This window comes from Scardinius erythrophthalmus, assembly GCF_964197995.2.
Source record: "Scardinius erythrophthalmus genome assembly, chromosome: 11".
NCBI classification, from domain to species: domain Eukaryota; kingdom Metazoa; phylum Chordata; class Actinopteri; order Cypriniformes; family Leuciscidae; genus Scardinius; species Scardinius erythrophthalmus.
The window spans coordinates 44,437,593-44,509,681 of NC_138231.1; the positions used below are offsets into that span (position 1 = coordinate 44,437,593).

General features: G+C 43.2%; 5 protein-coding genes across 6 annotated transcripts in view; 4 read left to right on the plus strand and 1 right to left on the minus strand.

Annotated features, from left to right (window-relative positions):
- Positions 1 to 13,161: 13,161 nt before the first annotated feature.
- Positions 13,162 to 14,274, plus strand: htr1e (5-hydroxytryptamine receptor 1E; the record flags this gene model as incomplete). Its single annotated transcript, XM_081378275.1, has 1 exon — positions 13,162 to 14,274. One exon carries the CDS (start codon positions 13,162 to 13,164, stop codon positions 14,272 to 14,274), a length of 1,113 nt encoding a protein of 370 aa, XP_081234401.1.
- Positions 14,275 to 19,736: 5,462 nt separating this feature from the next.
- Positions 19,737 to 37,461, plus strand: znf292b (zinc finger protein 292b). Of its 2 annotated transcripts, none has more exons than XM_081379275.1 (8): positions 19,737 to 19,917; positions 26,726 to 26,880; positions 26,962 to 27,040; positions 27,810 to 27,945; positions 28,054 to 28,256; positions 29,402 to 29,542; positions 29,706 to 29,843; positions 29,935 to 37,461. In XM_081379275.1, exons 1-8 carry the CDS (start codon positions 19,756 to 19,758, stop codon positions 36,880 to 36,882), a joined length of 7,962 nt encoding a protein of 2,653 aa, XP_081235401.1. In that variant the 5' UTR covers positions 19,737 to 19,755; the 3' UTR covers positions 36,883 to 37,461. The 2 variants fall into 2 exon arrangements, with proteins under 2 accessions (XP_081235401.1, XP_081235402.1); XM_081379276.1 differs by having other exon boundaries at positions 29,402 to 29,538; positions 29,702 to 29,843.
- A 2,037-nt stretch (positions 37,462 to 39,498) lies between these two features.
- On the minus strand, positions 39,499 to 40,413 carry gjb7 (gap junction protein beta 7; the record flags this gene model as incomplete). Its single annotated transcript, XM_081378204.1, has 1 exon — positions 39,499 to 40,413. The coding sequence occupies one exon, from the start codon at positions 40,411 to 40,413 to the stop codon at positions 39,640 to 39,642; it is 774 nt and encodes a 257-aa protein (XP_081234330.1). The 3' UTR covers positions 39,499 to 39,639.
- A 4,814-nt stretch (positions 40,414 to 45,227) lies between these two features.
- On the plus strand, positions 45,228 to 55,642 carry smim8 (small integral membrane protein 8). The gene is made up of 2 exons (XM_081377875.1): positions 45,228 to 45,496; positions 54,713 to 55,642. The coding sequence occupies exons 1-2, from the start codon at positions 45,350 to 45,352 to the stop codon at positions 54,869 to 54,871; spliced, it is 306 nt and encodes a 101-aa protein (XP_081234001.1). The 5' UTR covers positions 45,228 to 45,349; the 3' UTR covers positions 54,872 to 55,642.
- A 2,001-nt stretch (positions 55,643 to 57,643) lies between these two features.
- LOC308698736 (uncharacterized protein) overlaps positions 57,644 to 72,089 on the plus strand; it is a gene marked incomplete at its 3' end in the record, with an annotated part of 27,479 nt that continues 13,033 nt past the window's right edge. The window contains exons 1-7 of the mRNA XM_081378995.1: positions 57,644 to 57,813; positions 58,369 to 58,440; positions 58,509 to 58,629; positions 61,196 to 61,295; positions 67,068 to 67,190; positions 67,663 to 67,779; positions 70,558 to 70,718. Coding sequence (XP_081235121.1) covers positions 57,765 to 57,813; positions 58,369 to 58,440; positions 58,509 to 58,629; positions 61,196 to 61,295; positions 67,068 to 67,190; positions 67,663 to 67,779; positions 70,558 to 70,718 — 743 coding nt within the window. The 5' untranslated portion in view covers positions 57,644 to 57,764. The remainder of the gene's footprint in view (positions 57,814 to 58,368; positions 58,441 to 58,508; positions 58,630 to 61,195; positions 61,296 to 67,067; positions 67,191 to 67,662; positions 67,780 to 70,557; positions 70,719 to 72,089) is intronic.

Below are 72,089 nucleotides of genomic sequence, written 5' to 3' on the forward strand. Positions count from 1 at the left end.
TTTTAAATCTGTTAAAAATTACATCTTTGTTTCACTCTATCTCCTCTAAAATAACATTATTTCATCTCTTTGAAAGGTATCTTTTCATGTTTTTTTATTTTTATTTTTATTTTTTAGACATTTTGTCAGTGCCTCCGCCTGTAGGTGCTTTATAGACTTGTCTTGATTGTTAATCCACAACAGATGACAATTATTAGGTTAAACGTTCAGAATACGATTCCATATAAGGTTATGCTTCAGCACTTCACGAATAGACAGCGACTCTTAAGTAGCACGTAGGAAGCGCTCTTAAGAGCTAAGATACATCGTTATCGGGAAACCCGGCCCTGGAGGAGGACGTTGCTCTCGAACCGTGCTGGTTTTCTTTTTAAGGTGGTACGAAGAAAAAAAAAATCAATGCATAGAGTAAATATTTGTTGTTAATAGGTATATTTTAAAATGTTTTACATTTTTATTTTAAATGTTTGAATGGGAAGTTACAGTGTTAAGAACATTCTAGTGATGATCTCTGATTTTATTTATTTAAGTAGAAATGTTGCCATTTAAAAAAATGAATGAAGTAAAATTGTGGGAAATGTTTTGAATCTTGTCTCAAGAATCAATGCATCTTATTTTTGTCATCTTTAAACAGTGAACTCTTTTCTATTTTGAGTACTGAACAGCTCTCCATCTTTCACGTTCTTCTGATTTAATGCTTTCATGACGGACATGTGTGATGCTTTCACTTGAATCAGGTTGTGATTTCTCACACCGTTAATGCAGTGGACTATGATGTAAAGTGGTCAGTGAAGAAACTTTATGACACTGGGTTTTTCTGAAGGGTTTTTCTAGCTCTCTCGGACCCTTGGGATTCTCATGGAGAGTCCTTCACATCAATCTGAACACTTCCACATGAACCGGCCCTCCAAGACACTAAATCCATCAAGCCGAGTTCCTCTGTGACAGGAGAAGATTTAGTGTGTGCCGTCCGTGAAGATGACCGGGGTTTGCCGAGGAGCTTGGCATTATAAAGTGCTGCGGCCAGCATATTGTCTGCCATGTGTAATCTAATATAGCCATTGCTGAATAATTCATGTGTCTCCAGAGCTCTGAGCACCTGGCCTAATTCATCATCTACTGTCCGTGTGCTGATCATACGCAACACTTTGATCAGTGACTAATGTAATCTTCCCTTAAATAGAGCATTGAATAATCAATGTGCCCACAGCAGATGGTGTCAATCGCAGGCTAGTTCAGCTGTGTGTGTGCTGTGTACGAGTCTCTGAAGGAGACATGTATCTGTGCTGATGTCCATCATTAGTGCTCGGCTGCTGTCCAGAACACACACATCATCACAGAACCAGCGAGCTTATGAGATCTCCCTCACACCCGAGACTGCGTCTGAAAGCTGAGGCAGCGGACCGCCTCCTGAGTGATCATATGAATATCGTACATTACAGACGGGGTTTGAGATTAACTTTCACTCACCTACTTATTCTTTGGTTACCAGCCATTCAGAATTTCTTCTAACCAAACAACTGGTCAAAACAACCCCAGAAATAAAACAGATTATCACAATCACTTCTTAAATTTAATTTCATACTGCCGAAATACCGTAATAATGAGCTTTTTTTAAATGTAAATCAAGCACTCAAGTGCACACATAAAGTTTTGCTGCACCACACCGGCAAATGTATTGATTATGAATGTGTCAGAAGAAATAACAGAAATGAGACCTGAACATTTTAATAATTCATTAAAGCTGCTCTAAGCGATGTTGGGTGACGTCACTTCTTGTCAACGTTCAAAGTATTGTCAAGCAAAATGGAGGCTAGCTCGACCCTCCCTCCTCCAGTCCCGTCCCCTCCTGATTTGTTCATCGGAACGTCGTCTCTTTGGTCGTGTGTCGGTCATATCAAAATTCTCAAGAATATACAATTTTAAAGTTAGTCGTTGTCTAGGACATCTCTCCTCTAGCTAACTTCCCTCTCCATGCTTCTCTCTCCTCCACCCCCCACCCTCCCCTCTCTGACTTCTTGTAGTGGAGAAAGAGCCGAAGCTCAACAAAAACAGTGTTCTTCTGCATAATGCATACAGTTTTGTTTTTCAACCACTAAAGGGCCAAAAGTTAATAAACTCGTGTTTTCTGAGTGTCGGCTGCAAAGATGAAGTTGACGACGCTGACTCTCATCTCGTGGATAAGCCGTGAATAGAGAAATGTTGGACTGTTGAGTTAGGACTTGTGTGTGTTTAGTATGCTTGGTGACTTCATTCGGGGTCAGGATAGGGGGCGTAATAGCAGATGTTCTTTCTTTTACTCTGTCGATTCTCTGCTACTTATGCCTCATTTTTCAAAAAAGTTATTTCATTTTAAGTCGTCTTTCCCTGTTTAATTCTTATAAATCTTATGGCTGGTGCCCTTAAACTCATCACATGGAATGTCCAAGGGGAATAATAAAAAAATAATAAATGTTAACCCATTTGAAAAAAACAAAATCCGACATAGCACTGCTTCAGGAAACAAAACTATCTGACACTGAACATTCGGAGCGACAGACTGGATATAGGTCACGTTTACTCTTCCTCCTACTCTCAGAATAAAAGAGGTGTTGCCATTCTTATAAATGAACATCTGCCTTTTATTCTGGAACATGAAGAATCAGATCCCGAAGGGAGATTTATTTTGAGGACAGGCTCAATTTTCAAACATTATATAACTATTTTCAATGTTTTTGCACTAAAACTGTGATTCACCCAATTTTATATGGGTGATTTTATTGTTTAATTATCATCGTAAAGGCTTGGGTTTTCTGGCTGGTGACTTTAATTGCATAATGAAAGCTTCTCTAGACAAATCTTCCTCTACAAATGTACCAAACCCCAGATCATCTAAGGTTCTCAATAATTTAAGCAGGGATACATGTTTTATAGAGAAATGGTTGCAGTTGAATCCTAAAGTGAGAGACTACACGTTTTACTCACACCCGCTTAATTGTGCACATTTTACCTTTTCTTTTATTCCTAAACAATTTGTGCATGCAGTTCAGTCTCGCCAAATTGAATCTACCGTTTTATCAGAGCATGCACCAGTGATTGTACTTTCAGCATTCCTAGAACTCCAAATTTAAAAGGTTTGATATGTCTCTTCTAAATAATTATCCTTTTTGCTCTTTCGTCATGGACATTTTATCACAATTTTGGCTGGATAAGAGACTCCAGTGTCTTCAGCTGTGATGTGGGATGCAGCTAAAGCCACGTTACGTGGTCATCTTATTTCTTAAACTTCCCACCTCAGGAGAGCTCGAGATAGCAATAGGAAACATCTTGAAAAACAAGTTATTAGGCTAGAGCAAATACACAAGCAATTCCCTATAGTTTCAAATCTCAAAACATGGGTGAATGCAAGGTCCAAATTGAATATGGATCACACTCCCCATATTCAAAAGATATTGCTTTTCACCAAACAAAAATATTACGAACTTGGTAGTTAACTCCAGTCGTTTGCTTGCTCACAATCACAATAATGATCGTTAAATGAATACGATACGGAATGACATCTCAGGCGATCCCTTGATTATAAATAGTTTTTTCAGAGATTTTTTTATAAATCTCTTTATAGTCAGAAGCGATGAATTTGATTATTGCTGCCTATCTAAATTATATTTCACTACCTTTTAAAACAGAGGAGTATTGTTCTTGCTTAAATGCAGAATTTACAATGGTTTGGACGGCCATTCACACCCAAGCCGAACGGGAAGTGTCCAGGTTTTCCATTGTAATTTTGATAAAAGATTCTGGCCGAAAATCCATCCAATTCTTATGCCTGTTATTAATAACATTTGGAAAGGCAACATCCATCCTTACTGGAGACACGCTTCTACTAGTTTGCTTTAAAAAAAAAAACTGAAAAAAACTGTTGGTCTTATAGACCCATTAGCTTTCAATGTGGACTGTAAGATAGTCACAAAAGTCCAGTCCCGCAGACTTGAAACGGTCTGTCACGGATCTCTGAAGGAGGACTCAAATGCAGAATGAGTGTTCAGTGGTTTATTGACAAAACAGCAGACAGGATAATGAGGAAGGGGAGGTGATAACAGTCCAAACAGTGGGCCGGGAACGGGCATGACGACAGACAAGCAGAAGAGCAACCGCTGTAACTAGATCTCGGTAGGCAGAACGAGACCAGAGGACGCCAGCGATGGCCAGGGGAACGCCAGTACAGCGGCCAACGCACTCCGGTCTCTCAGGCTCTACACCCGGCTTGCTGAGAGCCAAGGAGAGGCCAGGGAAGCTCTAGAGACACAGGGAAAGAAAAGATAGAAACCATGGCAGGACGAATGCACAGCAAACTAAGTAATTGGTACAAATACGTCATGCTTGCGTCGGGGGCTGGGGGCGGGGTTACTGTCGAACTTCTTCTCGAACGTAACCTCTGTCTATAGTAATCCGGACGAGCAGCACAGATGTGTTCTAAACGTCTTCTTCTGGTCCCAATATAGGATCGCAAAGCCAGGAGAAACATTTGCAGAAAGACGATGTAGTCCAACATTGTTATGCTTGAAGTTGGGAAAGCTAAGACGTATGGCAACGTACACAGTGACGTAACGACGTCGTTCGCTGGGCTCTCTAGTCAGTGGAAAAACAAACAGGTTCTAGAAGGCTCGCAAGTTGAACCAACTTTGAACCAGCACCAGTTCCCAACCAGTTCTTTTTTGGTGGAAAAGGGGTAACTGATGTCATAAACCGATCGGTCTGTGCCGGTTCAAGTCGAACAAGCCTAATGACTAACAAGAGGCTGTGGCAATTGGAAACAAGGAGGCATGAACAGAAGAGCAGATGGCCAACACAAACACAGAGCCATGTGTTCAAGCACAGCACAAACATAGACACATTAAACAAAGACAAGAGGAGAACCCTGACACGCCCTTCCCAAAGTCATCAGTTCTGATCCGGCAGGTTTCGTGAAATCCAGGTGTGGTACGGATAATGTACGTCGTACTCTCAATGCCATTCACTACTTTAATATAAAAATAAAAAAAGCAATGATTTTAATCTTTAAATACATTTATTCAAAACACATTCAAATGCCATTCATTCAGACAATGACTTGAATACAGTCATGATATGTTTTCAGTTTTGATGCTTGAAGCCAAAATATCTAAAGAATGTTTGAATCATGAAGCACTTTTTTTAAAATAATGACTGAAATCAAGATCAAGGGAATCCAGCATGAACACAGAGTTCATCTCTGAGACCTCGGCCTCTGCTCTCGAGATCTCAGACGCGCTATTCCTCGTCTCCAACATCTGCATTGTCCTGGCCTCGTCTATCAGACTCGCTGTGTGTGTTGTGTCTGGCTCACAGTGCAGCGATGACAGTGGGAATGAGCTTTGGAAACTCAGTGACGCGCTGGGGTCGCGACCTCGTGACATCATCACAATGCTTTCACATCTCTCAGAGTGTCTCCGAACGTTTTACTTCTTCCCCTTCACTTTATCTGTCGAACCATACTCCTAAAGACCTTTTTGACTCAGATGCCAAGTCTTTATTTATACAGTCCTTTTATTTCTGGCTAAAATGTATTCTGCTGAGGTGGTCCAGCTTCCATCGGTTTCCTCGTGGACATCTCAGGGATCAGCCTTTTTCCCTTCGGAGAAACTGACCTGATCTTTATCACAGGTTTGGAGAAAGTTAGGAGACTATAGAAACCTGTGGATTCTCTTCTACAGGAACTCTGGCCTGTTTCAAGAGGACTATGGGTTTTATTTCTTTATCTTCTGTCATGTTTCTGAATCATTTATGCAGGAAGAAATGTACACTTTTTTATATGTAATTGTTTTATCTCAACGCTTTGGGTTTGTTCGTCTGTCTGTTCTTTGATATTATTGTAAAAATCAATAAAAATAAATAAACCTGATGAACACAGTTAAGTTAATCAGAGCTAATACAATATGACTGATTTATAAACCCACTAAACTGAACAGAATCTGATATCAGTCACTTTTCCACTTTTACTCCAAGTTACGCTGTAAAATGTGTCAACCTGCAATTATTACTTGAAAGAGTTTTTACTTGATTTAATTGAGTTATTTGGTTTGTATAAATGAATGTATATCGGTTGATTTATCAATATTGAATAATATTTTTGACTGAATACAGCCAGTTAATTTTAATGTTATAATGTTTAGGTTATTCTTTTCTCAGTAGTTTCCTGATGATTCTCAGTGTTATAATGACGGTCTAAAACCCCTGTCTTTCAGTGAGTCTGCCAGTAAAACCTCACTCGTGTGTGTTCAAAGCTTTCCCAAATCATTTAGGATTTACAAATGGGGTAAGCTTCACAAAACCTGTCAAAAACCTTGTCATATTTTACCCCAAAATGAAAAGAAATATGAGAAATTAAAATTTGCCTATAGAAAATGAATCATTGTGATTTGTTGAACTGAATTTGATAAAGAAATGTTCAAATAATTTAAATAAAAGAAAATGATCAGTAACATGACATTCAGTATAGCCTACTGTATTAAATAGTAATGCCAATTAAATGAGTAGCCTATGATTAATTTTCTATTTTGAGGTGAGATAAGTCAGAATATAAGTCATCACAGCCTTTTCTTCATTTGCAGTGTGCATGAAATGAGTGTTGCTCATGAGTGTGTGGACATGATCGTGTTTCTGTCTCTGTCCCCACCAAGTGGATGAAAGAAGAACCTCCAGAACCTTCTTCATCTTTCCAGAGACACTCTGAGAGTGTGAAAGCATTGTGATGATGTCACGAGGTCGCGACCCCAGCGCGTCACTGAGTTTCCAAAGCTCATTCCCACTGTCATCGCTGCACTGTGAGCCAGACACAACACACACAGCGAGTCTGATAGACGAGGCCAGGACAATGAAGATGAACTCTGTGATTCTTTTATTTTGAGTGTTTTTTAACAAAAAAGTTGATTCAGTCAAGTGGTGTGTTTCAAACAAGTAAAAAGTAATAAAATATTTTCCCTTGATCTTGATCTCAGTCATTATTTCAAAAAAAGTTTATTTTTAAAAATAAATGTCATGATTCAAACATTCTTTAGACGTTCTGGCTTCTGTCACATGCCTGTCCTGTCTTGTGCTGCACATGGGTGTTTTGTTATTTTGGGCCATGTGCTCATGTCATTGTCTGATCCCTCCCACTTGTTATCTGATTATTGTTTGAGTTTTTCCACCTGTTCCCTCTTGATTAGTTCCCTTTATAAGTCCCCTCTTGTTTGCAGTCTGTGTCGGTTCATTGTCTAATGTTTCCTATTCCCTGTGATTCCCCAGTAAGTTCTTGGTCTGTTTTTGGTTTTGTATTTACTAGTTATGTTTTCCCCCTCGTGGGTTTTGTTTTGTGTTTAGCTTTTCTTTTATTAATAAATATTTCTTCTCTGCACTTGAGTCCTTGCACCTTTTTGTATTTACCCATTCCGTGACAGAATGAACCGACCAATGAGGACTCAGCGGAGAAAGAGGGCGCAACCAGTCTCCTGTCCGCACTGGGAGCGGATTCTCCGATTTCAGGAACTAATCTCCCTTCGTCAGCAGGGGACGGGGGTGAGAGAATTCAGTCACGTGTTTTGTAGCGCAGCTGAGGGGCTGAATCTTGACGTGGAGGCTCGTAAAGACTTATTTAATCATGCGCTCGACGAACCGATGGACTGGCTGATCCGATCGGCGTTTGATGGGGTCAGTTTTGAGGCGATGGTGGAGGGTCTTATTCGCCATCAGGAGAGAATGGCCAGGAAGGTGGTCCCAGTTCTGGTGATCCCGAGTCCAGTGGTCCCAGTTCCGGTGGTCCCGAAACGAAGGAGAAGGAAGACTCCCTCCGTCCCAGTCCCGGTGGTCCCGAGTCCAGTGGTCCCAGTTCCGGTGGTCCCAGTTCCGGTGATCCCGAGTCCGGTTCACGTCACGCCTGCCGAGCCTGTGTCTTCGGACAAGATGGCCGCCGCCGAGCCTTTTCACGTCACGCCTGCCGAGCCTGTGTCTTCGGACAAGATGGCCGCCACCGAGCCTGTTCACGTCACGCCTGCCGAGCCTGTGTCTTCGGACAAGATGGCCGCCGCCGAGCCTGTTCACGTCACGCCTGCCGAGCCTGTGTCTTTGGACAAGATGGCCGCCGCCGAGCCTGTTCACGTCACGCCTGCCGAGCCTGTGTCTTCGGACAAGATGGCCGCCGCCAAGCCTGTTCACGTCACGCCTGCCGAGCCTGTGTCTTCGGACAAGATGGCCGCCGCCGAGCCTGTTCACGTCACGCCTGCCGAGCCTGTGTCTTTGGACAAGATAGACGCCGCCGAGCCTGTTCACATCACGCCTGCCGAGCCTGTGTCCCCTGACAAGATGGCCGCCGTCGAGCCGGTGTCTGTTCCTGAGCCTGAGCCGGTGGTGCCAGTTCCAGGGCCTGAGCCGGTGGTTCCAGTGCCTGAGCCGGTGGTGCCAGTTCCAGTGCCTGAGCCGGTGGTGCCAGTTCCGGTGGTACCAGTTCCAGTGCCTGAGCTGGTGGTGCCAGTTCCAGTGGTGCCAGTTCCAGTGCCTGAGCCGGTGGTGCCAGTTCCAGTGCCTGAGCCGGTGGTGCCAGTTCCAGTTCCTGAGCCGGTGTCTGTCCCAGTTCCTGAGCCGGTGGTGTCTGTTCCTGAGCCGGTGGTGTCTGTTCCTGAGCCGGTGGTGTCTGTTCCTGAGCCGGTGGTGTCTGTACCTGAGCCGGTGGTGTCTGTTCCTGAGCCGGTGGTGTCTGTTCCTGAGCCGGTGGTGTCTGTTCCTGAGCCGGTGGTGTCTGTTCCTGAGCCGGTGGTGTCTGTTCCTGAGCCGGTGGTGTCTGTTCCTGAGCCGGTGGTGTCTGTTCCTGAGCCGGTGGTGTCTGTTCCTGAGCCGGTGGTGTCTGTTCCTGAGCCGGTGGTGTCTGTTCCTGAGCCAGTGGTGTCTGTTCTAGTTCCTGAGCCAGTGGTTCCAGTTCCTGAGCCGGTGTCTGTTCCAGTTCCTGAGCCGGTGGTGTCTGTTCCTGAGCCGGTGGTGTCTGTTCCAGTTCCTGAGCCAGTGGTTCCAGTTCCTGAGCCGGTGGTGTCTGTTCCAGTTCCTGAGCCGGTGGTGTCTGTTCCTGTTCCTGAGCCGGTGGTGTCTGTTCCTGTTCCTGAGCCGGTGGTGTCGTCTCCGCCCTGGCCGCCCGAGGGGTCGTCTCCGCCCTGGCCGCCCGAGGGGTCGTCTCCGCCCTGGCCGCCCGAGGGGTCGTCTCCGCCCTGGCCGCCCGAGGGGTCGTCTCCGCCCTGGCCGCCCGAGGGGTCGTCTCCGCCCTGGCCGCCCGAGGGGTCGTCTCCGCCCTGGCCGCCCGAGGGGTCGTCTCCGCCCTGGCCGCCCGAGGGGTCGTCTCCGCCCTGGCCGCCCTGGCCGCCCGAGGGGTCGTCTCCGCCCTGGCCGCCCGATGGACTGTCTGCTCCGCCCTGGCCGCCCGATGGACTGTCTGCTCCGCCCTGGCCGCCCGATGGACTGTCTGCTCCGCCCTGGCCGCCCGATGGACTGTCTGCTCCGCCCTGGCCGCCCGATGGACAGTCTGCTCCGCCCTGGCCGCCCGATGGACAGTCTGCTCCGCCCTGGCCGCCCGATGGACAGTCTGCTCCGCCCTGGCCGCCCGAAGGAGAGTCTCCACCCTGGTCTGTTCCTCCCGTCCCGCCCTGGTCTGTTCCTCCCGTCCCGCCCTGGTCTGTTCCTCCCGTCCCGCCCTGGTCTGTTCCTCCCGTCCCGCCCTGGTCTGTTCCTCCCGTCCCGCCCTGGTCTGTTCCTCCCGTCCCGCCCTGGTCTGTTCCTCCCGCCCAGCCCTGGTCTGATGGAGCGTCTGGTAGTCGCTCCGTAGGGAGGGGGTAATGTCACATGCCTGTCCTGTCTTGTGCTGCACATGGGTGTTTTGTTATTTTGGGCCATGTGCTCATGTCATTGTCTGATCCCTCCCACTTGTTATCTGATTATTGTTTGAGTTTTTCCACCTGTTCCCTCTTGATTAGTTCCCTTTATAAGTCCCCTCTTGTTTGCAGTCTGTGTCGGTTCATTGTCTAATGTTTCCTATTCCCTGTGATTCCCCAGTAAGTTCTTGGTCTGTTTTTGGTTTTGTATTTACTAGTTATGTTTTCCCCCTCGTGGGTTTTGTTTTGTGTTTAGCTTTTCTTTTATTAATAAATATTTCTTCTCTGCACTTGAGTCCTTGCACCTTTTTGTATTTACCCATTCCGTGACAGCTTCAAGCCCCACATCAACTGAAACATACAGTATCACGACTGTACTCAAGTCATTGTCTGTATGAATAGCATTTTAATATGTTTTGAATAAATGTATTTAGATTACTAATACACTTAAAGGCACAATATGTATTTTCCGCCGCTAGGGGTCGCTATAGCCTCTTACAGTAACACCGGCGTATGTTGATGACGCAGTGAATAAGCGGAATATGGAGCTTGTCGTCATGCGAAGGATCTAATAATGTTTATGGATGAGTGAATACACTGATGTGTTTAGCATGACTGTGGTGTGACGCGCGAGTCGCGCAAGTGCTAATGAGAGACAGATCTCAGCGCCACACGCGAGTCCTGCGGATATAAAGAGATGAGGACATTTCATTCTACCGAACTAACGTACCCGCTAGTGCTGAATAATACTCACTCAGGGCAGTTTATTAGATGAAGGGAATGTGTGCGGGAACGCTATCACACTAAACGGCATTTGAGTGTGTTAAAGTTATAATGTTATTCTGTGTGTTAGTTTGGCTGTATGAGACTAGCAGTGAGCGAGATCAACATTAGCATAACACACTGATCATATTCTAACATCTCATCATGTTGAGCTATATCACATTGATTAGTTTTATGTACATTTGTTCACCCGTCTAATAAAGTACATGGAGGAGCGGCGTCTCTGTCGAGTCGGAGTTAGTCGCGGACGCTAGCTCTCGGCATCTCGAAAACGCCACGCCGATATTGATCCTCGTTTTAGTTCTCCTTTCGTCCCAAAGTCTGCTTACCATGATCCATAATGTTTGAGCGAAACATCAACAGCGTGAGCGAGCGCTGCTAGACGTAACGCAGTCGTCCACAAGTTACAAGGTTGCACTATTTAAAATTGTAAATTTCTCTGAATTTACTAATTCTTGGAAACATTTAGGATAATGTAAGAACACAATTGAATGAAATATATAACACTGTGCAAGTGGTTTTTGGATATTTTAATACAAAACATTTACATAATGTGCCTTTAAATGAATCTAGACCAAATGCCAGTCATGCCATGCAGTTTCTGCGCTGTAAAGATGATTTTAGTAAAGCACAATCCAATCCAAATTTTGGGAAATTAATGGAAAATGGGAAAAGATGGAAAATGGGGGATAAGCAATTTAATTTGAATAAAACTCCCAGTCTTAAGGATTTGTGTGTCTGGGTCTGAATCAGGGTTATTATAGTGTAGTTAAATGAAATTCGTAACTTGAAAAGAAATAAACGTTAACTGAAATAAAATATTAAAAACTTTTGGTATCACATACACTATATAATTTTAATTTCAGTTTTAGTTATTTTAGTACATCCAGTTAAACAGTTAAAGTCCAGACAGTTGGACTTTGACATCTATCTTAAGTAAAAAAAATTCAAGCATTTAAAATGTTTTTTTATGGTTTAGTTTTAGTTAACTAACCCCGAATTGTAATCCATTACATATCAAATACTTGTCTTTATTTTTTCATGAGTGGAATCGAGTAAAAGCCTGTGCACATTTAAACCAGGAGTCCTGTCCTGAAGTCTCCTGGGATCTGCTCTGTCTCTGCTTGTTCTCCGCTCGTGAGTTTCAGCGACGGGCTTCACTTTCTAGACGTGTGTGTGTGTGTGTGTGTGTGTGGACAGATGTGCGCGCCGGCCTGTGTGTGACGACAGCCGCTTTAGAAAGATCCCACAACTGCAGTAATGAGTCGGCCTGCGCAAACACGGCTGGCACGGAGGGCTGGATGAGATGAGCGCTGCTCGTGAAGAGCTCGAGGTGATTGAGTGATTGTGAGGCTTCAGCCTGACCTCTGACCTCTAGCGACCGGCCGACCTGTCAATCAAACCTGTGAAATCACAGGCAACTGTTGTGTGATTGCTCATTCATGCGCTATCATTACTGTGATTGCACTGGACCTGAAGGAGACACCTAAAGCAGTTTTGTGTTTGTGTGTGAGAGTGAACATGGACAGAAATACACAGTCTCGGGGGAGAGGAAGGACTGGGTGAGTTTATCAACACTCTCTTAGTTATTAATTCTTTAATGCTGCTGGTTTTATGAATGCTAGTTCGCGAACTACATGTGATCCCTCACATAATGCGGTGCTGGCCTTTACATGCTCATCATGCTGTGATGTAGTGGCCAACACTGTTGTTTGCCATTGACTTGATGGACACTGGGATGTTTTTTTTTGTGTGTGTGTGTGTGTGTGTGTGTGTGTGTGTGTGTGTGTGTGTGTGTGTGTGTGTGTGTGTGTGTGTGTGTGTGTGTGTGGTTACAATCAGTCAACAGTAGTTTCACTCATATCGGCGGAGCACGACTAGTCATGTTCTGTGATCGTGTGTGTGTTGGACAGATGATTTACTGAAGAGATTCAGTGACAGGATCAGCTCTTGGTCCGGTGTTGGCAGCGATGGCCAGTGCTTCAGATACAGTACATGTATTTAAAATATGTATTTGAAATGTAAAATACTACTTTGTATTTTAAAGCCTTTCATGGGCAGGAGTTATTGACCCATTAGAGCGATAAAGAAACATGGACGGTTGAGTAATAAAGAGTGGATATGCTTGATGTTAAAAAGAGTTGTTAAAGGTGCAATGTGTCATTGTGTGTCTGGAGCAACCAATAAACACGGGTTCGAGACCGACTCGGGGCTGTTAGGATTGAAGGCTGAGTGTCGGAGGTGAGCTCTGACGAGAGGGGTGTGTTTGTTTGGGTCGATTTCAAATATCAACAATGTCCAACAGCGTTTCTGAAGAATAGCGCACCTTTAAGATCAAATGGTGGATGGGATGGTTAGAGTGGACAGAGGAAGAATCACTGATATATAAGACACTTGTTAACTCCTCTTCTGTCTGTGTGTTTGACAGGCCGTCGCTGATCCAGCGCAGGAGTCTTCGGGGCTTTAGTCCTGGAGCGGAGCCAGTGGGATTCGGATGGAGATGGAGCGATACCTGGGAGAAAGCGCCGGTGCTCCGGCCAACAGCACCAACAGCACGGCCGCGCCAGGAGCGGCGTTCCCGGCGGAGGGGCTCTCGCAGCGGTTAGCCGTGGTGGCTCTGCTCGCGCTGCTGACGCTGCTGACGGCCCTGGTGAACGCCGCGGTCATCGCTGCCATCTGCACCACCAAGAAGCTCCACCTCCCCGCCAACTACCTGATCTGCTCGCTGGCCGTCACGGACCTGCTGGTGGCCGTGCTGGTGATGCCCGTCAGCATCTTGTACATCACGGTGGAGGTGTGGCTGCTGGGGCCGTTCGTGTGCGAGGCCTGGCTGAGCGTGGACATGACCTGCTGCACCTGCTCCATCCTGCACCTGTGCGTGATCGCGCTGGACCGCTACTGGGCCATCACTAAGGCCATCGAGTACGCCCGCAAGAGGACGGCCCGGCGCGCCGCCGCCATGGTGGCCACCGTCTGGCTGATCTCCGTCTTCATCTCCATCCCGCCGCTGTTCTGGAGGCAGCGCGGCGCCGGCTCGCAGCAGTGCATCATCGAGCACGACCACGTGGGCTACACCATTTACTCCACCTTCGGCGCGTTCTACATCCCCATGACTCTGATCCTCATCCTGTACTCGCGCATCTACAGCGCCGCCAAGACGCTGTACCAGAAGCGCGGCTCCTCGCGGCACCTCAGCAGCCGCAGCACCGACAGCCAGATCTCGGTGAACCACTGCCGGGTCACGCACGCCTTCTGCGTCTCGGACGTGTCCAGCTCCGACCCCGCCGCCGAGAACACCGCCCGAGCGCAGTCCTTCGACACGGAGGCGGAGCTGGACGAGAGGAACCAGATCTGCACGTCTCGGGAGAGGAAGGCGGCGCGGATCCTGGGCCTGATCCTGGGAGCCTTCATCCTGTGCTGGCTGCCGTTCTTCCTGAAGGAGCTGCTGGTGGGGCTGATGCTGCTGAAGCCCTCGCCGCAGGTGTCCGACGCCCTCACCTGGCTGGGCTACGTCAACTCGCTCATCAACCCGCTGCTCTACACCAGCTTCAACGAGGACTTCAAGCAGGCCTTCAAGAGGCTGGTCCGGCGCAAGGAGCACACATAGACCTAACTGCGATCAGAGCGCTCCGGAAGCTGGATTCATATATCTAAACGTTGCGACAGCACACATGATGCAGTGTCCTTGGGAAGAGTGGATTACAGTTTTTTTATAAAATCCAATAAAAAACCACTGTCTGCTTTTCTAGCACATCATCTTTTGATTCCTGAGCGACGGCGTGAACGGCACAGTGGTATTTCTGGAAGTTGGATTCGTACGTCAAAACCATAGATTGTAAAAACATATGGGCGTAGTGTGCGTGACATCACCCGTAGTGTTTCTGAAGAGCGTTTTTGAAGCCCAAAGTGGGCGGAGCCGGCCGTCGCCATCTTGGCAGCGTCACTCCCGGATAAACGGAAATGTGCAGCGAGGCGGATTAGCTGAGGTGACGCTAACACTAACAGACAAACGGCTAGTAGTGACATCAGCGGCAATCCACCTGTCACTCAAGTGGCCACGCCCTTAATTATGCAGAACTTTATGGTTCATGGTAACGGATGAGTTATTAAAACATTCACCCCCTCACAGTCGTCATGAAGGGCAACATTAGCTATATAGACCAAAACCACTTTTTGCACCAGACTGTAAACATGTGTTTCTGCTGTAAAGTTGGGCATTTTAACATGGAGGTCTATGGGATTGACTCTCTCCTGCAGCCGGCCTCTAGTGGCCAGTGGATGAACTGCAGTTTAATCACTTCAGTGTTGGATTCAAGAGAGAGACCGGAAGGTTGGCGCTTGGTCTAAACGTCCAGCAGGAGTAAGGAAAGCACATATGATGCAGTGTCCTTGGGAAGAGCTGATTACGTTTTTTAAATAAAATCCAATGAAAAACCACTGTCTGCTTTTCTAGCACATCTTCATGTGATTCCTGAGCCACGGCGTGAACGGCACAGTGGTATTTCCCTACAGCGTACTTCCTCCTGGAACTGGAGTGTGGACGGGACACATCCAAAGGGCTCGTTCTGTGTTTTTGTATGTAACTAATAACTCATTATTTCATTCTCATTCTTGGCTGAAGCATTTGATTGGTCAAATCTGTGTAGTGCAACATGAGTCATCGACATTATAAACTGTTTTCCAGGAGGAGAAAGACGAATAAAAATACTTGTAATACTAGTTTACTTTTTTTTTTTTAAGTTGATGAACTTTAAGTTTAACATTTGGATTGCATGCAGAGTTTTCAGGTCTGTGTATCAAATCTAGCCCAAATATAAAATCCCAACATCTGCCACTCCTGTACCTGAAACACACGAATTACAGCCACAGGCGTGTGTTATACACTATATAAACTTGAAAATCACTGTATAGTAGTAAACATAAAATATAATTTATGCAATACTTCAAACATTTAACTCGCAGGAAAACAATCAACCCAAATTTAAACTGTTACCTCAAACACTACAACATTATTGCACTCAAAATCATGCATCTCGAAACACACTGGATCATCCCTAACTCCGGCAGCCTGGGTGTGGGGTTCAGTTCCCATCATGCACCGCGGCTGAAATAATAATGATTGATTTTATTGTTTATGAACTTTATTGTTTGTGTTATTGCAATGCTGTTGTTCATTTTGGCTCAGCGACTTCATGACGGTTTATGATGTGCATCAAGAGGTTTATTTGGAAAATGTGTTTCCATCATAGTTTATGCGCATGTCGTCTTATTGGATAAAAAACTATCCAACTCAATTTAGTGCATACATTTATATGCACATTTTTGGAATTCATTTATTTATTTTATTTATTTATTTTGATGCCATATTCCAAAATTCGCATAAGAATAGGTGGGTGGAAGCTTAGCTAGAGTCATTAGCCGCGTTTCCATTACAGATTTGCACAAAACGTTTGCGATATTTTCTAAATGTCGATAAAAACCAACTGCGAAATCACGGCGTTTCCATTAACCGATGAAATGCGACTAAAATGTAATTTTTCCTCTTGCGATAATCATTCCACAAATCATGCCACCGGATGTTAGTAGGGTTACGTATATCCCAGCCACCGCTGGAAGGAGATGTGTGTGTGTTATCCAGCATAAATGTCAAGGAAAGACCCTTACACTGTGAGCGGCTCATATGAGGAGTTTCTGCGTGTTTCTCCCTCAGATCTGCTTCAAGCTCTCCATAAATTGTGGCATTTCTTTGTTGTTTAGAATCCAGTATTCCTGTGATTCTTTTGTCTTTTATGAGTTTATTAAAGAACTCTGTCTCGTCTTCTGTCCAAACACACCGTGTCATCTTTAAATAATGATCGGCTGTAACATACGCCAGGTGTAAATGCACACAAATTGAAGTTTCAATTGCAGTTTTGTGAAATATTCCTTTTTCGAATTGCCTGAAAAACCACTTCATGTAAGAGTAACAACTTTTTTACAAAATATGGGAGTTTTTGTGAAATTGACGTGTTTCATATAGGCGTATTTTGAATTCGCAATTTCAATTTGCACAGTTTGAAGGGTAATGGAAACATGGCTACTGTGGTTTGAGTTTTGGAGGTCAAGAACGCTTCAGGAAAGATCTCTCTTTGGCATGTGTTGGAGGGAGGACACACTCACACCTGCACACCTGTACCTGTCTATGATGGGTTTGATCCACTCATAGATCAGCTCATCGTGTCAGAACAGTGGGCAACAGGATTGTGTTCTTGACCTCCAACACTCAAACTACAGTGATGCCGTGGTGCATGATGGGAAGACGCATCTCGCTTGTGTGGTACGACATCTGAAGTGCTAAACTCGAGTGTGTTCAGTAAAGAGCTGTTTCCCAGAAGGCCCTCCAGACGCCCTGCTCCCCTCGGCCAGACACGAGGACGAGACGCTCTTCACATCTCCCGTGCCGTACACCGCTGGTCCTGGTCATGTGATCATCATCGCACAGGAAGCTGGCACAACTTAAGTTCATGGAAATTTAAAGAGACATGTTCATAAAACTCAAAAGCATTAGAAATATCCAAATGCTCATGAATATTAATTGATTTCAACTCATTTGTATAGTTTACCCGAGGGTTTACAGTATAGAGAGCGAGCAGTTGCTCCCACAGTACAGAGGCCTTGTCCAGACACACACACCTGCGGTCTTGGCCACTTGAGAGTGTGTGTGCGACAGGAAGAAAGTGCTCAAGACTGTCCCATGTCTTAACAGTGCTCTTAATGCACACTAAACACACACTATCTCCGACACCGCTCCGGAGCGTTATTCCAGGCTAAGCGTATCCCATCATGCATTATGTTCGGGAACTCGTGTGCCACATTCCACTGTAAATTAAATTAATTAGATACATATGATTTGATAGTAAAAACATAAAGTGTTGAGTATGGTGTGTGGAGGCCTGTTTTGTACAACATTTAATTTACTTAATTAGAAGCACCACAGTTTTAAATAGTCTTCTGTGAGTTACACAGCGACGACTGAACAGACATGTACAGGTTTATTTTAAAATGCAAAGTGTTGAAAATATAATAAATAAAAGCTCTGTAAACACTTGCAATTTTTGCAAGACTATAAGTGTGTCCCATCAAGTAATCAGAAGATCTACACACACTTGCAGTCTTTACGCCTAGTTGAACACTTTGGCCGAATAGAGGAAATACATCATGTAAGTAAAAGAGCACAAGTGTGTGTGTGTGTGTGTGTGTGTGTGTGAGAGTGTGTGAGAGTGTGTGTTCGGACCAGGCAGTGGGAAACGATCCGTGAGGTCCTGCTCATGAGGCCCAGCGCAGACACACACACACACACACACACACACACACACACACACACACACACACACACACACACACACACACACACACACACACACACACACACACACACACACACACACACACACACACACACACACACACACACCACCCCTCCAGTGACTGGGGGGGGATTTCTACAATCTTAGACACTGAAGACTGGAGTAATGATGCTGAGAGTCCAGCTCTGATCACAGGAATAACTTACTCTTTACTGTATATTCACACAGAGAACAGCTGATCTACACTGGAGTAATATTACACTGGTTTACTGTATTTCTGGTCTTGGTGAGCAGAAGAGACTCTTTTAGAAACATTAAAAGAATCGACCTATAGACATGTTCACAGCTAACACACAGACAACGCCACAACACTATCCTTTAGGTGTTTATGACTCTTTAAAGATCTCACTGCATATCTAAACACTCAATGCATTATTTTGTCATTTCAATGCAACTCAAGTATATTTCAAAGGCAAAAGTTATGGCTTATCAATCTGAATATGTCCATATGTGTCCTAATATACTGAATAAAACAAAGATAGAAATCACATTAGATAGTTGTCTTTCACCAGAAGTGGACAGTGAGGTGCATCTGAAATCATTTCTCTACACATTCATCTCTACATTAAACTAATAATGTATGCAAAATTATTCTTTATTCAGAAATATTCAGGCGTTTTTTATTTCTCTTAAATAAAACATGTTGGGAATATTGTGTTCATTGATAATCCAGTTAGTCTTCCAGGACGTCACATCATATCTCACACACACAGACATCGGTGTGTATTCTCGTGTGTTTTATGAATTTTGTGTTTCGTGGTTTGAGTCAAATGCTTTATCTTATTTGATTTTAAAAATCTAATCAGTTTGATCATATAAAATGCCATAATCGGGCGATACTGATAAAGATACTGGAAAGTGTTTTCTGTGGTAAATGAGTGATAAATACAATCAAAGGTCAAATGATGTGGTTGAAATGGAAAAAAGAGACACTTTTACCAGAAATAAAGGCAGTTTTACTCCTTTCTATAAGCACACTCTATGATGAACTGCTTTCTTCCTACACATAATGATCTTATTCATGTGTGTCAACAACACACACACTTGATGACCATGCTTTAACAGAGACGTGTCATTAATGTGCACACTGAAAGCAGACAGTCAGCAGATTTAATTAACAGTCTCTGAGATCAGATCAGTTTAGTTTAGATGAGCGGCTGTGAGCTTCTCTAGTTACTCGCTGTCTTTTAATGTTGTAGGAAACAGTTTATCTGAAGAAAAGAGCTACACTTTAAAGGGTTCGATAGTGTGAAAGATAGGCTATACTGTAGGCTACTTCATGCTGGACACTGACTGGCTTATACATTTGCAAAAATAAGTAAATGAAAATAAATAAAATAAAATTATAAACTCCTGTCACAGTCCATAAGACTTCTAGAACGAAAACAAATCTAGAACGAATTTGAATGTTTCAGGTATTTTCTCCAAGCTAGTGGTTACACCAATTATCTCAAATTTTACATATAATTATTACCTAGTATTAACATTATTTTCAAATAATACATGACGAGCTATAGTTTGATATTCTACATACTTAACATGAACAATAATAATTGGAAGCGATAAATGTTTGCCCCGAGCGAGCGAGCGCAGGGTCACGTGACACGGCCAGTACGTCAGCACGCACAGTGATTTGGCGTCACGTGACGCGCTGTGCGTACGCGGCGGAATTGGAAGTGAAGATGGCGGACGAGGAGGCCGAGCAGGACCGCGGCGAGCGGAGCGACGCTTCCAGCGCTCTGAACGCGCTCGCAACGCGCCTGGAGGACGCCGCAGCGGCCCTGAGGAGCAGCCAGGAGTCTCCCGGCGAGCGCGCGTCGCAGTACTGCTATGAGTTCTGTCAGGTGAGCGCGCATTCACAGCAGCGTCCAGCTCAGTCGTAAACACGGGTCCCGCGGAGGAGAAGTGCCGCCTCGGTGTGTGTTCGACGAGCTCACACACTGCTCTGCGGTCCCAACGCGTTTATAGAGGGTCGCTGTGCTATTCCGCGTCGTTGTTGCGTCTGAATCAGTGAGTGTGTGTGTGTCGGACGCAGGACTGTAAACAAGCACGCAGCGCGCGCGCGCACAACTGCAGAACCACCACCACCATCATCATCATCATCATCTTCATCAATAACAGCATCATAACCCATCACACACTGCACAACACTCTCATAATCCCACACTAGTCCTGCACAACATCATACGTCACACCCAGGACAGCATCATATTGCTAACCTCAGTCTCTCAATGCTAATCATTAGCAGACCCTTATACACATCATCATCATCATCATCATCATCATCAGGGTCTGTGATGATGTGCAGATTATAGCAGCAACAGTGTAGTCTGACTGCACATCACTATCATAATCTGTCAGTCTGTGATGATATGCGGTGAGTGGCAGATTATGCTGTGCAGAACATCATAAAGTGAGCAACATAATTAATTAATTACCAGCTGCCCATCTTCTTCATCATCATCATCTAGCTTGTCATCATAACTTAAGAAAAGACACTCAGTTTGCCTGTGTGTGTGTGTGTGTGTGCGTGAAGGTCCACAGTTTCCATTGTGTGTGTGTGTGTGTGTGTGTGTGTGTGTGTCGTGCGTGCGTGTGTGTGTGAAGGTCCACAGTTTCCCTGTGATGTGTGTGTGTGTGTGTGTGTGTGTGAAGGTCCACAGTTTCCATGTGGTGTGTGTGTGTGTGTGTGTGTGTGTGTGTGTGTGTGTGTGTGTGTGCGTGCGTGCGTGTGTGAAGGTCCACAGTTTCCCTGTGATGTGTGTGTGTGTGTGTGTGTGAAGGTCCACAGTTTCCCTGTGATGTGTGTGTGTGTGTGTGTGTGAAGGTCCACAGTTTCCCTGTGATGTGTGTGTGTGTGTGTGTGTGAAGGTCCACAGTTTCCCTGTGGTGTGTGTGTGTGTGTGTGTGTGTGTGTGTGTGTGTGTGTGTGTGTGTGTGTGTGTGTGTGTGTGAAGGTCCACAGTTTCCCTGTGATGTGTGTGTGTGTGTGTGTGAAGGTCCACAGTTTCCCTGTGATGTGTGTGTGTGTGTGTGTGTGTGTGTGTGTGTGTGTGTGTGTAAGGTCCACAGTTTCCCTGTGATGTGTGTGTGTGTGTGTGTGTGTGTGTGTGTGTGTGTAAGGTCCACAGTTTCCCTGTGATGTGTGTGTGTGTGTGTGTGTGTGTGTGTGTGTGTGTGTGTGTGTGTGTGTGTGTGTGTGAAGGTCCACAGTTTCCCTGTGATGTGTGTGTGTGTGTGTGTGAAGGTCCACATGTCAGTGTGTTGCTCGTGTTGTCTTCGCTCAGGGGAAGTGTGTGTGTGTGTGTGAAGGTCCACAGTTTCCCTGTGATGTGTGTGTGTGTGTGTGTGTGTGTGTGTGTGTGTGTGTGTGTGTGTGTGAAGGTCCACATGTCAGTGTGTTGCTCGTGTTGTCTTCGCTCAGGGGAAGTGTGTGTGTGTGTGTGTGTGTGAAGGTCCACAGTTTCCCTGTGATGTGTGTGTGTGTGTGTGTGTGTGTGTGTGTGTGTGTGTGTGTGTGAAGGTCCACATGTCAGTGTGTTGCTCGTGTTGTCTTCGCTCAGGGGAAGTGTGTGTAGTGTCCGTCATCTAGATCAGTGTGTGACGTCTTTATCTGATGAGCTCAACACTGTCACTTCTGCATTATACATCACATATATATATTATTATTATACGTGAGGTCGTCACAGTGGGCTCGTTCTGGTGAGTTATGTGATGAGCCGTACAGTGATGGTGATTGATGGCGTGACAGTCTTCATTGTTCAGTTCTCCCCTCACCAGCTCGAGCCGCATCACTGGTGATCGCGATGGACTGGGTGATGATGTCCTGTGAGTCTCTGAGAATATTAATATTCAAACACTTAAAATTAAAAAAAAGGTATAAGTAGTTATTGGCTTTCTCTGCAGTGTGTGTGTAACTCCAGTCTCGGTCAGTGAGCGTCTGCTGCTGTTCCAGGGTCAGTGCTTTAAACACAATAGGGTTTAAGTTATTACCATATTCCCTGATGATTGATTACAGTAAGAGTTGTGTACACGATGCGCGATATAATTAAATATGCACTTCATCTGAACATCACATACAGTCGGGTTTAATATTATTGGTGCCGTATTAGAATCACATGTTTTTCCAGAGAGGATTAGAGTTTCTCTTTATCTCTCAATAAGTCAGAAAATACTGTCAACAGACAGAAGAATAATAAAGTTTTCCCAGTTCTCCATGTTTCCCAGTTCTCCAGTTCTCCAGTTCTCCATGTTTCTCCATGTTTCTCCATGTTTCAGGAATAAGTTGCAAACGGATAAAAGCCGTTCCGAGAAACACTTCAGTGTATTGTGGATGTTTCAGTCCCACTAGAGTCTGAAACCACACACTATGATCAGCCGAAAAGAGTTTTAATGCAGTGTTTTGCCTGTAATGTAGTGTCTACACACACACACACACACACACGGAGACAGTACTGGTGTGTGATTGTGCTTCAGAAATACATGAGTGTGTGCTTGTCTATCTGAGGTCTCCATCCCCCGATGATGACCTCTGACCTTTAGAGTCTGGTCACATGCCTGTGTGTGTGTGTGTGTGTGGAGAAGACTCCGGTGTTTAGGCGTGTTCATTAAATGAAAGTGTAGCAGCAGTGGTTTTATATATGTTTATCAGTGTTATTCAGACGGCAGACCCACAGCAGCACGTGTGTGTGCGTGTGCGTGTGTGTGCACGTGTGTGTGTGTGTGCATGTGCATGGAGTCAGCGGTTCAGGAGTGTGTAGCTCAGAGGCGCTGGTGTCTCCTCTCAGGTTAGAGAAGGCTGACATTAAAGGAAAGGGTTTTCCCACCGTCCCAGTTTCCTGTCCTCGGCCTCAGTAGCGTCCTCCTGCGAGTCATGTGACCTCTGATTCTGAGGCTGGTGTGTGTGTGTGTGTGTGTGTGTGTGTGTGTGTGTGTGGTCATAGACTGTGCCAGTGTCTGGTCCTCTTCATCTCCTCCTCCTCTTCGGCTCTGAGGCGGACAGGTTTGAGTTAGTCTGTCCTGGTGTTGTCAAAAGTACAGAGTTCGTAAAGGCCTCTGATTGGCCGTTGTGTTCACGCGCTCATCGGATGTGTCTGTGATTGGCTACGATGATCAGCGCACGGGAGCGTCTGAAAGCAGGACCGGTCCGCTGATAGACTCCTGCTTTCAAACGCTTGTGTGTGTACTGTGTGTACTGTGTGTGTGTGTGTGTGTGTGTGTGTGTACTCGCTGAAGAGCCTCAGTGATGTACATTTACATGTTTTTGAAGCGCTGATCACTGTACCCAATCACAGACTGATATCTGATGAGCGCGTGAACACAGCGGCCAATCAGAGGCGTTTATGATTCCACTTATGATTACGAACTCGGTACTTCTGACAACACTAGTCTGTCCAGATTCAGCATCTCAGCCTCAGTCTGACTGATGACCAGCCGATGGACAGCGCTGTGCTGAAGTGTTATACAATTCACACTGCAATTATTTTTAAATTAAATTCAAACCAATTAAAATACATAGGCAAGTAAATAAGTGTACAACATAAAACTACTATTACACTTACACTGCTGTTCAAATGTTAGGGATCGGTGAGATTTTTAATGTTTTTAAAAGAAGTCTCTTCTGCTCACCGAGGCTGCGTTGATTTGATAAAAAAAATACATAATATAATATTGTGAAATATTATTACAATTTGTGAATATACAGTAAAGTGTACTTTATTCCTGTGATCTTCAGCATCATTACTCCAGTCTTCAGTGTCACATGATCCTTCAGAGACCACTGATGATTTGATGCTCCCGAAACAAATTTTTTTTTTTTTTTTTTGATGAATATAAAGTTCAAAAGAACAGCATTTATCTGAAATATAAAGCTTTGGTAACATTATACACTACCCTTCAAAAGATTGGGGTCAGAAACAATAGAAATCAACACTTTTATTCAGCAATTTAGATCGTTTAAGATTTTTTGTTTTTAAAAGAAGTCTCTTCTGCTCACCAAGGCTGCATTTATTTGATAAAAAAAACTGTAATATTGTGAAATATTATGACTATATTAAAATAGAAAACAGTCATTTTAAATTTAGTAAAATGTAATTTATTCCTGTGATCAAAGCTGAATGTTCAGCATCATTACTCCAGTCTTCAGTGTCACATGATCCTTCAGAAATCACTCTAATATGATGATCTGATGCTCAAAAAAAACATTATTATTATCAGTGTTGGAAACAGTTGTGGACAATATTTTAACTTTGATGAATAGAAATTTCCCACTTATTTTTAACAGAATCTTTTGTGATATTATAAATGTCTTTACCGTCACTTTATCAATTTAATGCGTCCTTGCTGAATAAAAGTGTTGATTTCTATTGTTTCTGACCCCAATCTTTTGAAGGGTAGTGTATAATGTTACCAAAGCTTTATATTTCAGATAAATGCTGTTCTTTTGAACTTTATATTCATAAAAAAATAAAAAAGTTTTCAACACTGATAATTTTTAGTTTCGGGAGCATCAAATCATCAGTGGTTTCTGAAGGATCATGTGACACTGAAGACTGGAGTAATGATGCTGAAGATCACAGGAATAAATTACACTTTACTGTATATTCACATAGAGAACAGATGATTTACACTGGAATAATATTTCACAATATTACTGTTTTTGTTTGTATTTTTTATCAAATAAATGCAGCCTTGGTGAGCAGAAGAGACTACTTTTAAAAACATTAAAAATCTTACCGATCTAAAACTTTTGAACGGTAGTGTACAGGGGTGCAAACAGCGCGCTTTTCGGCGCCTCCCGCTTTTTTCACGTCAATTTGGGTGACTTGTGTGAATCGTGCAGATCCGAAGAGTTTTTTTTTTAAGGGGGGGGGGGGTCTGATTATAATTTAACCAACAGTAATTCTGGATTGCGTCCACCAATAAGTAAATAGGAAATAAGCGAATCAGAACACTGCGCGCCAAACCAGCAGTATGTGCGCAAGCGTGAACCACTAGTGTTTCGGTCTCACTCTGGATCTGCCACTGCATCACTTTTCTCTCTGCGTGGCGTGGAGTGTCCGTTTTTATGTCGGCTGTCATGTTAACTGGTCAGAGCTTGTGTTAGAGCACAATGCCTGCGTGACACACACACTTCTCGAGCCGCGCCGAAACCGCGTGCTAGAAATAGAACCGCAACCGACGCCTATTTTTCACGCGACACGCACGAGTGTTGGAAGTTTTCAGACAAAATAGAAGGCGCAAATACATATTAATAAATTACATTTTGATGCTTGAAAGTCTCTCGGTTTTGGCAAATGCATATATAATTGTAATTTAAAAAATAGGCCTAATTATCGATTTTCAAATATTGCCCCGTCAATAGGCCTACAGAACGAAATATTCTGTAGCCTATTTTGCCGCCAATACTGCCGACGTTGTCTTTGCTGTATCAGGCTATATTATGTTTAACATCCAAATGTAGACGGTACAGAGCCACAGTCGCAGACAGCACGTGAAGTTCGTGAACACCGAATTCCCTTTTCTTTCTTATCTATTTGTGTTTGAACAGACATGTGCACGAAAAAATAAGCCAGTGTCCGTCTCAACGAGTTTCCCCGTAAACGCAGTCAACATAAAACGGATGCGTGTCATTAGCGGTATTAGATACGTGCATTCGTCTTAAAGGGACAGCGCCCAATATACCTGCAGCTGTTTGTGTCACCAAAGTTAATCAAACAACAAAAGAGAAAGAGAAAATAATACTTAATACAGTTAATTTACCTGAAAAACATAAAGCACTGCTTTATTTCAAGTGTATTTGTGTTTTATTTTATTTATATTTGTATTTTGTTTAGTTTCTATGCAGATGCACTAGGCCGGGGTTCACCAATCTCGGTCCTGGAGGGCCGCTGTCCCTGCAGAGTTTAGCTCCAACCAGCTCCAACACACCTGTTTGAAAGTTTCTAGTATGCCTAGTGAGACCTTGATTAGCTGGTTCAGGTGTGTTTAATTGGGGTTGGAGCTAAACTCTGCAGGACAGCGGCCCTCCAGGACCGAGATTGGTGAACCCTGCACTAGGCCTACCCTACACAATTACCCCAATCATCCTAGAATTATTAATTCTTTACAAAAAGAGCTATTCAAATCATCAGGTGAAAATTTTTTCAGGAAGTAGCAGTAAAGCAAGAAAAAGAAGTGCAAGATAGTTTTTCTAAATTTCATTTGACTCTATGTGCCTATAGGGGTGGGTTGGTGGTGGCAATGTAGTATCTGGATATTTGCCGCGGGACGAGGGCTTCGATTACCTCTCTCTTTTTTGACCATACATGTGTTTGCACCCCTGAGTGTAGTTATTTATTTTATTTCTTTTTTTGTATTAAAAATAACAAAGAAGCACATTTCAAACACTAGTATTAATGCAATAGAACAAACATACAAAGTAAATATTTTTTCAGGTACAGTGGTTTTATTTAACATGTTTTATCATCAAATTAAACTCTATCATCAATGTTTTTGGAAAATAAATGTATAAAGGAATATGATTGTTTAAAATGACCCAGTGTGCGTTACCCGAGCGCTTCATGCCAGATCAGTGTGATCACGGCTCGCATCGGCCGGAGTGAAGGTGTGTGTGCCGGTCAGCTGGTGTAAGCGGTGTGTGTGTGTGCGCAGGCGCTGGTGGAGTACGCCGGGCTGTGGCGGGTGGAGGAGGAGCCGCTGCCCGTGCTGGAGGTGTACATCAGGGCTCTGCTGAGCTTCGCACAGGTGTGCCCGCTGCTCTCCGCCCACTGCGAGAAGGTGCCCGTCGTGCTGGAGCGGCTCTCGCTGTAAGTGCTCTTCCCCGCCCTCTGTGCTCATGCTCATGTGGTGCTCCAGCTCATTCAGTTCCTGTCGTCTGTCTTCTGCAGGAGTTGTGCAGAGCTGCTGATGTCCATGCCCAGGAACATCCCAGATGCACTGTGGGACAGGTTCAGGTCTTCTGTCCAGGTATGTTCACCAGGCTGAAGCTCTTCGGCCACGTTCAGACTGTCACTCCACATCCGATTTGTGTGCATATCTGATCAGAATGAGCTAATGTGAACGAAAAAATCACATGAAATGCAATTTTTACAAATCCGTTTCAAGCTATATCCATATGTGGTGTGAAATCCTATTGAAATCGCATTTCTTGAAATCTGTTTCTTAGTCAGATTTCGCATGGTTTATGTGACTTTCTCATGACATGTAAACGTCAGACGTTGTTATAGGAAACAATGCAGTGTTGCAAATTGCCAGAGGAGCAGAAAATGACAATATAGCGGAGACATGTCTGTAAACCAGCGGAGGCGACAGCAGGAGAGAAGCTGCTCATACCAGCTTTTCTGCCGCTGCCTCAGAAGACGCAGTAGTCCAGCGCACGGCGGAAACACATTCCTGTGTTGTGAAGTTTAAATAAGACAACATCTCTATTGCAGACCCCTCTATGTTGATTATTCCTACCATCACAACATCACTGCCACAGAACCCAATGCAGATATTCCCGAAAACGAAAGCTGCATGGACACACACATCGGATCTGAGCGGTTGCGATACACAGTGTGGTCATCAATAATTTTAGATCAGATTCTAATCGGATACTGACAGTGTGAACGTAGCCTTAGTTACTGTTATTCGCATTGATCAGCTTTGTCGTCTACTACAGTAAAGTACACAACTGGATAGACAACAGCAAATATGTTTACTAATGTTTATTTTGTGTGCTGTGGTGTCTGTGTAGATCGCCCATCCTCTCGTGCAAGAGAAGGGAATCGGTCATCTGGTCATCCTCTCCACCATCGCGCGAGAGCAAGGGGTCTGGACCAACCCCACACTGCAGGCCATCCTCACCAGTGACACGCCACCGCAGGAGACGGGTGAGGACACACACACTAGCGTTCCTCTCTTCGCCACATACGACCTGACTGCAGTCAGCCTGGCGACCTGTGTTACACAAGCGCTGAAAGTGTTTATTTTCTGTCCAGTGCAAGAGTTCCTCGCCCTGGAAGGACCAACACTCCTGAAGATGCGAGTGAAGCACCTGATCAAAGAGGGCTGTGTGGATCAGGCCGCGTCGCTGGCCAGGGCCTGTGCCGAGCTCTCGGAGTTTGAGGAGAAGGCCCACTTCAAGCAGATGCACCTGGTGTGTCTGTGCACTGTTGCTCCGCAGGAACTCATCATGGAGGAGGTAAGAGCTAACCCTAACCCTAATACTTCTGTTTCTGCATCTGCTCAGATTTAACAGTTATGAAAGCATTCAAGTATCAAGTCAAAGCTTTAATAAAGTTTAATTGCATTAAAGTGTGAATTAGGACTGTCAAATAAAATCTCGAATATTGGTCGAATTAAAAAAACAACAACTGCACATTCGAATGCAAAAGCTTTTGGTGTGTCAAGAGGTGTGTGAGACATGATGAGCAATGTTTAGATGTGGAGAGAGTAGAAGTGGAGTGTTTCTGAATGGCAGTTTGCTATCTTGTGTTCATGTAGTTCATTACGCTGTGTGTTTTCTCAGGTCACTGTTGCACAAACACAGTTTTATGCACTACTGTAACCTAATTTTCCTTGCATGCACATTAAGGAAATTGTTTTATTTCAGAACAATTGTTTGAAAAGTTAATGCACTTTAAAAAGTGAATGTCAGTTCATTTAAAGTCCCCATGAAATCAAAATTGACCCTATTTACTTTGTTAGCGCATATTACTAGTCTTGTGGTGAACAATTAATCCGTGCAAGAAAATATAAAAAAAATAAAAAATTTACCATGGTAATCTTTAATCAAAATCTGAAAATGCCCCTCCCCTCTGCATTGGAGGACCTTCTCTGATGACGTAGGTTTGAGGAATTGGTTTGGGCAACGCTTAACCACTCCCCTCAAACCGTTAGTCTGTTATGAGCGAGAGATAGAGAGGAGGAGCGCTAGAGTAAAACCCTGCCCTCTGTTCAATATTCCGTTTCACTGGGAAATACGTCACAGCACTGGAAAAAAGTCGTTTGCAACTTCCGGTTCACGGGGACTTTAAAAAAAGATGCGATGCTTGATTTGGTTTATATTTGCTTATTGCGCTTGCTTGCGCCCTCTTGTGGCCATAGGAAACTACAATACTTTTTTCCTCTAACATTAAGTTTTGCCTTTAGAATTTGGATATAGTTCGAGTTGTGCTAATATTTAAGAGAGAAATTCGTATTTAGCTCTTCAGCCATTTTGACAGCCCTAGTGTGAATTCAAATTTTAACTTGATTGTTGTCATAAGGCCTTTGGAAGTCGATTTTCATAATTCAGAGGACAAATTATAGGGTTTACATGTGCAATTTCTTTCCCTTCCTTTTCAGCTCTCAAAAGTGGACTGTCGTGATGCTCTAGAGATGATCTGTAACCTTGAGGCAGATGGTGACGAGAAAGCTGCATTTACATTGTGCTCTGGGTTTTTGACCCGTCAGATTCTGCAGGAGGATACCTACTGTGCTTGGCAAGTGTCACATGTTTCCAATCCTTGTAAAATCAGTGTAGAATTGGGAAATGAAAAATAAGAATTTTCTGCAACTATAATAAATATCTTTAAAAAAGGCCTTTTAATATAAAGTGTGCTATTTCTAAATAATTTGAGGGCTGTTGTTTGTAATCTTTGGCAGGGAGTTGACTCTGTTCTGGGGAAAACTGCTCAAGCGATTAGAGCCTTCAGATCAAGGCTTTTTGGACAGATGCCGTCAGATGTCATTTCTGTCTAAAACTGTGTTCCACCTACTCTTTTTCATCCAAGTCATCCAGTCAGAGGTGAGCCTGTTGTTTTTCTCGCCTTCATGCTGCTCATTTTATATGTGATCAAATGTCTTGAAAACTAAATGCTCCTTTTCCAAATCAATAGATGGACAAAGTTGGACTTTCGACTTGTGTTGAGATCTGCATACGAGCTCTGCGATTGGAATCGTGCGAAGGGAACACCAAGGCCACTGTCTGCAAAACCATTTCTTGCCTCTTACCCTCTGACCTGGAGGTCAAAAGGGCCTGCCAGCTGACAGAGTTTCTCCTGGAGCCAACTGTGGACTCTTACTATGCAGTGGAAACTCTTTACAATGAGCCAGACCAGAAGCTAGATGAGGAAGACCTACCGGTGTCGAACTCGCTGCGCTGTGAGCTCCTTTTAGTCCTCAAAACCCTGTGGCCTTTTGATCCCGAGTACTGGAACTGGAAGGCATTAAAACGCCACTGTTTGGGTCTAATGGGGGAGGAGGCCTCAATCGTGTCCTCCATTGATGAACTGAACGACGGTGACCCTGAGGACTTAGGGGAAGAGACCAGCATCTTTGGTGAGGAGTTCAAGGACGTCTCACAGTGCTTTCTGGATACAACCAATGAACTAAATGAAATGGAAGATCAAAAGCAGAAGAACAGAGAGTTGAAAAAGTTGAGAGAAAAAGGGTTCGTCTCAGCTAGGTTTAGAAACTGGCAGGCTTACATGCAGTACTGCGTTTTATGCGATAAGGAGTTTCTTGGTCACCGAATAGTGCGTCATGCGCAGACTCACTTCAAAGATGGATCCTACAGCTGCCCGATATGTTTAGAGACCTTTGAAACAAAAGAGACTCTTGAACCACATGTTGCATCGCATGTTAAACTTTCTTGCAAAGAACGCCTCGCTGCAATGAAGACGAGCAAGCAGTTATCCAACCCCAAAACGGCTGCTCCTGTCATAGCTGCCCTGAAAGCTAAAAGCAGTGAGAATCAGGTGCGCAAAAACAAGACAAAAAACAACAGTGGTGGGCAATCCAACAAACTTAGTAATGGAGCTGCCAATGTCTCTGATTGCTTAGACTTCAAAAACAGTTATGAAGGGAATATTTGTCCAGTCCAAAGCTGCAGGAGGGGATTTAGATATTTCCGAAATCTTGTTGCCCACGTGAAAGATCATGGCGACAACGAGGAAGCGAAGTGCTTCCTTGAAATGCAGAACACAAAAGTGGTGTGCCAGTATTGCCGTCGTCAGTTTGTCAGTGTCGATCACTTAAATGATCACCTACAGGTGCACTGTGGCACCAAACCATACATTTGCATACAGCTTAATTGCAAAGCCAGCTTTGACTCCAATGCCGAACTAATCGTTCATAAGAAAGACCACCCAGTCTTCAAGGCTAAGTGTATGTTTCCGGGTTGCGGCAAGATTTTTCATGAAGCCTACAAACTGTATGACCACGAGTCACAGCATTACAGAACATTTACTTGCAAAGCACCAGACTGTGGTAAAGTGTTTCATTCACAGTCTGAGTTAGACCTCCATGCTGAGAGCCATGTGGTAAAAGTGGAAGCCCAAGGCAATGACAGTCAAAGTATTCAACCAGATGAACCTCATCCAGACCTCTCCAATCAAATAGATCAGGACTCTGGCTCTCTCTCAGTCCCCCATTTCAATGACGACAGCACAGGGTTTCAAGAGGATCGTCCATCTGGCACGGGGATAAAGCATTCTGTTGAAAATATGCTAAGTAGCGCTTTTACAGTTTCCCCTCAAGAGTGTGTCCATTCTGGCACGAGTAAACCTGAACAACATCCCATCCAACAGCAAATCCCTCAGATCAGTGACCACTTGGGCCAGTCAGCTGTGGGCACTCACTTAATTCAGCATAGACCGGAGGAATCTCTTTTGGAGGCCTTGATGAGTGATTCAGATCCCATGCCATCTACATCTTCATACCAGAGTGTATTAGAGGACTTTCTGCCTGTCCCACCAACTGATGGTCAGCTGCAGACCGCTGATTCAGGTACTGCTCCATTATACAACAATAACAATGGAGTATTTCGGCAGTACAGTCCTAATCCTTTAGCTCCGGTTCCAACATCATATCAGAGCCTGTGTAGTCGCAACATGGCCTCTCCAGCACAGACTTCCCACAACACAGCACCACTTGTTTCTTTGGGTCAGATGCTTCCTCCTGTTTCTCAGACACTTCCTCTACAAATGGCTTCCGTGCCAAATAATGGACAAGTATTGGAGAACAAATCGGTGAAACCAGTAGATATGAATGTTGTCCAAGTGGTGAAAAACAAAGAGAGACACAAATGTCCCTATGAAACATGTACTCGAGACTATAGCTCTTACAGAAGTGTTACTAAGCACATGAGGGCTGTTCATTCTGAATTTTACACACAGTGGAAACTAGCGAAGAAGAACAATGTTGCAGTCCAATCCACGCTCAGATCTGTTCCTGTAAACGGAAGCCTAAATTCAGTTGTGAATCCACAAGACCAGCTGGGCCAAAGAGTTGCCTGCCCTGGTGTCCAGACACCGAATCCCCTCAGCCAGCATCCTCCCTACACAACCAACTGCACAGTTGCCCCGCAGAACCCCAACTATCCTTCTGTCTCCTCTCAAGTCACTGCTTCCCCCGGGCATATCCATACCAATGAAATGGACAATATATTAGATCCCATTGTTCTCTCTCAGCTTGGAAATGGTACAAATCAGTCTCAAATGGCAGCAGACCACTTGTGGGACCCCAGGAACAATTCAGTACTCCAACAGCAGATGTGTAATTCTCAATCAATGACCCAAAACATGAACACACTTTCTAGCAGTCAATTTACCCACATGAATGCAGCTTCTAGTGAGAACGCACTGAAGAGAAGTATGAGCTATACTACTCTTCAACCGCAGAATAATACTAATGTTTACCCAGCACCAGCGCAAGCAGACAGCATTCAAAAACTCAATGGCACCTCAGATGAAAGTCTACATTCAGTCGGCAATCTCAGTCCACCGCAGCAAATTATGGGCCCTAATGTAGTGGTAGCCCTTAATTCTGTAGTAGAGACAAATCTGGGATCTGCTCAGATGTCTGTCTTGCCCCCTTTCAGTGACCGTTTGAACAATTCAGTTTCTAAAGATTCTTCAGCCGATTACACACGGCAAACAAATGATAATTTCTCTGCAGTAACTAATAGTCAGTGTGTGGTTAAGTTGGAGAGAGATTCAGCTTTAGGTTTACCACTTCAGATCAATGAAACTCCCCCATCAAATAGCAGTTCTCCAAGTCGTCAGATTAATACTGGAAATGTGTCCAGTGATAAAGGCATCAAAAAAGTTAAACGAAGCAAAAGAACAAAATGGCCTGCAATTATTAAAGATGGCAAGTTCATTTGCTGCAGGTGTTATAGAGAATTCCCGAGTCCTAAATCTCTGGGAGGACATTTGTCAAAACGGGCTCATTGCAAACCATTTGATGAAGCTGACTTGACAGCGGACCTCCCCAGCTCATTTCTTGATCTTCTTAACTCGCCTCATCCAGCACCATCTTCATATGTGAACCTGCCACAGCATAAGGGCCCTCTTGATCCAAAACTATACCCAAATGTCACTTTTCCCCAAGCCAATGGCACCTATAACAGCAATGACAAACAGATGGGGGGAGTGTTTAAGCAAAGCTCGTCAAATCTTTGTGTGAGTTCTGGACAAGAACAGCAGACGGTTCCAAACCCCTGTGGTCCATATGCCCAGAGCAGTCGTATGTCTGAAACTAGTGTCATACAGCACACTGGGAGTGTCAAACATCAGCTTCAAGCGAGTTATTCTGAGATATCTAACCCACTGTTTAGTGACGACGTCAGTGATCCTCTTCTTTCTCAATTGTTGGCTGATGACCAGTCTACATCCAGCCTGAACAGCGGTTCATCAGATCACGTCAGTCAAATTCTACAAGCTGAAACTTTAAACAAAATGAAAGACATCAAGGAAAGAACAACCGACAGTGCAAGTGACTTGTCAAATGATGGACTTCTGGCAGCCATGGCAAGTCTTGCTCAAAACCTGGTGTCTGAAAAGAGTGTCAAAGAAAGACTACGTGAACAGATATTGGCTGGAGACCTTTACAAAAAAAGCAGCAGCTTGCCTCGTGGATCAAGTGTTGACAGTTCCTACTCTCAAATGTCTGTAGCAAGTCCTGACATTGGGGAACCACAACATACCTCAAACTTGATTGAGAATGCGCCTCAAAGTGAGCTGCAACCTGCTGGAAACACAGCCAAAGTCCCTGTCGAGGCAGTTTCACAATTGGGTGACATGAAGCCAAAGGATGGTTTAATTCAAATTGTTTCGTCTGTGCCTTTGGGAAGTGGGGTCAATGATCAGTCCAACAATATGCCCATAACCGAAGTGGATGAAGTGTCGGAACTCCAAAAAGCTCTTGAGAATCTTGACCTAGACAGAGAAGTCAGTGAGGTTACCAAACCTGTGGCTGTCCCTGCAGTGAGTGAAGCACAGCCTAATAAGCCACAACCAGAGCCTAATGATTTACCCAAGGAGATTCCAATTTATGTGAAACCATTTGTATGTGACACAAATGGTTGTAATTACAGTTGCATGACGAAAGATGCTCTTATTAAACACCTTGTCAAGATCCACAATTACACTGATAAAATGTTATCTCAAATGAAAGACCAGTTTAATGTTTCCCCTTTCGGGTGTCAAAAATGTTCCAAGGCCTTCACACGCAACTCTAATCTCAAAGCCCATTATATGTCAGTTCATAACTTTTCACAGGAAGAAATAAAGAGGATGAAAATTAGGCCTAAGCCCATTCAGAGACTCCTGGATAGTGATGCAGGAAGCCCTTGTCCAGTGCCAGAAATCTCCAATCCAGTTAAAAACACTTCACGTGTGGATGCCCGCAAACAGCCGAAAGATGCTAAATGTACATCAGGCTCCAAGAGAGAAGGTCATGTCAAAAAATCACGTTGCATCGCTCCATCGCTAGTCCAGAAATCTTCTTTTTTGCCTCAAGGCAAAAGTCCTGCTTTGGGAACACAAACAGTAACTCCGCAAACTCAGACGGCTGTTCAGCCTTCGGTGATTGTGTCTGGCTGTTCTTCGGTGACTCCAAGAATGGATCAGAATGCAAATGGATGGTTTTCCACAAAGTCTTCTGTTTTTGGTCAAACACATGTGTCACCACTAAAAGAGATACTGCCCATAGCTCCTTTTACACAGAACCCTTGTGCACCAGTACAGACATTAAATCAGTCATTGGACAAAAGGCCCAAACCTAGCAAGCCTCGAGTGGCAAAGCCAAAAGAATCTCCCAAAAAAATGAAAGAGAAAAAAGCAGAGATCGACGACGTTTTCAGTCCTTATAGACCTTATCGTTGTGTTCACCAGGGCTGTGTGGCAGCTTTTACAATCCAGCAGAATTTGATCCTGCATTATAAAGCTGTGCATCAGTCTTCTTTGCCTAAATTTGAGGTCAACAGTCAAGATGAACAGAACGAAGAGGAGGTCGAGGACAAGGATGTAAATGAGGAGAGTGAAGACAAGTTGGACGCGGACATAAAGGAAGTGGATGAGTTCAGGTGTCAAGTCAAAGACTGTTCTCGCATTTTTCAGTCAGTCACAGACTTGCTCCAGCACTACCTTCAGCTCCACAAATTAACCCTTGAGAAAGCAGGTGCCATGATGTGCAGTATCAACCTGGGCAGGTTTCAGTGTGATCAGCCAAACTGCTCAGAGACCTTCACTGCTTTCTGGAAATATATCGGCCATGTCGACAAAGAGCATAAAGAAACCAATCCCTCAAAAGTCGAGCCCATAGAAGGGATGTTCAGATGTCAGGTGGAAGGATGTGAATGCGCTTATAGCACACGGTCAAATCTACTGCGGCACACCATGAAGAAACACCAAGACGTGTACAAGCGGCTGCTCATGAACCCACGAGAAGGCGGAAGCGGGGTTAAACTGGGTCGTCCCAGAAAGTATGAAAAGATTGAAGTTGTGGAGAAGGAAAACAGAGAGACTAACAAGAAACCCATTAAGAAGGTAGCTATTAAGAAGGTGGCTCTCAAAAAGAGAAAAGCTAATAAAAACAATTGGACCAAGTATGGGAAACCCATTTTGAAAACACAGGAGGAAGCCTCCGCCATGTGCACCAAACGCTTACAACTGCAGTACGCTTGTATGATAAAGGGTTGCGAAACGGTGACCAGTTCTGAGCGAAATATAATGAAACATTATCTTCAGCATGGGCTCCCAAAACAGTACCTGGAAGAACAGAGGAGCAACTTTATTTACTGTAAGAAGATCCCCCGGTCCAGGTACAAGCGCATCGCCTCCCGGAGCGATGACACGGATAAATCGGAGGAGAGCTCCATTGAGACGACCGAGAACGATGAAGTCGCTGAGCCCGGCCAGAGTGAGTCCGAGTTCTCGAAGCCCACGTCTGAGAAAGAGAGCACTGAGGACGTGGATCTGTCTGACAGCAAGCCTTCCACCGACACGTGCTCGGAGATATCGGTGGTGGTCAAACGGCGGAGGGGGCGTCCGCGCAAGATCGACTGTGTAAAGAAAAAGTCCTTGGGACCTAAAAGGGTGACGAGACTGAGGACTGCAAGGAGTTGTGCAGTCAACTATGTGGACTTGAACACCGATTCCATGTCCTCCAGCGCTACCATGACACAGGAAGACGTCTCTGGGCAAAACACACTGCTGAGTTCCTTCAAGCCCATTGGGTTTGAGGTGTCCTTTCTTCAGTTTCTGCAGGAAACAAAGACATCCCATAAGAGAAAGGCAGCGGTGCCGCTGAACGGAAGTGCGCACAAAAGACTGCAGACTGCTTTCCACCTTAAGACTGCGACCGTCGTGTGCAAAAGATCTGACGCACAATTGCACTCGAGAGATGTCCTTAAACTTGTTGAATTTAAAAATCCCCAAAAGTTGACCTCACTCAGCAATGTCACATTTGAGGTGCAAAAAGTTTTTTCTGATGTCCTTGAAATTCTTCTTAAGCAGCTTCATGAAATGCGACCCACAGTGATCCTTGAAAAAGACAACTAGTGTACAGACCCTCATGTCATGTTGCCTGAACTCAGGATATAAGTGGGGATGAACTTGCTGCAAACCAGTCATTAGTTTTAACCGCAAGTCTCTCTCTATTCAGACGTGAATGCTGAATGATTGTTGCTTGTCGAGGAGCTGTGGGGATGTTCTATGATCTGAAAAACACTACACCCACTATCTTAAAGGTCCCTAGTGCGATGTTTATTACTTAACAGAACTGTGTAAGTTTAAGCTCACTTTATAGTTGCAGTAGATGATGAAATACCTCTAAAGCATGTTTGTCCTTATGAAGCCGTTCAGCACATTTCTGTTGCCTTTGGAGTTGAATTTTTTTCTTTTTGAGTATTGTATAGACTCGTACTTTTTAATATTCCATTGGACTCTTTTTCTATCCAGCTGAAAGTGAATCATTATCAATTCTGATGTTATGTAGTGCTGTGTATAATTCGTAACTGTTTTGGTCCTTGTAAATCGGAAATTTGTCAATAATGTTGTGTGTGGCGCTTTGATCAACCACTGCCACCAGCAGTCTGTATGTTAATCAATAGCAACCAATTTAATACAGCTTGCATTTTGTTACTCCGTGTTGGTCTCATCTTTAAACGCAGTCATATGGTTTTGAACGGTGATATTCTTATGAGAGATTAGGTGGTTGATGTCCAATATAATGCTGTGTTTTCTTGACTACATGGTTATGCATAGTTACAGGGACATTATGATGTAAACATGGTTTTTAGAGGTTATGTCCACTCAAGTTAAACAGCTTACACATGTTAAACGGTGTTTTATTGAAATTCTAGGAAAATATGATTAGCTCAGTACAAAAGCCATTATATCATATAAACAGACATTGTTTATAATACATGGATAGATGAATAGATTTTAGAGACAGACACAAGGGTGAATGAGACTAGGGATGCAATTTTGCAATTATTTACATTTGAAAGCCGATAACCGATATATTGGCTGATAAATCTAAATCCAAATTTTTATATAATTTTGGAGTGCCTGATTATAAAAACAAGTCTCATGTCCCAATCACACAATTATAATGATGTTCTCACAATTTTATGTAGCCTATATGACAGACTTGTGCTGCACATGTTGCACTTTACTGTATTTTCCTTTTCAGAGTGATTCCAATCATATTTCAAACCATTCAAAATCATCAGTGCGCATCTGAACCATCTCAGCTGAAGAACATAATACATTATTTATTGGCTTTAATATATGAAGAGTTCAGATGCAAAAGCCTCTAAGTGCCATGATCAGACATTTCTTCTAGAATGATCTTTTTTTTTTTAAATCAAGCTCGTATATTTAAGTTTAGAAGAAAATTTCAGATGGCACTTAGAGGCTTTTGCATCTGAACTCTTCAAATCTGCCAAATTTTCTTATCAGTCCAATAACGTTAAAAAGGATCATATATATCGCTGATACTGTTATGGTGGCGGATAAATCGTGCATCCCTAAATGAGACCCTTCTGTATATGTCAGTTCATATCTAGTGTTTATTGCTTTTAGAGTTGTGGAGTCATTTGCTTTTTTCCCCTCTCTGTTCTCAAGCGACTCGCGTTCCCACTGATACACTAATCCACCATGGTTATCTGACAAGGATGTTTATTTAAGACATGAAAAAGAAACATTACTCAAATAAGTGCAATCTAATCCAGTGGTTCTGGGTTTGCAATAGATATAGCACAATTGTTTATCGTACAAAAATAAATATATTCAAACATTTAAGTAGTCAAAATTTTAAGTGGATCAAAAAAGTTGATCAAAGGATGAAGGCAAGAACGGGTATTGTTCAAAATTCATGTATAACTTTGATGAAAGGTTTTGATCCACTTCAAATGTTGACGACTGTATTACCATGACCTTTACGGCTCCAACAATGAAATGTTAAATTATTTGATTCTCAGCACAAAACACTGCTGTTGAGAAACTTCAGATGAACCTGTATTCAATGCCATCTGGGTTATGTGTTCTTTGACCTTGGTTTGCGAGAATGAGGGCATGTTGACATTTTTCTAATTTGCCTAGATTCTACTCAAATGACACGAAATGTTTATACAGTACAACAAAGGATATGGGAAGTGCGCACTCTTCCTCTTGAATAGTGCCTTCTGTCATAGCTACTCATGGCTGGTAAGTTATTTGCATTTGAGCCGTCAGTGGAAAAGACTAGGGGCCGGTTTCACAAAGCTATTTTAGACCGGTCTATAGTGTTAGACAAGTCTAAAATTTGTTCATAGACTAGTCTAATGCAAGTTAGACTGTTTTACAGAAATAAAGACTGACTTAATTTAGACCAAAAACATTAGACACCTTTTACCCCCAGGCTAACTGAGGTCTAAGACTCTGTTACCTTGGCAACCAGCAGTAACAATCAGTTACATTACAATCAGACAAAAGAAAAGGGGAAATGGCTCATAATTTAAACATTTCTTCTTGTTACTACATTCTCCGCTAAATTTCCCAAGTAAAATGTCCTTGTAACTGTTACACTCCTCCAACAAACACATTTTCCACTGGGGTAAACTGCACTGAGCGGTTGAATGCGCTTACTCGATCCGCCATGTTTTTTGTTTTGAAAAGTCTTATTTTACCCAGAATGCATTGCAGTGTAGTCCTACTTAAGATAATCAGAGTCTTAAGTGCTTTGTGCAACGGTCTATCTGAAGTCTGTCTAAGCCATAGTCAAAGTCTATCTTTGTGAAACCGGCCCCAGGCTTGTTCTGCATGAGCACGGGTTCAGGCAGCAGCGAGCGAGAGGCTTTCCTGCCCGGCCCGAGCCGAATGCAGGCCGTCCTCCTTGGACACGGACAGGGGCTGTGGTGAGCTGAGTGTGAACGTGGAGGGAGGCCGGACGCCCCGCACCGGAGCATATCTCTTGCTGAAGCACTTCCAGCACTGTTTGGACACGATATACACCATCTCCACCACATTCAGCACAATGCACAGTATAGACGTGCAGCCCATGATGTAGAGGAAGATCTTCTTCTCCGTGGCCTTGGCGATGTAGCAGTCGACGGTGTTGGGGCAGGGGCTCTCCTCACACTGGAGCAGCCGGGGCACGTGGAAGCCGCTGTACAGCATGTGGAAGGCCAGCAGAGTGCCCACCTCGAAGGTTGTTTTGAGGACCAGACTCATGATGTAGGTGAAGAGCAGGCCTCCGTCGATGCTGCCTTTGTCCCGGTACAGCCGCCTCTTGTGCTTGCTCTCCCGGTGCTCCCTGTACGCCACGTGCAGAGCCACGAGCAGCGACGGCGTGGACACCATGATCAGCTGCAGCGCCCACAGCCGCACCTGAGAGATGGGGAAGAAGTGGTCGAAGCAGACCTGCTCGCAGCCCGGCTGCTGCGTGTTGCACACAAAGTCCTTGAACTCGTCCTTCCACACCTGCTCGGCGGCGGCCACGAACACCAGGATGCGGAACACGAAGAGGATGGAGAGCCACACCCGTCCCACCACAGTCGAGTACTTGTTGACCCCGCTCAGCACATTCTCCAGGAATCCCCAGTTCATGTTTCATTGGGCCGCTGCGGAGTCAGAAGGAAACTCAGTTAAGTGCCTTCCAGTCGCCATGTACACGAGTAACGGTTCTTTAGTGGCATTCCATGGAGAACCTTTAACTTCCATGGAAGCGTTCTGTTGCAAAAGATGATTAAAATAGTTATTTTAAGAACTGATAACTGAAAGGTTCTTTTGGTGAACCAAAAAAAAGGTTCTTTAACGGCAAATTAGAAATAAAATATATTTATTGGGATCGATGGTTACATGAAGAACCTTTAGCTTCCTTGGAACATTTCTGTTGCAAAAGATGATTAAATTAGTTATTTTAAGAACTGATAACTGTAAGGTTATTTGGGGAACCAAAAAATGGTTCTTTAATGGCAAATCAGGAAAAAAAAGTCTGTATTGGTATCGATGGTTCCATGAAGAACCTTTCCATGGCTCCTTTAGATTATTAAGACAAGTTTTTATTTTACCGAACTGTTCAGCCAGAAATGTTTCTTCCTCTTGGAAACATTATTTTAAAGAGTGAATTATTAACACACGGAACGTTTAATGCCACATTTGCTTACGAGAGCAAGAGCAGAGGCTCTCTTCGACAAGATATCAAGTTATACTTGTTGCCCAAATTTGTTCATAGCAGAACATTCTAGAACAGACATTCTCCCAGTAACATTAATAGAGTGTTTGTCTAAAGTGATCTGGTCTTCAGCAATGTTTAAACAAAAAACATTATATAGCTATTTATTTATAGATTTTTTTAAATGTTACTTGTTTCAGAGAACATTCAAAAGTAGTGTTCCTGTTTACAGAACGATTAAAGGAATGTTCCTGAAGCATTCTCATAACCAAGAGAGAAAAAATACTTTTTTAATACATTAAAATTTGACACTTAGAAAAAATGCAGAAATAGCATTTTCATAACTTTTAGCAAAACTGTTTCAGAATCAGAATTATTTCACCAAGTGTTCTCAAACATGTCAAATAATTCTCTTAACAAATGCAAAAGATATTTGTACGCTGATAAGGAAGTTCTTACCTTTGATGTAGTGTGATCCCCTGGTGCCGCCCGTCGTCTCGGGCTGTGTGTGTGCGAGAGCTATTTGATAGTCAAACACACCTGCCGTCAAGCCCCACCTGTTTGGTAACTATGACTCTGAAGTCAGTGAGGCGCTCCACCAGCTGATGAGCGTCCAATCAGAAGGCTGATCTGCGGTGAGATGCTGAGCCTCATGACCTGCAGTGTTAGCAGTGTAAATAGCGCTCAGTGGAGACGGCTCAGACCTGTTCCTGCAGTCCCATGGGCCACGGCCTCTTCCATCCGCAGCAGAGACGCTTCACTCCTGACTCTACACTCATAAACAATCTTATGAGGGAACTTACTGACTGAAGTTGCTGTATCTTCCTGCATCTGCAGCCGCTCAAAGGTTGCGGTGGATATTACATCAAAAATGCTTTAAAATAAATTATACTAGATGTTTTAGTGTCGTATTGTTTTCTGAGGCTCTTACAGTGCGGGGATGTAAAATTAACTGAGGGATTCAAGTTAAAGTACCGATACTGTGTCAATTTTTTACTAAATTAATATTTTAAGTACACCTGAAAAATACACATTTAATTGTTCTGAAGTATCTAAAAAATGAAACTGACTTAGAGAGTAAAAATTTTAATGCAAAGTCTCTTGGTTACACTTTATTTCCATGCTCAACTTTAGACATTCTACTGACTATAAGTAACTTTACAACGACATGTAAACTACCTCTCATCAGAGTATATAGACTGTAATAGACTGTTAGTTTAGGGTTAGCAGAATAAGTTGACATGTAATTGTAAAGTTTCTGATGGTCAGTAGAATGTCTAAAGTGGACCAACGTAATAAAGAGTTAGCAAAAGAAACTCGTCAAAATCGCAGTTTTCTCATTGCTCTGACTAAAGCTGAAGGACACAGCAGATGTTGAACTGAAACCTGTTCTCAGCAACAAATGCCAGCAGATGATTTTACTGTGAGTGGACATTTGAATATAGTGGGTTTTAGACTAATCATTTCTACTTAAAACTTTTAGGTCTACATTAGATTGCAATGTAAATGTAACTAACTGTAGAAGTATTAATTTTTAACAGAACTCAAGTACAGCTTGCCTTTAGTAGAGAAGTAGCATAACAGGTCTGTGTCAGTGTGTGTGTGTGTGTGTGTGTGTTTGTGTGTGAGACGGCCTCGTTCCACAGATGTTGTTCCTGAACAGCCATACTGTCAAATGTGCTGAAGTGTGTGATAAAGTGAAGTGTATTTCCAGCTGATCCCTGATCAGTCATTAGTGTGTGAAGTGTGTGAAGTGAGCTGTGTGTTCATCTTTAACAGCCAGCGCTGATGCAGAGTATTGCAGAGTAACACGACCGGGAACACATGCAGCTTTAATGACACACCCTGGGTGTGTGAGCATGAATAACTGATGATCCCCGCCGGCCTCTCCGGGCCCTGTGTGCTGTCACTGGAGCCGTGTCTCCATCGCAGGCCCACTTACATGCTCTTATTGGGGCTCACTCAGGTCCCACATGTGTGCTAATGATGGGGCCGAGGTGGGCCACATACTCAACCCTTCTGGGGCCCGTAGAGGATCACACTGGACACACTAATGGCCCTTCATGCGGCTGGACAGTGCAAAAGCATAAAGCATGTACAGTAGCGCAGTGCTTCCTAATCCTGGCCCTGGTCACCTGTTCAACACCTGAGTCAGACCATCAGCTCCTGAACTCAGGCCTGTGTGTCAGATAAGAGAGACATACAGAACTATTAACTGGATATATTATCATTTTCAGTCTTTACACAGCTGTTTATCTTTGGCTTCGTTAAGTTCATTCATTCTTAAATCTTTCATAATTTTACAATTATATAAAAGCAACAGTAAAACTTGGTTAATAAAAAATGAAAAATACTCATCTTACCTTTATAAAGAGTTTATATCCCTTGACACGCAGGTGATGGAGTTCAGGTGGAGAGCGGCGAGCGTTTTCTGTTTGTTTGTTTGTTTGTTTGTTTGTTTGTTTGTTTCAAATGAGAAGGTGATGATGTTTGTTTTTTTAACATATAAATAAAAAGAAATGAGTCATGGATCATGGATGATTATTATATGTTAAAGTCCCCCTGAAGTCATTTTATCATTCAAAACTCATATTTGATCACCAAAATGACACATTTAAATGTTTTTTCCTTGAAAAAATTTTCTTCATGTTTTAGAATATGTTCTATGAATATGCAAATGAGCCCCGCCTCCACTCACTCACTCAGCTCATAGATCCACTGGTTGACGATCACACGTTGATCTGATTGGTTACAAGGTAGTTTGTGACGTCAGAAACAATTTCAAAGCGTGTGTTTGAGACTGTCTTTGGTTCACTGCAGTTTTAAGGAGGAAATACTCAGCAATGCTGTCGACTTATGAACTTACACATGGTTTGTCTTAAAGCACATTAAAAACACCACATACACATATAAACAACATTAAAAACTGGATTTTCACCACAGGGGGACTTTAAATTATTATATAATCATATAAAACAAATGAAATACTTAAAAATGTAATCAATTTAATTTAAAAATATTTTATACAATTATGGCAGTGACCCATAATGATATAAACCAAATCAGCTGCAAAAAGTATATATATATATATATATATATATATATATATATATATATATATATATATAGCATAATATAACCCAGATTAATTGGTGATTGTTACAAGTGTCAGACAATAGCTGCTCTATTTGCACTCTTAATTCATGTTCCTGCTCTTATTATGAATGATTAATCAGAGAAAATATTGTTTGTCTTCATAATCCTCCATCAGAGATGTCATCAGTCTGTACAGAGACACGTTCATCATTCAAATTCAGATTAAATATTAGGACAAACCTATTGAGAGGATATTTATCACAATCACTGCATAACTAAAGGAAATACAATTATTAATTCATACAACAAACAAACAATAAGAAAAAGAGAGTAAAAGCCCACAGACGTCAATGAAAACACTACAGCAGTGTCTGTGATAAACGCACATTAATAATGATTGCTCAATAACACATTATAATAAACCTGCATAAACACACACTGATGAAATCAATCTAATGTCAACAGGAGAAATAATGACACGCAAAAGCTCTTTTGTGCCTTGATTTCTCGGCTTGAGGGACTAATATAGCAGACGGTGGAAGTATAAAGAGGAAACATTAAAAGAATGCATTGAAATATAAACTAAAGCATAATATATAGAGATATGAGAGTCTTTTATAGTCTGTTGAGCAGATCAGGTGTAATTGAGATCAGTTTGCCCTGAACTGTGTCAGACTATTGATGGAATGTCAAATAAGATGTCAATATAAATATTTCTCTTACGGGCTTTAGCTCCATTTAGATACACAATATAAAGCCATTGATTGATGCGGGGGGTTCAATCTTGATGTTGGCGAGGGATATATGCTAAAATGCAGCTATATTCATGAGTAAAGATATCATAACATTATTGTAAAAAATAAATAAACCCCCTTCACACTCATCGACACCCGAGGGCGCTGTGGTGTCCTTCGTCTTGGAAGGTCAAGGTGTGTGTGATCTTGAACCTCAATGTCATGCGGATCACTCATTCCTGAAGGACACAGAGTGACACGTGACTCGGGTACAGGAGACACAGAGGGTCGAGGGCGATAAGAGAGGCGATAGAACAGATAGATAGAGCAGATAGAGGGACGGTGACTTAAGTAAAGTGGCTTAACCTCAGACCAGCAGGCGGCGGTAATGCGACGATGTGGATGAGAGCTGCCGTTAGACCTCGAAGAAGAAGTGTTATTATCGTTCAGTGTGTGTTTGACTGTGATTTCTCCGCGTGAGTGTGTGTGTGTGTGTGTGTGTGTGTGTGTGTGTGTGTGTGTGTGTGTGTGTGAGGAGATGGTGACCCCCCCGCAGGACAGCAGCGGCGGCAGCGGGGGATCGGGCGCTCGGCCGCCGGACAGCAGCTACAGGAGCCCCGGCCTCCGCGGCCTCAACACCACCTCTCTGTTCCGCGCCGTCAACCCCGAGCTCTTCATCCGGCCGGCGAGTGACCGCACACCCTCTGCTAACACACACTACAGCCAGGGCTTCACCTGTCTCTAACACACACACTACAGCCAGGGCTTCACCTGTCTCTAACGCACACACTACAGCCAGGGCTTCACCTGTCTCTAACGCACACACTACAGCCAGGGCTTCACCTGTCTCTAACACACACACTACAGCCAGGGCTTCACCTGTCTCTAACACACACACTACAGCCAGGGCTTCACCTGTCTCTAACGCACACACTACAGCCAGGGCTTCACCTGTCTCTAACGCACACACTACAGCCAGGGCTTCTCTCACTGCTGCTGCTCCCTCTGCTAATGCACTGTACAGTCAGGGCTTCTCTCTCTTACTGATGCTATAGTCATTCACTGCGACACAGAGACCAGAGGAACACACACGCTTCTCAAAGTCATTATTATGACGCAGAGTGCGAAGTTATGACAAGTCGTTTTTTATGAGGTGGAAAGTCATGATTATGAGATTAAGAAATCGAAATGATGACAGTAAATCGAAATTATAACTTTTAAGACGAAATTATGATATTAGAAAAAGTACGACAGTCATTTTTTGACTCTTTAATGTGTCATAATTTCGGCTTTTTATCATATTTTCTATTACTTAGTATCTATTACGCATGTTACAGTGACTTTTTGTTTTTAATTTTATTGTTAAAACACTTCAGCTGATGGACTGCACAAGAATAGCGTTGTTAATTTTCACACCATACAGAAATCGTTTGTCTATTTTACCTTTTGTTTTGATTTAAAAACGTAATTAACTTTCTGATGAATTTTAAAGACTAAAGGCAGAGACAAATATCAAACATGATCTATACATAAAAGATATGAACAAAAATAAATGAAAACATAAAACAAAAGTTCCCTGGACATTTTAATGTGAACGTTCTAATAAAAATAGAAAAATAAATCTGTGATATAAATTAGTTGTAGAAACACCCATAAATATAATCCTAAAGGACAATCCTGTACTTGACAATCCTGTACTTTACTAACACAGGACACTTCCTGTGTGGAAGCTTGTTTCTGCCACAGAGTGAAAAATAAAAAAGGTAATTGCGACTTTTTATCTCGCAATTCTGACTTTATATCTCACAATTCTGACTTTATAACACGCAATTCTGACTTTATATCTCGCAATTCTGACTTTATATCTCGCAATTCTGACTTTATATCTCGCAATTCTGACTTTGTATCTCGCAATTCTGACTTTATATCACGCAATTCTGACTTTATATCACGCAATTCTGACTTTATATCTCGCAATTCTGACTTTGTCACGCAATTCTGACTTTATGTCTCGCAATTCTGACTTTATATCTTGCAATTCTGACTTTGTCACGCAATTCTGACTATGTCACGCAATTCTGACTATATGACGCAATTCTGACTTTATATCATGCAATTCTGACTTTATGTCTCGCAATTCTGACTTTATGTCTCGCAATTCTGACTTTATATCACACAATTCTGACTTTATGTCTCGCAATTCTGACTTTATATCTCGCAATTCTGACTTTGTCACGCAATTCTGACTTTGTTACGCAATTCTGACTTTATGTCACGCAATTCTGACTTTATATGACGCAATTCTGACTTTGTCTCGCAATTCTGACTTTATATCTCGCAATTCTGACTTTATATCACGCAATTCTGACTTTATATCACGCAATTCTGACTTTGTCTCACAATTTTGACTTTATGTCTCGCAATTCTGACTTTATATAATGCAATTCTGACTTTATGTCTCGCAATTCTGACTTTGTCACGCAATTCTGACTTTATATGACGCAATTCTGACTTTATGTCTCGCAATTCTGACTTTATGTCACGCAATTCTGACTTTATATGACGCAATTCTGACTTTATGTCACACAATTCTGACTTTATATCTCGCAATTCTGACTTTATATCACGCAATTCTGACTTTATGTCTCGCAATTCTGACTTTGTCACGCAATTCTGACTTTATATCACGCAATTCTGACTTTATATCTCGCAATTCTGACTTTATATCTCGCAATTCTGACTTTATATCACGCAATTCTGACTTTGTCTCGCAATTCTGACTTTGTCTCGCAATTCTGACTTTGTCACGCAATTCTGACTTTATATGACGCAATTCTGACTTTATGTCACACAATTCTGACTTTATATCTCGCAATTCTGACTTTATATCACGCAATTCTGACTATGTCTCGCAATTCTGACTTTGTCACGCAATTCTGACTTTATATCACGCAATTCTGACTTTATATCTCGCAATTCTGACTTTATATCTCGCAATTCTGACTTTATATCACGCAATTCTGACTTTGTCTCGCAATTCTGACTTTGTCTCGCAATTCTGACTTTGTCACGCAATTCTGACTTTATATGACGCAATTCTGACTTTATGTCACACAATTCTGACTTTATATCTCGCAATTCTGACTTTATATCACGCAATTCTGACTTTATGTCTCGCAATTCTGACTTTATATCACGCAATTCTGACTTTATATCTCGCAATTCTGACTTTATATCTCGCAATTCTGACTTTATATCACGCAATTCTGACTTTGTCTCGCAATTCTGACTTTGTCTCGCAATTCTGACTTTGTCACGCAATTCTGACTTTATATGATGCAATTCTGACTTTATGTCTCGCAATTCTGACTTTGTCACGCAATTCTGACTTTATATGACGCAATTCTGACTTTATGTCACACAATTCTGACTTTATATCTCGCAATTCTGACTTTATATCAAGCAATTCTGACTTTATGTCTCGCAATTCTGACTTTATATGACGCAATTCTGACTTTATGTCACACAATTCTGACTTTATATCTCGCAATTCTGACTTTATATCAAGCAATTCTGACTTTATGTCTCGCAATTCTGACTTTATATGACGCAATTCTGACTTTATGTCTCGCAATTCTGACTTTATATCTCGCAATTCTGACTTTATATCACGCAATTCTGACTTTGTCTCGCAATTCTGACTTTATGTCTCGCAATTCTGACTTTATATGACGCAATTCTGACTTTATATCTCGCAATTCTGACTTTATGTCTCGCAATTCTGACTTTATATCACACAATTCTGACTTTATGTCTCGCAATTCTGACTTTATATCTCGAAATTCTGACTTTGTCACGCAATTCTGACTTTGTCACGCAATTCTGACTTTATATGACGCAATTCTGACTTTATGTCTCGCAATTCTGACTTTATATCTCGCAATTCTGACTTTGTCTCGCAATTCTGACTTTATATCTCGCAATTCTGACTTTATATCATGCAATTCTGACTTTGTCTCGCAATTCTGACTTTATGTCTCGCAATTCTGACTTTGTCACGCAATTCTGACTTTATATGACGCAATTCTGACTAGTGCTGGGCGGTTTACCGGTTCATACCGAATACCGGTGTTTATTTTTGTTACGATATGAATTTTTAATATACCGCAATACCGGTGTATGTCGCTTTAATTGGAACGCGGCGCTGCGCGACACAGTCTCACCCCTCATTTACAACACACGTCTGCGGCGCATTACAGCTGCGACAAGGTTTTATTCCGTCCTCCACGCGGTGCGTCAAAATAGACTAGGCGCCTATATTTAGCGAAGCGGCGCGGAGAGCCGCTTCTGGGAAGCTTCGATCTGAAACACAAGCATTGACTAGAATGGGCACGAGACGTGTGGGGGTGAGAGTGTCTTTTTTCTCGCGGCGCGCGTGTTTTTATACTGTATTAACGTATCTGAAGTGAACTGACGGTCTTTAGAAAAGTTTCTTTGTTATTACGATTGAATCTTTCTTTATCTTTCCTGATAAAGCAGTGTTTATGAGCGTTGCTGCTTTGTGTACAGCCGTTACCGGGGAAACCACTGTTTCTGCCGCTCCTAAAGCGCGTCCTGCTGGCACCTCTTTGTAAACAGCCTTGCAAACCTGTATTATTAATATTAGTGTGGATTTTTTCTATAATATTCACTCATGACAATAAAATAGGGCATTATAAGTAAATCTACTGCAGTATTTCCTCTCTCACTCAGTAGAAAATGTGGTTAACACCCATCATGCTTGAAAAAAAAAAAAAAAACCGGTAAAAACCGTGAAACCGGTATAATTTAGAAAAAAACCGTGATGTTGATTTTTGGTCAAACCGCCCAGCACTAATTCTGACTTTATGTCTCGCAATTCTGACTTTGTCACGCAATTCTGACTTTATCTCGCAATTCTGACTTTATATCACGCAATTCTGACTTTATGTCTCGCAATTCTGACTTTATGTCACGCAATTCTGACTTTATATCACGCAATTCTGACTTTATATCTCGCAATTCTGACTTTATGTCTCGCAATTGTGACTTTATATCTCGCAATTCTGACTTTGTCTCGCAATTCTGACTTTATGTCTCGCAATTCTGACTTTGTCACGCAATTCTGACTTTATATGACGCAATTCTGACTTTATGTCTCGCGATTCTGACTTTGTCACGCAATTCTGACTTTATATGACGCAATTCTGACTTTATGTCACACAATTCTGACTTTATATCTCGCAATTCTGACTTTATATGACGCAATTCTGACTTTATGTCTCGCGATTCTGACTTTGTCACGCAATTCTGACTTTATATGACGCAATTCTGACTTTATAACACGCAATTCTGACTTTATATCTCGCAATTCTGACTTTATATCTCGCAATTCTGACTTTCTATCACGCAATTCTGACTTTCTATCACGCAATTCTGACTTTATATCACGCAATTCTTTTTTATGTCTCGCAATTCTGACTTTATATCACGCAATTCTGACTTTATATCACGCAATTCTGACTTTGTCTCGCAATTCTGACTTTATATCTCGCAATTCTGACTTTATATCACGCAATTCTGACTTTATATGACGCAATTCTGACTTTGTCTCGCAATTCTGACTTTATATCTCGCAATTCTGACTTTATATCACGCAATTCTGACTTTATATCACGCAATTCTGACTTTATATGACGCAATTCTGACTTTATATCACGCAATTCTTTTTTATGTCTCGCAATTCTGACTTTATATCACGCAATTCTGACTTTATATCACGCAATTCTGACTTTGTCTCGCAATTCTGACTTTATATCTCGCAATTCTGACTTTATATCACGCAATTCTGACTTTATATGACGCAATTCTGACTTTATATCACGCAATTCTGACTTTTATATCACGCAATTCTGACTTTATATCACGCAATTCTGACTATATATCTCGCAATTCTGACTATATATCTCGCAATTCTGACTTTTATATCACGCAATTCTGACTTTATATCACGCAATTCTGACTATATATCTCGCAATTCTGACTTTTATATCACGCAATTCTGACTTTATATCACGCAATTCTGACTTTATATCACGCAATTCTGACTTTATATCTCGCAATTCTGACTATATATCTCGCAATTCTGACTTTATATCACGCAATTCTGACTTTGTCTCGCAATTCTGACTTTATGTCACGCAATTCTGACTTTGTCTCGCAATTCTGACTTTATATCACGCAATTTTGACTTTATATCTCGCAATTCTGACTTTATATCACGCAATTCTGACTTTATATCACGCAATTCTGACTTTATGTCTCGCAATTCTGACTTTGTCTCGCAATTCTGACTTTGTCTCGCAATTCTGACTTTGTCTCGCAATTCTGACTTTATGTCTCGCAATTCTGACTTTGTCTCGCAATTCTGACTTTGTCTCGCAATTCTGACTTTGTCACGCAATTCTGACTTTATGTCTCGCAATTCTGACTTTATATCACGCAATTGACTTTATATCACGCAATTCTGACTTTTATATCTTGCAATTCTGACTTTATATCTCGCAATTCTGACTTTATATCACGCAATTCTGACTTTTATATCTCGCAATTCTGACTTTATATCTCGCAAGTCTGACTTTATATCACGCAATTCTGACTTTATATCACGCAATTCTGACTTTATGTCTCGCAATTCTGACTTTGTCTCGCAATTCTGACTTTGTCTCGCAATTCTGACTTTATGTCTCGCAATTCTGACTTTATGTCTCGCAATTCTGACTTTGTCTCGCAATTCTGACTTTGTCACGCAATTCTGACTTTATGTCTCGCAATTCTGACTTTATATCACGCAATTGACTTTATATCACGCAATTCTGACTTTTATATCTCGCAATTCTGACTTTATATCTCGCAATTCTGACTTTATATCACGCAATTCTGACTTTTATATCTCGCAATTCTGACTTTATATCTCGCAATTCTGACTTTATATCACGCAATTCTGACTTTATATCACGCAATTCTGACTTTATGTCTCGCAATTCTGACTTTGTCTCGCAATTCTGACTTTGTCTCGCAATTCTGACTTTGTCTCGCAATTCTGACTTTGTCACGCAATTCTGACTTTATGTCTCGCAATTCTGACTTTATGTCTCACAATTCTGACTTTATTTCTCGCAATTCTGACTTTATATCTCGCAATTCTGACTTTATATCACGCAATTCTGACTTTATATCACGCAATTCTGACTTTATATCACGCAATTCTGACTTTATATCACGCAATTCTGACTTTATGTCTCGCAATTCTGACTTTATGTCACGCAATTCTGACTTTATGTCTCGCAATTCTGACTTTATGTCTCACAATTCTGACTTTATTTCTCGCAATTCTGACTTTATATCTCGCAATTCTGACTTTATATCACGCAATTCTGACTTTATATCACGCAATTCTGACTTTATATCACGCAATTTTGACTTTATATCACGCAATTCTGACTTTATGTCTCGCAATTCTGACTTTATGTCTCGCAATTCTGACTTTATATTTCGCAATTCTGACTTTATATCACGCAATTTTGACTTTATATCACGCAATTCTGACTTTATAACTTGCAATTCTGACTTCATGTCTCGCAAGTCAGAATTGCGAGATAAAACGTCGCAATTATCTTTTAAAATGTTTTATTCTGTGGCGGAAACAAGCTTCCATAACTTTGTGTGATTCGTTATGGTCAGGTTAATCACTGATCTGATGATGTTGTGTAACGGTGTTCTGATGATGTTGTGTAACGGTGTTCTGATGATGTTGTGTGACTTTATGTCTCGCAATTCTGACTTTATGTCTCGCAATTCTGACTTTATATCTCGCAATTCTGACTTTATATCACGCAATTCTGACTTTATATCACGCAATTCTGACTTTGTCTCGCAATTCTGACTTTATGTCACGCAATTCTGACTTTGTCTCGCAATTCTGACTTTATATCACGCAATTTTGACTTTATATCTCGCAATTCTGACTTTATATCACGCAATTCTGACTTTATATCACGCAATTCTGACTTTATGTCTCGCAATTCTGACTTTGTCTCACAATTCTGACTTTGTCTCGCAATTCTGACTTTGTCTCGCAATTCTGACTTTATGTCTCGCAATTCTGACTTTGTCTCGCAATTCTGACTTTGTCTCGCAATTCTGACTTTGTCACGCAATTCTGACTTTATGTCTCGCAATTCTGACTTTATATCACGCAATTGACTTTATATCACGCAATTCTGACTTTTATATCTTGCAATTCTGACTTTATATCTCGCAATTCTGACTTTATATCACGCAATTCTGACTTTTATATCTCGCAATTCTGACTTTATATCTCGCAATTCTGACTTTATATCACGCAATTCTGACTTTATATCACGCAATTCTGACTTTATGTCTCGCAATTCTGACTTTGTCTCGCAATTCTGACTTTGTCTCGCAATTCTGACTTTATGTCTCGCAATTCTGACTTTATGTCTCGCAATTCTGACTTTGTCTCGCAATTCTGACTTTGTCACGCAATTCTGACTTTATGTCTCGCAATTCTGACTTTATATCACGCAATTGACTTTATATCACGCAATTCTGACTTTTATATCTCGCAATTCTGACTTTATATCTCGCAATTCTGACTTTATATCACGCAATTCTGACTTTTATATCTCGCAATTCTGACTTTATATCTCGCAATTCTGACTTTATATCACGCAATTCTGACTTTATGTCACGCAATTCTGACTTTATGTCTCGCAATTCTGACTTTGTCTCGCAATTCTGACTTTGTCTCGCAATTCTGACTTTGTCTCGCAATTCTGACTTTGTCACGCAATTCTGACTTTATGTCTCGCAATTCTGACTTTATGTCTCGCAATTCTGACTTTATTTCTCGCAATTCTGACTTTATATCTCGCAATTCTGACTTTATATCACGCAATTCTGACTTTATATCACGCAATTCTGACTTTATATCACGCAATTCTGACTTTATATCACGCAATTCTGACTTTATGTCTCGCAATTCTGACTTTATGTCACGCAATTCTGACTTTATGTCTCGCAATTCTGACTTTATGTCTCACAATTCTGACTTTATTTCTCGCAATTCTGACTTTATATCTCGCAATTCTGACTTTATATCACGCAATTCTGACTTTATATCACGCAATTCTGACTTTATATCACGCAATTCTGACTTTATGTCTCGCAATTCTGACTTTATGTCACGCAATTCTGACTTTATGTCTCGCAATTCTGACTTTATGTCTCACAATTCTGACTTTATTTCTCGCAATTCTGACTTTATATCTCGCAATTCTGACTTTATATCACGCAATTCTGACTTTATATCACGCAATTCTGACTTTATATCACGCAATTCTGACTTTATATCACGCAATTCTGACTTTATATCACGCAATTCTGACTTTATATCACGCAATTCTGACTTTATATCACGCAATTCTGACTTTATGTCTCGCAATTCTGACTTTATGTCTCGCAATTCTGACTTTATATTTCGCAATTCTGACTTTATATCACGCAATTTTGACTTTATATCACGCAATTCTGACTTTATATCACGCAATTCTGACTTTATAACTTGCAATTCTGACTTCATGTCTCGCAAGTCAGAATTGCGAGATAAAACGTCGCAATTATCTTTTAAAATGTTTTATTCTGTGGCGGAAACAAGCTTCCATAACTTTGTGTGATTCGTTATGGTCAGGTTAATCACTGATCTGATGATGTTGTGTAACGGTGTTCTGATGATGTTGTGTAACGGTGTTCTGATGATGTTGTGTAACGGTGTTCTCTGCTGTTCTCCTCTGTCCTGCAGAATAAGGCCGTGATGGCCGTGGGTCTGCTGAGCCTCACGCTGTGTGTCGGCTACATCGGGTATCTGCACGCCGTCAGAGAGAGCGACCAGACGCTGTACGAGGCCGTGGACAGCGACGGAGAGAGATACATGAGGAGGAAGACCTCCAGATGGGACTGACCTTCATCATCATCATCATCACTGTAGAGAGAGATACATGAGGAGGAAGACCTCCAGATGGGACTGACCTTCATCATCATCATCACTGTAGAGAGAGATACATGAGGAGGAAGACCTCCAGATGGGACTGACCTTCATCATCATCATCATCACTGTAGAGAGAGATACATGAGGAGGAAGACCTCCAGATGGGACTGACCTTCATCATCATCATCATCACTGTAGAGAGAGATACATGAGGAGGAAGACCTCCAGATGGGACTGACCTTCATCATCATCATCATCACTGCAGAGAGAGATACATGAGGAGGAAGACCTCCAGATGGGACTGACCTTCATCATCATCATCATCACTGTAGAGAGAGATACATGAGGAGGAAGACCTCCAGATGGGACTGACCTTCATCATCATCATCATCATCATCACTGCACCTCACATCACACAGGAATAATTTTATAAACATAAACTGGACATGTCAGTATAGTGAAAGTCTTGCTCTCTTCCTCTGTGTCATGAAGTGTGTGTTTGTGTGTATTTGTTAAATTACATTCAGCTGATAAATGGGTCATATAGTAGTTATAATCTTTCCTCAGTGAAACTGGCTTTAAACATGATTTTTAAATATGCACGTGTTAAGGCACTTTTAAGAAAATGTGTATTAGAGGTAACAGACAGAAGAGTTGACAAATAATGATCTGAAGCTTCACTGTTATCAGCCTGTGTTCAACACTCGAGAAGATCGTTCAATAAAATATTTTGAGAGACTGTTACTGTGACTGAGCTAGTCTTCAGTTGAGTTCAGTTAGCTTGTGTTTGAGAGAGAGCGAGTGTGTGTGTGTGTGTGTGTGTGTGAGCTGTTACTGTACAGCCTGTGTTCTCCTTCCTCATGCCCCTGAAATATGATGATCAGCGCTGCTGCTTCAGTCACGTGATCAAACCTCAGGTCGTGTGTGTGTGATTGAACAGACTGCTGTTACTTCACTAAAGCCTTCTTCAGACTGTCCGTCCAAATCTGATTTCTGTGCAGATCCGTTTAGAGTCCGATCGTATTCAGCAAATCCTATTCTTACCTATTTGTTTCATAAATGAATAGCACACGTACATCTGCAAGATGTCTGTTAAAGATCACCTCATCTGGAAAGCATCTGCTGTTTACTAACATCTGATAGACATCTTTAAGATGTCAGTTTAACACATTCTAAATCATTACATCTTAAAGACATCTTCTAGACGTCTATTTGACATCTGACAGGAAACGTCCTATAGATGTATTACGTCTTCCAGATGTAAACACGCACATCAAATAGACGTCTCCGTGATGTATGTGTGCTATCTGGAAGTTGTTTCCCCCACCGAATAAAAAGGTCGTATGTGACATTTTATCTCACAACTGCAAGTTTATATCTCACAATTCTTACATTATAACTTACAATTCTGACTTAATTTGTCATTATTTCAGATATTTAAGTCGCAGTTAGTTTTTTTGTGTTATTTCATGTTTAGATCAGATCAGATTCAGTTCACAAACACATGGATTTTGGACTGACAGTGTGAACAGATTCTGGATCAGAAACGGATCTGAAACCCCAGCGAGGCTCGAGTGTGTGATGAACTGAGAGTGTGCAGATGAGGAGAGAGACTCCAGGTATCAGTGTGTCAGGTGTCTCTCTCTCCAGCAGGAGACAGTGCTGCTGTGGGAAACAACACACACTTCTAGTTTCAGTATTATTTGTTGTTCAGACATTTCTCTATAAACACAATAAATCAGCTGTATGCAAAGTGTCCCGCATTTGGGTTTCTACCTCTAAAGGTGTGTAAAATGTACTCATCAAGATCTCCATATCTCTAGCATTGAACCATATTTGGGCCTTTAATTAATGAACATACCAAAATAAATGATTGTTAACGAATTTATAAAAGGATATTAAAATATCTTTAATACTTCTTGAGTCACAGGCATGCACACTTTTGATAAAAACACTGCTCTTTCACCGTTGGCATATAATGCTGTAAAGATTACTAAGGTCAACTAATAGACCTATAGGATTGATAGATCAATCTCTGTGTAAAAATACAGAAATGATGCTGCCATCTTTCTAAAGTCATGTTTACCCCCTGTAATCCGACTCCTAATGTCAGGTGAAAATTGTGATTGTGTCCCCTGAGACTAAAGCTGTTTCTGTCAGGATCTGAGTGTTTCTGAAGAGCTGATTTTCCTGTTCTGTCTGATTCCTGAAACATCATGTGCTTGTGAACTAGAAGCCAACTCTTAAACATGTGTGCTATGTCAACAGGAATTAGTTTTACCCGACATGACCGTAAACAAGTTTTATTCTTCGCCAATCCACTTTTTTGTTTCCTCAAACTGAGTGTTTTTCAGATAAAATGAAAACATGTTCTGTAGTTTAAAATAAATAAAATTTCAGACATGTTTTTCATGTCAATAAAGTTATGACAGAAGGGTTTGTTTGTATGCTAAGAAGTTTCCAACGTATGCACAGATCTGTTTGGAATTTTAAAACATGGAAATGTTTGATCACTTCTAATTAATTTATGTAATTTGTGAATAAATAAAAAACTCTAAACTTGTTTTCCTAGGTAAGATTTTTTTTATATATAATAATAAAGTTTCATACGAAAATGACCGTTTGCGAACATTCGCGCTCTCGTGTTTGTGGGCGTGTCCACGTGTTCCGTGGCCCCGCCCACTGTCTGTCTCTTATAAAGCAGGCGCGCTCGCGGCCGCGCGGCTCCGGGTCACTCAGCGCTGAATGGACTTAACATGGCGGACACTCCCGCACCGACTCCGGCTCTTACTCTCTCTCTGTCGCGCTGCAGGAGCAGTGTGTTATAAAGTTCCCGGAGGAGTGTGTGTGCAAACACGGGCGTCAGATGAGAGAGCGTGACGCGCTGAAGATGAGCGGCGCGCGCGCAGGTGCAGGTGAGCCACAAGTGCTTGTGTTCGAGTCTGTCGAGCTGATCAGCCGTGACTGTACCGCTCTCTCCTCGGGTCGCCGTATATCAGACCGTGTAATGAGTGTGTGTGTTGGTGTGTGTCGCTCCGCGGTGTTTCTGCTCGAGTGAAGATGAGCCTCTAACACCAGGAGAGAGAGAGTTATGTAGAACACCATAATCTAAATCATACTTTGGTCAATAATGGTGATGACATAAGCCAAAACTCAGAAGTATGACATACTAAGTCATAATTATTGGATTTAAAGAGTCAAAATGATCACATAAGAAGTTGAAATTATGTGAAAGTTGACATTATGACATTCCAAGTTATTAAAAAGTAGATAACTATGGCTTTTTATGTGATAATTGACTTTGTCAATTTACATTTTTTGTGAATTTGACTTCATCTCATAAACATGACTTGGGTATGTCATAACTTCACCTTTTTGTCATAACTGTTTTGCAAACGCGTGTTTCTCCCCTGTGTTGTGGAGATGGGCTTCAGTGTGTGTGTGTGTGTGTGTGTGTGTGTGTGTTTCAGGGGTCCTGGGTCCTTCATCCCCGTCCCGTCCCTCAGAGCACGTGCTGAACTCTGGCGCGGTCGTGTTCCCCGGTAAGAGCCGCCGGATCATCTGTGTGTGTGTGTGACCGAGTGTGTGTCTCACCAGTGTGTGTGTGCAGGTGTGTTTGACCAGCACGGCTGTCCTCTGGTCCTGTTCCCCGCTGAGGCGCAGTGTAAACTCTCAGAGCTGAGCAGAGAGGAGGTGTCTCACTTCATACACTACTGTCTGCGCCTGCACAGGTAACACACACACACACACACACACACACACACACACTTCATACACTACTGTCTGCGCCTGCACAGGTAACACACACACACACACACACACACACACACACACACACACACTTCATACACTACTGTCTGCGCCTGCACGGGTAACACACACACACACACACACACACACACACACACACACACACACACACACACACACACTTCATACACTACTGTCTGCGCCTACACAGGTAACACACACACACACACACACTTCATACACTACTGTCTGCGCCTGCACAGGTAACACACACACACACACACACACACACACACACACACACACACACACACACACACACACACACACACACACTTCATAGACTACTGTCTGTGCCTGCACAGGTAAAAAAGCACACACACACTTTTCATACACTACTGTCTACACAACACACACACACACACACTTTTCATACACTACTGTCTGCACCTGCACAGGTAACACACACACACACACACACACACACACACACACACACACACACACACACACACACACACACACACACACACACACACACACACTTCATACACCACTACTGTCTGCACAGGTAACACACACACACACACACACACACACACACACACACACAGGAACCAGGTGAACCTGGTGTGATCCTGACGTGTGTGTGTGTGTGTGTGTGACTCTCCTGGTGTGGAACAGAAGAGATGTTTTGAAGAATGTCCAAGCTGCTCTTATCCATAAACACAGATGTGTGGTGAATCACTCTGAGCTCCACAACAGCATCATACACTTCTAATGCAGCATCTGTCCCGTTTAGTGTGTTCTCTGATAGTGTGTGTAGTGTGTGTCAGTGGTGTTTAATGTGTGTGTGTGTGTGTGTGTAGTGTGTGTGTCAGTGGTGTTTAATGTGTGTGTGTGTGTCAGTGGTGTTTAGTGTGTTTGTGTGTGTGTGTGTCAGTGGTGTTTAATGTGTGTGTGTAGTGTGTGTGTCAGTGGTGTTTAACGTGTGTGTGTGTAGTGTGTGTCAGTGGTGTTTAACGTGTGTGTGTGTGTGTGTGTAGTGTGTGTCAGTGGTGTTTAGTGTGTGTGTGTGTGTGTGTGTCAGTAGTGTTTAGTGTGTGTGTGTGTGTGTCAGTGGTGTTTAGTGTGTTTGTGTGTGTGTGTCAGTGGTGTTTAATGTGTGTGTGTAGTGTGTGTGTCAGTGGTGTTTAACGTGTGTGTGTAGTGTGTGTGTGTCAGTGGTGTTTAGTGTGTTTGTGTGTGTGTCAGTGGTGTTTAATGTGTGTGTGTCAGTGGTGTTTAGAGGGTTTGTGTGTGTGTCAGTGGTGTTTAATGTGTGTGTGTGTGTCAGTGGTGTTTAGTGTGTTTGTGTGTGTGTGTGTGTGTCAGTGGTGTTTAATGTGTGTGTGTAGTGTGTGTGTCAGTGGTGTTTAACGTGTGTGTGTAGTGTGTGTGTGTCAGTGGTGTTTAGTGTGTTTGTGTGTGTGTCAGTGGTGTTTAATGTGTGTGTGTGTGTCAGTGGTGTTTAGAGTGTTTGTGTGTGTGTGTGTGTGTGTGTAGTGTGTGTGTCAGTGGTGTTTAATGTGTGTGTGTGTGTCAGTGGTGTTTAGTGTGTTTGTGTGTGTGTGTGTGTGTCAGTGGTGTTTAATGTGTGTGTGTAGTGTGTGTGTCAGTGGTGTTTAACGTGTGTGTGTAGTGTGTGTGTGTCAGTGGTGTTTAGTGTGTTTGTGTGTGTGTCAGTGGTGTTTAATGTGTGTGTGTGTGTCAGTGGTGTTTAGAGTGTTTGTGTGTGTGTCAGTGGTGTTTAATGTGTGTGTGTAGTGTGTGTCAGTGGTGTTTAGAGTGTTTGTGTGTGTGTCGGTGTTTAATGTGTGTGTGTAGTGTGTGTGTCAGTGGTGTTTAACGTGTGTGTGTGTAGTGTGTGTCAGTGGTGTTTAATGTGTGTGTGTGTGTGTCAGTGGTGTTTAGTGTGTTTGTGTGTGTGTGTCAGTGGTGTTTAGTGTGTTTGTGTGTGTGTGTCAGTGGTGTTTAGAGTGTTTGTGTGTGTGTGTCAGTGGTGTTTAATGTGTGTGTGTAGTGTGTGTGTCAGTGGTGTTTAACGTGTGTGTGTGTGTAGTGTGTGTCAGTGGTGTTTAATGTGTGTGTGGCTCAGACCTGTAGGACTGTGTCTTCTGTGGAACACATGCTTCAGATGCTTTCAGCTGACATGGGCGCAACCTTCTTCAGAATGACATACTTTATGTTCCACAGAAGAGTCATACGTCATCATGGTGAAAGTGTTTAGAGTCTTAATATATTCATGACTTATTGTTGCATTTATCAGGTTAGAGCGATAATATAATAGTGATATATCCCAGCAGAGCTGCACATATGAGTTATTATAACTGAGAGCTGCTGCTGGTCTTCATGATCACTACATGCTTCTATTGTGTGACGTGAAGCAGCTCGGACTTCCTTCCTCGACCTCTTGTTTCAGTGTCTTTATTTTTGGTGAACTTGCCCTTAAAACCACATGACTGTGTGTGTGTGTGTGTGTGTGTGTGTGTGTGTGTGTGTGTGCAGTATCCGGGGTGAGGGTGGTCTGCTGTCTGTGGCGGTTGATCTGAGACGAGCTGATCTCGCCATCACTCGCTTCATCACTGAGACTCTTCTGCTGCTGGAGGTATTCAACACTACACTATCACTACACCATCATTACTCCATCACTCCATCTGTCCATCATTACTCTCCTCCATCATTACTCTCCTCCATCATTACTACTCCATCTCCTCCATGCTCCTTTATCTTTACTCCTCCATCACTCCATCTGTCATCACTCCTCTTCCATCATTACTCCTCCATCACTCCATCTGTCCATCATTACTCTCCTCCATCATTACTCCATCTCCTCCATGCTCCTTTATCTTTACTCCTCCATCACTCCATCTGTCATCACTCCTCTTCCATCATTACTCCTCCATCACTCCATCTGTCCATCATTACTCCTCCATCACTCCATCTGTCCATCATTACTCCTCCATTACTCCTCCATCACTCCATCTGTCATCACTCCATCTGTCATCACTCCATCTGTCATCACTCCTCCATCATTACTCCTCCATCACTCCATCTGTCATCACTCCATCTGTCATCACTCCTCCATCATTACTCCTCCATCATTACTCCTCCATCATTACTCCTCCATCATTACTCCTCCATCATTACTCCTCCATCACTCCATCTGTCATCACTCCTCCTCCATCATTACTCCTCCATCACTCCATCTGTCATCACTCCTCCATCACTCCATCTGTCATCACTCCATCTGTCATCACTCCTCCTCCATGACTCCTCCTCCATGACTCCTCCTCCATGACTCCTCCTCCATGACTCCTCCTCCATCACTCCATCTGTCCATCATTACTCCTCCATCTGTCCATCATTACTCCTCCATCTGTCCATCATTACTCCTCCATCACTCCATCTGTCATCACTCCTCTTCCATCACTCCATCTGTCCATCATTACTCCTCCATTACTCTTCCATCACTCCATCTGTCATCACTCCTCCTCCATCATTACTCCTCCATCACTCCATCTGTCATCACTCCATCTGTCATCACTCCTCCATCATTACTCCTCCATCACTCCATCTGTCATCACTTCATCTGTCATCACTCCATCTGTCCATCATTACTCCTCCATTACTCTTCCATCACTCCATCTGTCATCACTCCTCCTCCATCATTACTCCTCCATCACTCCATCTGTCATCACTCCATCTGTCATCACTCCTCCATCATTACTCCTCCATCACTCCATCTGTCATCACTTCATCTGTCATCACTTCATCTGTCATCACTCCATCTGTCATCACTCCATCTGTCATCACTCCATCTGTCATCACTCCTCCATCACTCCATCTGTCATCACTCCTCCTCCATCACTCCTCTTCCATCACTCCATCTGTCCATCATTACTCCTCCATTACTCTTCCATCACTCCATCTGTCGTCACTCCATCTGTCCTCCATCACTCCTCCTCCATCATTACTCCTCCATCACTCCATCTGTCATCACTCCTCCATCACTCCATCTGTCATCACTCCTCCATCACTCCATCTGTCATCACTCCTCCTCCATCACTCCTCCTCCATCACTCCTCCTCCATCACTCCTCCTGTCCATCATTACTCCTCCATTACTCTTCCATCACTCCTCCTCCATCACTCCTCCTCCATCACTCCTCCTGTTCATCATTACTCCTCCATCACTCCTCCTCCATCACTCCTCCTCCATCACTCCATCTGTCATCACTCCTCCTCAATACTCCTCCATCACTCCTCCTCCCTGAATCCTCCTCCACCACTCCATCTGTCCATCATTACTCCTCCATTACTCTTCCATCACTCCTCCTCCATCACTCCTCCTCCATCACTCCTCCTCCATCACTCCTCCTCCATCACTCCTCCTGTCCATCACTCCTCCTCCATCACTCCTCCTCCATCACTCCTCCTCCATCACTCCTCCTCCATCACTCCTCCTCCATCACTCCTCCTCCATCACTCCTCCTGTCCATCATTACTCCTCCATTACTCCTCCTCCATCATTACTCCTCCTCCAGCATCACTCCTCCTCCATCACTCCTCCTCCATCACTCCTCCTCCATCACTTCTCCTCATCACTCCTCCATCACTCCTCCTCCCTGAAATCCTCCTCCACCACTCCATCTGTCCATCATTACTCCTCCATTACTCTTCCATCACTCCTCCTCCATCACTCCTCCTCCATCACTCCTCCTCCATCACTCCTCCTCCATCACTCCTCCTCCATCACTCCATCTGTCATCACTCCTCCTCATCACTCCTCCATCACTCCTCCTCCCTGAATCCTCCTCCACCACTCCATCTGTCCATCATTACTCCTCCATCTGTCCATCATTACTCCTCCATCTGTCCATCTGTCCATCATTACTCCATTATCATTACTCATCCACTCCATCTGTCCATCATTACTCCATCTCCTTCATTACTCCTCCATATTACGCCTCCTCCATATTACGCCTCCTCCATATTACGCCTCCTCCATATTACGCCTCCTCCATATTACGCCGCCTCCATATTACGCCGCCTCCATATTACGCCGCCTCCATATTACGCCGCCTCCATATTACGCCGCCTCCATATTACGCCGCCGCCGCCTCCATATCACGTCTCCATATTACGCCTCCTCCATATTACGCCGCCTCCATATTACGCCTCCTCCATATCACGTCTCCATATTACGCCGCCTCCATATTACGCCGCCTCCATATTACGCCTCCTCCATATCACGCCTCCTCCATATCACGCCTCCTCCATATTACGCCGCCTCCATATTACGCCGCCTCCATATTACGCCGCCTCCATATTACGCCGCCTCCATATTACGCCGCCTCCATATTACGCCGCCTCCATATTACGCCGCCTCCATATTACGCCGCCTCCATATTACGCCGCCGCCGCCTCCATATCACGTCTCCATATTACGCCTCCTCCATATTACGCCGCCTCCATATTACGCCTCCTCCATATCACGTCTCCATATTACGCCGCCTCCATATTACGCCGCCTCCATATTACGCCGCCTCCATATCACGCCTCCTCCATATTACGCCGCCTCCATATTACGCCGCCTCCATATTACGCCGCCTCCATATTACGCCGCCTCCATATTACGCCGCCTCCATATTACGCCGCCTCCATATTACGCCGCCTCCATATTACGCCGCCTCCATATTACGCCGCCTCCATATTACGCCGCCTCCATATTACGCCGCCTCCATATTACGCCGCCTCCATATTACGCCGCCTCCATATCACGCCGCCTCCATATTACGCCGCCTCCATATTACGCCGCCTCCATATCACGCCGCCTCCATATTACGCCGCCTCCATATTACGCCGCCTCCATATTACGCCGCCTCCATATTACGCCGCCTCCATATTACGCCGCCTCCATATTACGCCGCCTCCATATTACGCCGCCTCCATATCATTACTCCATATCACGCCTCCATCTCCATTATCATTACTACATTTCATTACTCCTCCATTACTACCATTACTACATCTCTTCACCTGTGCAGCAGGAAGTGCAGTGTTTCCCACACAGACTAATTCGTGGCGGTGCGCCACAGAATCAACACCGGCCGCCACATATTGCGTTTCGTTACCAAAAAAAAAAACGTTATTTAAAACACGCAGCGTATTCATTCAGCTGCATCTCCTTTCCCTGCTCTCCCTCCGTCTCTCTGTCACTCACGCGTCTCTCTCAAGCGATTTTTTTTTTTTTGTCTCGCCAAAGCCTTATTTGATCGGTGAGTGATGTACATGACTGCAGCGCTTGCGATAGGGCGCATATTACTGAAAGAATGAGCAGAGAGAGAGGCCCGGTGGCGCGCGCCCTCACCATCTTCAAACTGTCTTGCTCTCTCTCGCTCCCTCGCGCATATTAATCAAAATTAATTGAGAATTGACACGATGGTAAAATATCGGAAGACCGAAGTTTCACATGAAGCATTCGGGTATTTTTTTCCTGAATTACTGCTGGGTGTTGTGCTAAAAAAAAAAAAAGACATTGTCTTATCTTCTCTGAAAGGCGTTCTGTCCATTCAGCTGACATGAAAAACACTTTCAATAAACTAAACTAAACCTATCCAATGATGAAATGTTTTCTGTGTTGACAAATCTTGTGCGATGTCCTAACTGCCGGGATAATCACACAATGCCTACAAGTCCGCTAATGACACGTCCGATTCGCGAACTAATGACTCCTTTGAACCGATTCAATCAAAACAATCTTTTAGTTTAGACTGTTTGCGGTAAATGCAGTTGGGTTGTCGAGGTCAAAACTCTTAATAAGCTGTGAATCAAATAAACTTACTATAAATAATGTTGTCATTTTTTACTCTTACACTGAATTTTTGGATTTTGTGAAGGTGTGAATCATTTTTGATTAATATTTAATATAATAAAGTTCTGTGTAACAGATTATTAACGGAGATTATTGACCCCCCCCTCAATATGAGTGTTTACTGTTTGAAAGTCAACATTTAGATTATTTGACGTAAAATGCATTAGATAGTCACTTAGGAATAAAACACAGCGTGGTTCATGATAAAAAAAAAAAGTGACTTTACAGTTCGGAAAATAGGAAAATAGCAAACCCCCTGGCACCTGAGAACTCTGGTCTACACAGAGGAAAGCCCTGTCTAGTCTATTCCCCAGTGCGGGTTGTGTCGAGACGAGCGTTAGTCTGGTTGATGGGGAAAAATATGAAAAAGTTGCAGTAAACGCGTTAAGAATCCACACAACGGAGGACTCTTATCCTGCAGTGCAGAGCTGAGGAGGAACTGATGACGGGACGGTTTGATCTTCGGCTGACAAATCAGAGGAAAGGGGCGTTTCATTCCCGCCCACGTGTAGAAATCGAATATTCAAGCTGTTTATTAATTCTACATCAGAACGAAAAATGAAAAATGAAGCTGAATTCTTGTTTTTCGTTTTTTTTGAAAAAATGAAAAATCGAAAAAGGAACCATTTTCTCATTTTTCTACTTTCAATATTTAATAAAAAACAACCAAACGAATGATACACGCATTAAATCGATTTCCGGTTTCCTTCTATAACACAAGGATAACGAGATTGTTTTTCGTTTTCCGTTTTTTAATATCAAAACAAAAAACGAATAATGGGTTGTTTTTCGTTTTTCTGTTTACTAATGGGTAATTGGGAAACCGGCCGTTTTTTGTTTTTTTTCCCTTTCAAAACGAAAATCCGTTGGCCGCCAAGTGCACGGACCCTGCTGCTGTGTCTGCTTTGGTTTTAGCGACATAATGCTCGAGTAATCCTGAAGACTTTACGCTTTATTAGAGTCAGGACACATCTTTACTATAACTGCACTACATCTACTGTAGTGAAGGAGTGTCGCTGGCAGTGAAGTGAAGACAGCAGCTGACTGAGAGCAGGTGTAGTTCCTGTGTCTGCCAGCAGGGCGGCGCTGAGTTCTGTGTGTCACATGACCGTGGCGGCTGTGATTGGTTTAAAACATGACTGTGAACGAGTCTTGTGAAAGCTCATCTGAAGAGTGTTTCCATCATTGACGTCAAACCCGGCGTGATGCGTCTTCATGTGCCAAGACTTAACATGCAGCGTTACTGGAGCTCAGGCCACTTCACCCGCCGGGACACTGGTTTATCAGAGGGGGATACAAGTGCTGAGTGTATGTCTTCCTGTGAGTGTGTGTGTGTGAGCTCGTCCTCTGAGTGTGTGTAGTTTCCCTGGCGTTGAGGCTGAGGATCACATGATGCTGTGGGTCACATGTCTGATCTCGTCCTGCACACGGGACTCTCAGCAGTGGGAGCGGGCCACAGGGACAGTGATGCGGCGCGCCTGACTGACGTGTGTGTGTGTTGCAGTGTGACCGGAGGATCATCCACTCGGTGTACATCGTTCAGCCCAAGAAGAGAGCCGTGCAGAAGCAGCTGGAGAAACTGCTGAGCTCCGGCGGGTCCAAGCAGCGCCGGCCCGTCCTGTTCAGAGTGAGACACACACACACACACACACACACACACACACACTGCTGTTACTGTAGGCCCGTCCTGTTCAGAGTGAGTTCTGTCTGACCCCTGACCTTTCACCTTCACACACAGACACGTGTGTTACTGTAGGCCCGTCCTCTTCAGAGTACACACACACACACACACACACACACACACACACACACTGCTTCTGCTCATCACAGACACAAGCTTTGATGTATGAACTAACCTTGGTTTCTGAAGACACTGTTCTTTAATAAAAACACTTTATTGAGGGAGAATTAAGCATTTTAGATGCGAGTTTATTTAAATGTCAATATGTACCTGAACTTTTACCAGATGAATCGATATTTGAGATCTTGTGAATCTGAATCATCGTCTCCAGCACTGATGTGAGAGCTGTGTGTGTGTGTGTGTGTGTGTGGCAGTGGTTGGTTAACTCTGATGTCTCTGTGTTCCTGCATGTGAACAGCACATTTTCCTCAAGGAGGTTTTTGAGCTGTCCAACTACATCGACAGAAGCCAGTTACCGTCCAGTCTGGGGGGATACCTCATATACTGCCATCAGAGCTGGGCGGCCTTCGTCAAGGTACGTGTGTGTGTGTGTGTGTGTGTGTGTGTGTGTGTGTGTGTGTTAGGAACCTGTACTGCATTTCTTATACAATTGTTTGCATACAGAAAGGTTTGTGTGGCGTTGTTTTTACGATTATAATCAGAAGATCATCAATGATATTAAGACTAATGAAAGACCCCACCATCATAAACGTGTGCGTGTGTGTATAGGACGATGAGGCCTGATATCTGAATTCATGTGATAGCCTGTGCTCGTCCCTCCAGCCTTTTCAGATCCGAAGCTGCAGAACTGTGTGTGTTGGTCATGTCTGATTCTCTGGCTCAGGATAGATCAGTCACGCCACTGCAGGTCTCATGATCGGCTCGATGGCCTTAGATAACACCGCTGACGCACGCTTCACTTTCCCCAGACCCTCACGGCTTCGGCACTGTTCACTATGTGCATGTTTAATGTGTGTGTGTGACTCAGATGCGTTTCAGTGTATTCATCATGATCCGCTCTATTGTGTGTCGCCCTGGAGAAGCTTCAGAGGACAATCATCTGAAGTCATTAGCAAGTGAAAGACACACACACACACACACACACACACACACACACACACACACACACACAGTCTCCCGTGCTTGTCCTCGCCGCGCTCTCTCTTCAGGGTTTGATCACGCCTAGATCTATAGATCTGATATACAGGCTTATCTGAGCCTCTGTTTGACCTGAGCCCACATGTTTAGGGTTAATCGAGAGCGTTTCTGTTTTCAAAGGACTTTTGTTGCACTTGAACCACGAATACACACAAAATAAATTGAATGGATTCGTTTTGTGGTTGAAGTTTTAAAGTAACAAATCCTTCCCTCGCAGATCAATTAGACCCCTTAGGAATGAATGGAATGCTTCAGTACACATAGAAAACCCTAAAAGTGTTCAATTCAAACTAAAAATGCTCAACTTTACCTCAGAAATGATTTTATGATGTCTACATGTGTATCTGAATGCACACTGAAGATAACTGACTTTAGGACCCAGCGGAACAGCTCGTTTACTCCATATAGAGATCAGATGGAAGACCTGCTCCTAGACACGGCCACAGCACATGTAGTCAGCAGGATCCGGGCCGTATCCAGACCAGATGGAGGACCGGATCTTCAACCAGATGAACCTGGATGATATTCTGAATGTTCTGATCCAGTCTTACTTCTGACCTGTAGTGCTGCCTTAATCATTCACTGTGCGCTTGTTGTCCAGAGGAGAACTGAGCGACTGAGTCTGGGTTCTCCCAAGGTTCTCCATTCTGTCACTGATGGAGTTTTGGTTCCTTCACGGTCGCCTTTTCCCACCTTTGTCGCCATTGGCTTTTGGCTTGCTTAGTTGGGGACATTTAATTTAATATTTAACTTAACATTCAACAATATTATTGAACTTCCCCAGATCTCGGTGTGTTTACACCGCAGGGTCTAGATGAAGTTCGGGTGAACATTTTCCCCCTCAGAAACTCCTGCTCGCGAGGTAGTACTTTTACAAAGTTCAGGAGCTTTCAGGGGTGGGGCTTGGGCGCTGGACATGCTGATTGGTTGAGTTCATGCTGCATTTAATTTGAGCCCCCTTCTGTTGCGGTGCGTGCGGTATCAGTCGTCTGCTATTCCAATCAGCAATGGAGTAAGAAATACGACCAGGAACTGAGCCGGACGATGACATCACGGTTTTCTCCAGTGCATAAATAAATATAATATAATATAATATAATATAATATAATATAATATAATATAATATAATATAATATAATACAAATGCATTTTTAACTACAAAAATGAACCGTCACTGAACTTAAGCTGGACTGAGATGCTATTTGCTTCTAGACACAAACTTTGTTGCATTATTTCCTGCCGTCTCTGTAAAGCTGCTTTGAAACACTGTGTTGTTGAAAGCGCTGTATAAATGAAGCTGACTTGACTATAGAGTTATATGGCCATCTAGTGGCAAGAGTCATGAAATATCATATCATATGATGGTTTTTTTTGGTTGTTTTTTTCCACAAGACACCCAATGTGGTCTGGAAATCCAGACCCAAATCTGGAAGATTAATGGTCTGGCGTCGACTAATGATCTCGGCCAGCTCGAGGGGCGGCACCAAGCATGCATTTGAAGATCTCACTGTACGCAGTTGGACAATGCTATGACCAATCACAACAATAAACCCCATACGCTTAGCTACCAGCGGAGCTAACTGGTAGATTAGACTCTCGCTGTATCCGGTCGGCGAAACAGCCATAACGCCCTTCCATCTTCTGTTTCATGTTTTAGATAAAAAGCCAAGTCTAACTCGTTTATTGTAGCGGCCAAAGCCATTTCAAACAACTGGTGTTCATCCAGAGCCATCTTGCAATGTTTACTAATGACTTCGACGTCACAGCGCTGTCGTTATCTTTATCTCGCCTCTGGCCCGCCTATATCAGATAACCCGCTGTGATTGGTGCCGTTCAGATCGAGGGGAATAGTTAATGAGCATCATTACTCGACACCAGAGTAACTCGCTGAGCAAATCAACTTCTGCTCTCGAGAGAACTCTGGATCTCCAAAGTACACCCAGTGTAAGACATTTAGAGCTGAATTAAAAGGGTTATGCATGAATGAGTTATTTTGGAGTTATTTTGAATAAGTTGAAAGAATGTGAGGAATGTGCTGAAATAATTTATTTATTGATCAAATCTAATCATTTTAAAGTTGAATGAAATAAATGATAAACAAATCTCTGAAAAAATTGCATTAAAAAGAGAATTTTAGACCTGTGTGTGTGTGCAGGAGATGGACGTGTTTGTCCAGGAGTTCCTGCTGGTGGTGAACAGACTGCCCTCCTGCATCTCCACTCTTCAGTCGCTCTCCAAGCTCCCCGTTCCTGATGATCTCGAGCGGCTCAGAGACTTCTGCTCGCTGAACCAGGCCCGCTTCCAGCAGCTGAGGAGGTTTGTGTGGGTGTGTGTGGTATCCACACCAGGATACATTTGTACGTGAGTGTCATATCGCGATACCAATGATATACCGACGCGAGGACGTATGGTGCCCTTACGTTCCCTAGCGCGCACAACCCCTGTCTGAGCGTGAGCGGCATGTCCGCCTCTGATGACGATCCAGTACCTAAGGGAAGCTACTTCTGTAGTATTTGAATAATTCCCGCAGGTCTAACACTTATAATGCGGAAACTCCCGATTCACGTTAGCATGTTGATTGTATGAGTAGCCTAAAAGAATCCACACAGATTATAAAATCAAATCTATCATTTTAAAACTTTCTCCAAGACGCAATTTCACAAACCGCACGAGTGTTCAGCGGCGCCGCATCTTCTCTCTCTCCGTCTCTCTGAATGTGTTGCTCAAGGCAAGCGTCGAAACCACACTCTCGTTCAGGAGTCGCACATGACGGAGCATTCACTCGCACAGTCGGGCCAGCACTGCATCACGTGTGTCTACAGCACACGACGAACACTACCATTATAATTAGCGCTGCTGTCTACAGCACACGACGAACACAACCCATTATAATCAGCGCTGCTGTCTACAGCACACGACGAACACAACCCATTATAATCAGCGCTGCTGTCTACAGCACACGACGAACACAACCCATTATAATCAGCGCTGCTGTCTACAGCACACGACGAACACAACCCATTATAATCAGCGCTGCTGTCTACAGCACACGACGAGCACAACCCATTATAATCAGCGCTGCTGTCTACAACACACGACAAACACAACCCATTATAATCAGCGCTGCTGTCTACAGCACACGACGAACACAACCATTATAATCAGCGCTGCTGTCTACAGCACACGACGAACACAACCATTATAATCAGCGCTGCTGTCTACAGCACACGACAAACACAACCCATTATAATCAGCGCTGCTGTCTACAGCACACGACAAACACAATCCATTATAATCAGCGCTGCTGTCTACAGCACACGACAAACACAACCCATTATAATCAGCGCTGCTGTCTACAGCACACGACAAACACAATCCATTATAATCAGCGCTGCTGTCTTCAGCACACGACGAACACTACCATTATAATCAGCGCTGCTGTCTACAGCACACGACGAACACAACCATTATAATCAGCGCTGCTGTCTACAGCACACGACAAACACAACCCATTATAATCAGCGCTGCTGTCTACAGCACACGACGAACACTACCATTATAATCAGCGCTGCTGTCTACAGCACACGACGAACACTACCATTATAATCAGCGCTGCTGTCTACAGCACACAACAAACACAACCCATTATAATCAGCGCTGCTGTCTACAGCACACGACGAACACTAC

What these genes read in the sequence shown, in the direction of transcription:
- smim8 (XM_081377875.1), top strand. Translation starts at nt 45,350, where the DNA reads ATGGTGACCCCCCCGCAGGACAGCAGCGGCGGCAGCGGGGGATCGGGC. An exon ending in CCGAGCTCTTCATCCGGCCG is followed by an intron (nt 45,497 to 54,712) that starts GCGAGTGACCGC and finishes TCTGTCCTGCAG; the next exon opens with AATAAGGCCGTGATGGCCGT.
- znf292b (XM_081379275.1), top strand. Translation starts at nt 19,756, where the DNA reads ATGGCGGACGAGGAGGCCGAGCAGGACCGCGGCGAGCGGAGCGACGCT. An exon ending in GTGCTGGAGCGGCTCTCGCT is followed by an intron (nt 26,881 to 26,961) that starts GTAAGTGCTCTT and finishes TGTCTTCTGCAG; the next exon opens with GAGTTGTGCAGAGCTGCTGA. An exon ending in GGTTCAGGTCTTCTGTCCAG is followed by an intron (nt 27,041 to 27,809) that starts GTATGTTCACCA and finishes GTGTCTGTGTAG; the next exon opens with ATCGCCCATCCTCTCGTGCA.